General features: G+C 42.1%; 1 protein-coding gene across 1 annotated transcript; it reads right to left on the bottom strand.

The window, feature by feature from the left end:
• Window positions 1–623: 623 nt before the first annotated feature.
• On the bottom strand, window positions 624–28,914 carry Slc30a5 (solute carrier family 30 member 5). The gene is made up of 16 exons (XM_059276312.1): window positions 28,591–28,914; window positions 23,706–23,828; window positions 21,271–21,337; window positions 19,457–19,542; window positions 16,052–16,139; window positions 12,735–12,822; window positions 11,548–11,624; window positions 10,853–11,023; window positions 10,113–10,401; window positions 9,751–9,959; window positions 9,090–9,247; window positions 7,831–7,960; window positions 5,663–5,858; window positions 3,112–3,338; window positions 1,472–1,600; window positions 624–1,227 (listed from the first exon to the last, which is right to left on the bottom strand). The coding sequence occupies exons 1-16, from the start codon at window positions 28,665–28,667 to the stop codon at window positions 1,057–1,059; spliced, it is 2,286 nt and encodes a 761-aa protein (XP_059132295.1). The 5' UTR covers window positions 28,668–28,914; the 3' UTR covers window positions 624–1,056.
• Window positions 28,915–60,948: the final 32,034 nt, after the last annotated feature.

Genomic DNA, 60,948 nt, shown 5'->3' with positions numbered 1-60,948 from the left:
AGAAGAATAAATAAAAAAGGGAAAAAAATAGAAATGAAAATATGGTAGACATACTAGAGAAAGTAATTATAGGATATTTCGCTTTCATAGTGTCCAAAAGCCATGTGCAAGTTTCATTTAAAATCCTGAAAAAACTACTCTGTTATTTTTACATGTGTACGTTTCCCCAGAAATTAGAAAACTGTTATAACCACAGAGGGAGAACGCGACACTGAGCTGGTAATTATGTTCCTGTTGTGCAACTGCGGGGCAAGGGGCAGGAAGGAGAGTCGGGATTGCTGGGCAGCAGCCTGAGAGTGTCCTGGGAGAGCAGATGCATACAAGACGACAGGATATTCTACTTCGGAAGTGCAAGAGAAGAGCCAACAACACGACAGCTTAGTGTAAGTTCTTTACCCTAATCAATTATTCATCTGCAAATACTACCAAAATAAAAAAGATTTATTTAACGGAGTGGGTAAGTCTTGTAATACATCAAGAACTATGTTATAGTTCTCTATTCTCATTGTTTATCTCAAATCAGTGGTTTAAATTTATCTTGAATAATTTACATTTCAAGTGGAAATACAGCTTTACTTACTGGACTTAAGTTATAATTAGAAACCAGTTTTATATACAGAAAATCCATAAATATAGAATTTTATTCCCATTTTGTCCTTCAGATATGCAAAAAATCGACTAAAAACTTCATCTGGGTCTTTGTAATAAACATGTAAATACATATTTACAGTAGAGTTGCTTTCTGATAGAAAGTAAATGCACAGAAAAAATTTTGGTCTTGACCAGAATCCATCATTATGTGTCCATTTCTGAAGATGATGTGATACAATTACATCATGTTCATTCATATTTAAGATTCTTATATACATAATTCAAACAGTAACAAATAGTTTTCTTGTATAATTAATGCTTCATTCTGCATTTCAATTTTCTTTAAAAAAGACTCCTCAATCCAACAGTAGGGAGCTTTAAAAGGTTTTGTACAATTATGTGCAACTTCCATTCTGTCTGTAAACTCTGCCATTCACCTCCACTGTCGTGGCACATAGGCACATGTCACATGATGTAAGTACCATCTTTACAGTATTTCATGGACTCCATTTGCTTTGTCATGGCCAGAACATCATGAAACCCAGTACTTAGGCCAGACATATGTTGAAAGTATGCCTCCTTTTCCACTTGGATTGTTAAGTTGTTTACTCCAGCATCTTTAAGTATTCCTGTAACCTGTTAAAAAATTCAGAAAATTAAAGAATTTAGAATAATGTAGTTAGTACATTTCTTCTTGAGACAGGGTTTTGAGATGCTGGCCTGGAACTCATGGAGTTCTGCCTGCTTCTGCGTCCCTGAGTGTTGGGATTAAAGGCAAGCACCATCATGTCCAGCAATATTAATAATTTAAAAGAGTAATCACTACTAAGCCATATAGTGTATAAAATTTTATAAATGAACTATCATAAACAAAAATTACCTGCTGTACAATCCTTTGTTCCAGCACATCAGAGGTCACCTGTATATGAATTGTTCCTGCTATAATATTGGCCGAGTGGCGCCAAAAATGAGGGTCTCGGTATGATATTAATCCTTCAATTTTCTGTATCTGTGAAGTGAGCGGAGAGGTGGTACAAATGAGTTTTATAAAGTATATACAGATTACTTGATCTAGGAATCATGGTGAGGCCAGAGAAATAAAAAGGATACAGACAGTTTGTAAGAAGCTATTCAAGACACAGAGAACCTATTTTGCCTATTCTAAACATTAACTGAGCATATTTACTGAACTATAGCTTCCTTTACACTGATAACGCGTGCACATACACAGTTACAAAGATAACGGATTTAAAAGATAGCCCCAGTTCTCAACAACAGAGGGTTGACTAAATTATCACCTACAGAAAACTGGCTCACTAAATGTAACACTGCATTGACATTAAAATGCATAAATGTAGCTGGATGTGGTGGCGCATGCCTTTGATCCCAGCACTCAGGAAGCAGAGGCAGGTGGATCTCTGTGAGTTCGAGGCCAGCCTGGTCTACAAAGTGAGTTCCAGGACAGCCAGGGCTATTACACAGAGAAACTCTGTCTTGAAACACCGCTCCCCCTCCCCAAATGCATAAATGTTTCTTCAATATATTAAGTGGGGGAAGCTTATCAAACATTTTTTTTTGTTATTTTCATTTTTAAAGTATTTATTTGTTTTTCTTTTATATGTATGGGTGTTTTGCCTGGATGTGTCTGTGCACCATGTGGTGTTCAGAGGCCAGAAGAGGGTGTTGGAGCCTCTGAAACCGAAGTTACACGGACTGTTGGGAGCAGCCATGTGGGTGCTGGGAACTGAACCTGGGTCCTCTGGAAAAGCAGCCAGTGCTCTTAACTGCTGAGCCATCTTTCCAACCCCTTCAAGTTTTATTTTGTTGTTCATAACTCATTTTTACTTCATGTGCATTTATGTTTTGTCTGCATGTATATCATGTGAAGGTGTCAGATCCCCTAAAACTGAAGGGAAGATTCATCTCCCTAGCTTCCTGCCTCTTTTTTTCTTTTTGAAACAGGGTTGTGTAGCTCAAGATAGCCTTGAACTTCTGATCCTCCTCCCTCAAGTGCTGGGATCACATCTTCCACCATTCCCTGCTCGTGTATGTTAAGTAATACCGAAAAGAGACAAAAAGAAACCACAAACAAAATTCTAATGACAAACAACTGCACTGAGATCACACAGAATCCTTCCATTTCTTCTGTTCCTGACTGTGCTCTGTCTCACTCCTTTTTCCTTCTCCCTCCCCCCCTCCCCCTTTCCTGTAGTCCTGGGTTGAGTTTAGAGTCTGGATATGTAGGTATGTACTCTATCACTGGACTATATATATCCTCAGCTCTTTTTATTTTCTGACAGTCTCACTTAAGTTACCCAGGCTGGCCTTAATGGTCATCTTATCACACTCTCCAGGGCAACTGAGATTACAAACTTAAGCCAGTAAGCCCCGATCTATTTTACTTATGTTCTTTAAGCTAAACTGTGTTATATTCATTTATATCTTCCTTACTACTTGCTAGGGCAATTTATTCAACTTTAAGTGCTGTTTTTTTAGAGGATAAAGTAGTGAAGAAATTACCTTTTCTAGAGCAATATGTAGTTCTTTTTCATATTCAGGTGGTAGTCTCAGAAGTAAGACTTGACAGGCGTCTTTAATCAGTGGGATAACACTGAGAAATATTAACACAGCAATAAAAAGAGAACACAGGGGATCGGCAATAAACCATCCAAACTGCTCTATAAGAACTGTGGAAACAATCACACCAATGCTGCCCAGTGTGTCTGCCAAAACATGGAGAAATACACCTACAAACGAAATGTTAAGGACGTAAGCAACGAAAGTTCATCTAGTTCAGCTCTTTTACCCATTCTAGCAGTACTGCTGATCCCTATCAGTAGCAGGCAGCTTGCTGGCGGCTGGCCCTTCAGTGACTAAAGCATGGGTACTGTCAAGGAATGAGAGGACAGACACGTAAGGAGGTAGGCAAGGATGACACAGTACTGCGCTAGGTCTTAACACAGTACTTGTCTGTGAAGGCTTCCTAAACCATCCTTGAAGGAAGTTTGTTTCCTTCCCCCTGCACGCAGGGCCTTTCACGTGGTGGCAAGAGCTCTACTGATGAGCCCCCCCACCCCTTAAATTTTATCTATTGCCAGGCATGGTGGCTCACACCTTTAATCCCAGCACTCAAGAGGAAAAGGTAAGGCAGGTCTTTGAGAGTTCCAGGACAGCCAGAGCTACATAGTAAGACCCTGTCTTTAAAAAACATGTATATATTTCAAAGCTATCTTATGTTACACAGTAAGATCTTGTCTTTAAAAAAGTAATATAACTAGTTAAAAAAAACAAACAAACAATTTTTAGTGCTGGGCAGTGGTGGCACAAGCCTTCAATCCGAGCACTTATGGGGGCAGAGGCTGGTGGAGTTTATAATTCACAAAGTGAGTTCCAGAACAGTCAGGGCTACACAGAGAAACCCTGTCTCAAACCCCTTCCCTACTTCTCGCCAAAAAAAACCAAAAAAACAAAAACCAAAACAAAAACCCCACCAAACAACCAAACACAAAAACAAAACAAAACTGAGTTTTTTTTTTTTTTTTTTTTTTTTGAGACAGGGTTTCTCTATGTAGCTTTGGAGTCTGTCCTGGATCTCACTTTGTAGATCAGGCTGGCCTTGAACTCACAGGGATCTGCCTGCCTCTACCTCCTGAGTGCTGGAATTAAAAGCCTGTGCCACCACTGCCACCTGGCTTGAGCCAAGTTTTGACATTACCCAAATTACTAACTGGCATAAACAATTCAATACCAAAAGATTATTAATATAGCCCAATTCTTTTTATAGTACAACAAACATTTCTTGCTTTGTCAGTCATGAAAGTTTGTTAATGGAATACTCTAGTGTTTCCCTTGCAACCAAAATATTCTTCTCTCTATATATGAAAGACTATAACTACAGCAATGTATTTAAACATGGACATTTATGCACTGTGTATTTCCTGTTTTGTTCTATGGTGCTGATAAGCAAAGGCTGTAAGTATGGTAGGCAGCTAAGTGCTATACAACTGAGATACATCTCTCTAGCCCTTTCATTTTCGTTTTTTAAATGGCTTTATTGTGGAATGAACACAACACAAGATTGGTCCTCTTCCCTACTCTTCATTGTATAATACATTATTGTACCTACAGGTACAAGGTTTCATAGACTGTGGATCTTCACAACTACTCACTAATGGGAACTTTAGGCTGAATGACCAATGACTGTCCTTACATTCCTCCCTAGCTACCACTCCATGCTGAGTCAAAGTAGAACTTTGAGAAGACTGTCTTTCTGTGATGAACTTATTTCGCTGAGCATCGTGCCTCCAGGTTTATCTACATTGTTGCATTTTATAGTCCCTGCTTCCCTCCTCTAGTGTTGGGAGCCTTGGGCACGCTACACTACGCAAGTATCCTTTACTGAGCTATATTCTTAGCATTCTCCTTTTAAAAAAAATCCTGAATAAACCAGGCAGTGGTGGCTTATGCCTTTACTCCCGGCACTTGGGAGGGAGAGGCAGGCCACCCTGTCTACAGAACGAGTTCCAGGACAGCCAAGCTACTCAGAGAAACCCTGTCTCCAAAAACAAAGCAAACAAAGAAAACAACAAAACCACAACAAAAATCCTAAGTAATAATTGTACCAGAATTTCAAAACGTGGTCCATGAATGGAGTTGTGTGAGGAGAATTCTGAATGTTTCTGAGAAAACTCAAAGAAAACAAGACAAAAAGTCTTGTGACCTCAGTTTCTTCAAAACATAGAATTGTTTTTGTGTTCTTCCCAGGTGCAAGAGTGAGTCGACTTCAGATGACTCATTATTGCTGCTGCTGTTATTCAATTAAATGTTTAAACTATCCTTTACATGCCTCTATGGAAACGCATGTTTTTGCCATGTGCGGCTTGTCCTTGTGAGCGTCTACAACTTGAACTCGTGAGGACTTTACTCGTGTGACCTGTTTTAACCCTCAGAGTGTAAACTGTCTGGGCCTCATTACTGGCTCCATTTCCCCAGGTCCCACCACCTCTAGAGCGGTGACAGCAGAAGACCAGTATTCAGTAAAAACAAGGGAGAGGACTCCCTAAGGACTCACCCCTCATGTTTGCGTTCATGCCTCCGCCTGTGAAGCCGTGGCTGTGACCGTGATCGCCGTGTCCGTGAGTGTGGTGGGAATGGCCATGATCGGAGGAGTGGCAGTTTCCTGGAGAAGTGCCATGGCCATGGCTGTGGGCATGGCTAAAGGCGCAGATCCCAATAAGGTTTACTATCAGCCCTCCAATGGAGACTGGCTAGCAGAAAGGAGAAAAGCAAGCTTTAATTTGAACCTTAGAAAACAAAGCTGCTACTTAAAAGTTATACCAGAAAAAACTGGTACAAGTATTTGAATTCACTCTAAAGTGATAGAGAATGGCAAATTCTGGAAGTACATGGTGGCACACACCTTTAATCCCAGTACTCAGGAGGCAGAGGCCGGTGGATCTCTGCGAATTCCAGGTGAGCCAGGGCTATATTGTGAGACTCTGTCTCAAAACAGACAGACAGGCACATCCTTGGTACAACTGAACCAAAACTCCAAACTGCTTTCAGTGATTTGAGATATAGATTTCTACTATAGGTCAGGTATAGAGGGCTGGAGAGAGGGCTCAGCAGTTAAGAGCACTGGCTGCTCTTCCAGAGGAACTGGGTTTGTTTCCTAGCAGCCACTTGGTGGCTCACAACCATTTACAACTCCAGTTCCAGGGGATCCCATGCTCTCTCTGGCCTCCAGGGGCACTAGGTATATTACGTGGTATATAAATATACATTTGGGCAAAACACCCATACACATAATAAAACACTCAATTGCCAGCATTAAAGAGTTAATGATACACAATTCAACATCTAAAACACATCTTAGTTGTGGAAGAATGACTGACTGAACAGCAACCCCAGTCAGATGCTAACAGGAGAATGCATAAGATCCAACAGGGATGCTGAGAGGGAGACCCTGGGAGACAGTGAAGTGGAGGCCTGGGTTAAAGGAAAGCATCCTAACAGAAGAGACATGCCAGCAATGTCTCAAAGGGAACAGGAGGGCGGAGTGAAGGAGGGAAGGGCGGAGTGAAGGAGGCACGTGTCAGCTACAAGAAACAACATGCATAGGGCTGGGTTACAGGAAGAAGGAAAAGTTGTTACAAGAGCCATATCCTCTATTGGGGAAAATCTGTACAATTTTTATTCTTCTGATTTTATCTCTAACATTGTACCTTCAGGTGTTTAAAAATACAGTCCTGGAAGAAAACATTAAGTCATAAAGAAACCTGTATGTTTTATAATATAACCTAGTATTTGTCTAAGGTATTTGAGAAAAGGATTAATTTCCTTCTTTCTTTTATTTTTTTGGTTTTTTGAGTCAGGGTTTCTCTGTGTAATAGCCTGCCACCACCACCCAGCAGGATTAATTTCTAAAAGCCTGAAGTAATAATGTAAACACAATAGTCTGTTTATTGTTGGGGCATATGTTTTAAGACCTCAACGTGTGCCTGAAGCCATGGGTGGTACCAAATCCATCCACATATACTGTGTTCTACCTATACATACTTATGATAAAGTATAAGTCAGGCACAGTAGGAGACTAACAACAACAGTGATAAAATAGAACTATTACAACAATGCAATGTAAGCTGGGCGGTGGTGGTGCATCCCTTTAATCCCAACACTTGGGAGGCAGAGGCAGGTGGATCTCTGTGAGTTCAAGGCCAGCCTGCTCTACAGAGTGAGTTCCAGGACAGAGTTACCAAGGAGAAACCCTGTCTCAAAAAACCAACAAAACAATGCAATGTGATAAAATAGCTAGGGTCCTCTTGACTATCTCTGAAGTGCTGGGATTAAAGGCATGTGTCACCATAGCCTGCTTAAAAATGACTTAAAACTTTAGGATTTATTTGTTTAAGAAATTTCTCATTTAATACACCATGGTAAAGTAGTTACCAAAATAGGCAGAGGCAGGTGGATCTCTGTGAGTTCAAGGCCAGCCTGATCCACAAAGTGAGTTCCAGGACAGCCAGGGTCGTTTACACAGAGAAACTCGATAAAACAACAACAACAACAACAACAACAACAACAACAACCCCAAACAAATCACAGAAAATGAAGCAGTACATAAGGGAGCCAATGTAGCAGAATGGACATTCTGTTGATTTAAACAAAATGAAAACTACCCTAGGTCAACAGCTACAACTAGTTAAGCCTTGGTGTGGAACAGCTGAGAAAAAGACTTACTGTCAACATGTTCGTGTCTAGTTCCGGAGGATCAATCAATCTAGCCACTGATTCCATAAACACAAAGAAAGCTATCACTATCAGGAAAAGTCCATTAATAAATCCAGAGAGGATTTCTATTCGGCCATACCTGAAAACACAAAATACTTTTTAGAAAAGAAAAACCAGTACTTTAAAAATATAAACATTATAAACTTGTAATAATAAGTGAGGAAACAAGTCCAGGTTTTCACACTACTAAGTAAATAATAATGTAAGACTGTCAAAACTTAAAAATATTATTTATGTTCCAAAGTCATTCCAAACATATATTTATTGAAATTTTGTATATACAAAGCCCTTCTTACAAAAAGCCTTGTCTGATTTTGTAGCAACAAATAATCTCTCCCTCTCTAAGTTTCTGATGTGTTCCACACCTCTCATGGCACACATTCTGTTCTGTACCACAATTATGTGTGTATTTGGTTCATTCACTTTTCAACTGGGTCTGGAGAGATGGCTCAGAAGTTACGAGCACTTGGTGCTTTTGCAGAGGACACAAGTTTGATTCCCAGAACCCACACAGCAGCTGCAAACTGTCTGTACGTCCAGTTCCACAGCATCTGACTGCCTCTTCTGGCCTCTGAGGGCAGCAGGCATGCATATGGTACACACACATACAAGTAGCCAAACATTCAACACACACACACACACACACACACACACACACACACACACACACACACGAGCACAAGAATTCCAAAATATAAGCAATCAATAAGAGGTGGGTTTATTTAAAGTAAGTTTTTTACCCCCCTTGAGACAGGGTTTCTTTGAGTTAACAGTGTGTGCCACCACCACCCAGCTAGAGTTAAGTCTTACTAAAACACCTTGTACGAAAAAGAGATTTTGACATTTGAACTACTGGCATAATGGGAGGATATTTTCATATAATCACTTCAAATTTTAAATATCTTTTTAACAAAAAGATGTAAATGGCCATGAATATTTCATGCCCTCAAAGAAACATTTTGAATAGAAACACAAATGATTTAGGTGGTATTTTTTCCTCTTTGCTTCTAAACAGGTGTGTTAAGAAGAATAATACTGAGCTGACTGCCATTCAGTATTAATCAAATGTGTAGCTCCCATTCCCCACTAACTTCAAATGAAATAAAAGTGACTTTTGACATTATCTCTATTGGAAGTAATATAATTTTGTTTCTGAAATGGACTCTGCACCGCACCAAAGAAACCGAGTGCTCTGATAGCATACCTACCCATAGGAGAAAATCCGGGTTGCTTTCCATCGACTCATCAGGGCAGCAAAGAGGCCCATGACCAAAGCTGAGCAGTCAAAGAGCATGTGGAATCCATCTGAGATCAGGCCTAGACTATTGGTTAACACGCCATAGAACAGCTCCACAAAGGTAAAAAGCTAAAAAGGGGTTTAAAACATGATGGGAGGAGCATGTTGAGGATACATTACAACAGGGAATTATGAGATTTTAACCATAAGAATTTAACCTTTAATCACCCGAACTGTCTTTGAAGATGTGTCTAAAACTCTACCTAACTGCCACGTACACTGGAAACTGTATTTCATAAGAACTAAGATATCAGCCATATCCATTTTATAAACTAGAAGGCAAGGCTCTAGAAGGCCAGCATCAGTGCTATGCACTGACATCCTACGGCAGAGGCAGCACCACCTCTTACGAGCTACTGCAGTAGTGACTGAAAAAAGCACACTAAACCAGCATTTCCACAACACTGCAAAGACTGTTTGCCTCATCTGATAGGATCCTTGCTACTAATAAGAAAAAAATGTAAATTTTAGCCCATTTTTGTCGGTAACTTTCAAAGTACTAAAATTATACATCCCATTAAAATAAAAACATTGTGCTTTAAAAATATCCCAATAATATTTAAAAATCTTACCAGATTCAAGCACAAGAAGTAAAAGATCTGCCTAGAGTCACTCTCCTCCAGAATCTGTTTTAGTGATTCCTTAATAAACCTAGGGACGGACTGAGAGCTATGCTGGAAAGCATCACCCATGAAGTGATAGAGTGGTGTTCCTTCAGGAGAGTAGCCAATAAGAGTACCTTTCTGGCCTCTTTTAGAGGGAGATGACAGGATGTTGGCCGCTACAAAGAGAAAAGAGAGAATATTACACAAGTCTTGAACATCTAAGCCACCGACCCGGCCGCTGTCAGCAAGTACTAACGCCCTCTAAACGGAAGGACACCAGAGACCGCAGCAATAGGGGAATGGAAACAAAAGCAAGGGCAAACGCTTACACAAAATGAAGAAGACAGCACTCACTACCACCCCTCCAGACAAGACGTGCTCTGTGCTCTCCTGGTGTGCAGCTCTGTTGACAGCCCGGAGCTGGTCTGTTATTGGATGTGTCCAGAAATTTCCAAACAGGAGAGCACTAATAAAAATGGGAAAGGATCCATAGCGGGCACACTTGGAAACGTCCATTTTGATGGAACAAAGGGAATCCATGTAGAAATCCAGGATCATGACAAAAAAGATAACTGTGGTGAAAGGCACGATGAGAGAGAACCAAGACTCCACTTTACTCTAGAAACAGAAACAAACGACACAGCATACGATCAGTATTCCACGGGGAGAAAGCTCAGATTTCACAAGATGTTTCTGTTAGTCATCTTATACATAAACAAATACTCATGACTCAGTATGATGCACAAAATGCCAACATGTAAGAGTCACAAAATATTCGTACATTTCCCTAGTATTCTCCAGGGCACTAACAACAAAAACCCCACTCCTGCTGAATTTTATAAATACTAAGGAGCTAAAATCTTTGAGATCAAGACTACTGAGTTTTCTTCACGAATTCGTTTGGGCCATAGGAATGTGAAGTATATGCAAAGGTAACAGTACTGACTTACATTTTTATAAACAATAAAATTAACTAAAAAAAAAAAAAAAAAAAAAAAAAACCAAAGAAAAAGCAAGGCTAATTTAAGCCACTTTCAACCTCAAATAAATTTTTTCTTTTCACTCTTACCTCAGTTGTTAGAGAAAGAACAATCACCCATGGGCACAAGAGAAACACAGAAACAAGCTGGGACAAGGCCTGCAGGCGTTTAGGTCCACCAACATCCATAGAGAGCTTTTTGGAAGCTGTATGAAAACCAACTTTACAACATAAAGCCAGCACCAGCAGGAGTACTCCACCCTACAAGCCAAATGAGTAAAGTCTCATTAAAAACATACATACTATCGTATTCAAAACTCCATAAAGATTTATACATTTATTGCCGGGCGGTGGTGGCGCACACCTTTAATCTCAGATTAAAGATTTATACACTTTTGTAAATAAATGTATAAAAGATTTATACATTTATTTACGAAATTTTCAGACCATCTTCCCAGTCCTGAGATAAATTAGTTTAAATACATTTTTTGGGCAGTACTGATAATGTAGCCCAGGCTGGCCTTAAATTGGAGATTCTCTTACCTCAGCCTCCTCAGTGCTAAGAGTAAAGGCATGTACTAGGTATAAATGAAATTTAAAAATTATAATTTCTGTGGTGGCATATGCCTAAAGGTAGAGGTAGGAGAATCAAGAATTCAAAGTCATCCTTGGCTACATATCAAGTTCTAGGATAGCCTGGGCTACATGAGGTCCTGTCTCCCACCCCCCAAAGTTACAGCTGCTGTGACCTTTCAATCATATCTGTAACAAAGAGAAGAACGTACCTTGTGATCTGCCACACCTAAGAAGGCAATGGCTGTATAAAGCATGTGAGTTAGCGCACTGTCATGATGGCCTTCAGCTAAAGAAACTGGAGTAAAGGAAAATACTTAAAATCTCAGCTCCCAAAGCTAAAGTTCTGTTCAAAGTTTGGCTACTTTAGTTTGTTTTGAAGACAAACTAGTCTGGGTATGCCAATTCAACTACCCTTAGTAACATGGTACTTTTGAAAACAAAACAATTCAGTTTAATTCTTAAAAAAAATTATATATATCTATCTCTATATCTATATCAATATAGATATAGATATAGGAATGGTCTATGGTTCTTTCATTTTCCTTCCCTTTCCCCCCACTCTTGACTTTTGAGCCAGAGCCTTCAAACACAGCCAGAGATACTCCTGCCCTGCCTCCCAAGTGACAGGCTTTTAAGGGTGTGGTACCGTGCCTGGCTTCTGTGCTATGCATACTGCTGTCCCCAACTATGACTGTGCTATGACAGTGACGACATTTTCTTTCCTAGCCTCCAAAAGATGCATGACTAGGCAAGGTATCTTCTTGGTCTACTCCTGTCTGATGGAATTAAGGTTGCACCTTCAGGTTAGTCTGTAAAATCGGTCTTGAACTTGTCTTCTTTATATCGCTGACCACACATGAGCAGCAGACAGGAGTAGATGTATCAGAAGCACTCTGGAGCCTTTTCTGGCCCCCCTCAGTCTAACAAAGTAAACTGTTATTCGTTTACTAATGAACCTACTCAGGGAAACTGTACTTTGAACACTGCAGACTAGAGTAGACAGAGGTGTATGGCTGGAAAAGAAAAAGGCAGGTCATAGAGAGGAGACACTCTTGACTAGAGAGCTGGGTTCAAGAAAGAGTACAGACTGAGCTGGCAAGAGTGATTCTGGGTAAGACAGTAAAAACTAGGGCAAAGCAATTTAATGTTTTGTTGTCTTCTAGCATCAGGACATTCTAAAAATAGGAACACTGTAGAAAAATACTGAGGATATCCTACAATATTCAACTTGGAATAATTTTACTATTTATTTGAATAGTGATTAATGATGTCAACATGAAATCAATGAAAGTGTCACTTGTGACCGATGAGTTTACTTCTTTCCTCCTTTTCCCATTTGGCCAGCTTTTACTTTTCTCCCAGACTTCGGTACCTCCAGTCTAGTGCAAAAGGATACGGTGTTCAGCCATCTTAGCCATGAGATCATCATTGTCAAAAAGCAATAAACAGATCACAGCAATAATGAAAAAAGCAGCCCCCCTTGTCTGAAAGAGAAGAAATATACAAAGTTTTGCTTTTTTGGCTTTTTAAAAAGGTTAATTCTTAGAATGATAACCACACAAATGCTAGTGGAAAAGGTTTTTGTCCCTTCTATTTTTCTGAGACATGATTTCACTATGTAGCCAAGGCCGGTCTTGTACTCACAATCCTCCTGCCTCAGCCACCTGATGCTAGGTGACAGGCATGTACCACCAAGCATGGTTTGACAAGAATGTTTAAAAAAATCTATCAATATTTAGTGAAAAATAACACTTGACATTACCATCTTTACCTAAGTTTATAATATAATAGTAAACAACAGATATAAATTCTGCAGAGTATTTTTAGAGCATTTACGACATATAATGTTAGCAATGCATGTCCTTCTGAATGTGACTAGGCATATTAATATGAACAAACTATTAAGGTTTATAGACATAGCTTCTTAATTTCTGGTTGAAAAGCTCTAAGTAGCTAAGGAACAGTAATTAGTAGAGTTGTATTGTATTCTGTAACATTTAAGAAACAGAACAGTCTAGCTAGTGTTCCTCTAGGGAGAAAGGTCCACGAAGCCATGCTGGAAAGATTAAGTGGTTCCTATGACAGTGAAGGGTGCATGTTGAGGATGTGTATGGTGGATGTGTGTACTGACTGCGCGCAGGTGTGAGGAAGCCGCGCAGGTGTGAGGAAGCCATTTGCTTCGTTGTTTCTATTGCTCTCCACTTGTTTAAACATTTTGTTTTTTTAACTATGTGCACATGTGTGAGAATTGCACACATAAACGTAGGTGTCCTCAGAGACCAGAAGAGGGTGTCACATCCTCAGGAGTTGGAGTTACAAGCAGTTGTAAGCCACCCAGAGGGGTTGCTGGAAACCAAAGTCCAGTCCTCTTAACCACCTAGCCATCTTTATCCCTCTACCTTATTTTTTGAGATAGGGTTTCTCATTGGGGTTACAGGCACTCAGGCAGGCCTGGTTTTCACATGGGAGCTGGGGACCTGAACTCGGGTCCTGGCTTTCACAGCAAGTGCTCTTACCCACTTGGCCATATCTCCAATGCCCTGATAAAATCTTTTTCCCCCCCCCCTCAGTTTTTAGATAGGGTTTCTCCGTGTAGCCCTGGTTGTCCTCCAACTCAGAGATCCACCTGCCTCTGCCTCCTGAGTGCTGGGATTAAAGGCGTGCACCATCATTACCCAGCTTCCTGACAAACTTTTTAAGTTTATGTTGTCATTGCAGGAAAAGGATTTGGATATAAGAAAGTTATAGAGAAAATATATAAGCCTAGTTTATAGAAATATTTCAGAGTGTTAAATATAAAAACCTCATATTCTTTTTTTTTAAAAAAAGATTTATTTATTATGTATACAGCATGTATGACTGCAGGCCAGAAGAGGACACCAGATCTCATTACAGATGGTTGTGAGCCACCATGTGGTTGCTGGGAATTGAACTCGGGACCTCTGGAAGAGTAGTCAGTGCTGTTAACCTCTGAGCCATCTCTCCAGCCCTCACATTCTTACTGTAATTTGTTATCTGGAGACTTACAAGTATTTCTTTGTAATATTTACACTTACATGTACTATCTCATACATTTACATATAGGAATATCATGTATATACTTAGTAATGGAACTATAATACTTCCAGTAAATAAAAATTTTAAATGAAGATATTAGTCTATTCATTATATGATTATCATTGCACTTGATAAATTCTTAGTGTGGTGGCATTATGGCCAAAGGCAACATACATAAAAAAAAAAAAAAAAATCAGCCGGGCAGTGGTGGCGCACGCCTTTAATCCCAGCACTCGGGAGGCAGAGCCAGGTAGATCTCTGTGAGTTCGAGGCCAGCCTGGGCTACCAAGTGAGTTCCAGGAAAGGCGCAAAGCTACACAGAGAAACCCTGTCTCGAAAAACCAAAAAAAAAAAAAAAAAAAAAAAAAAAAAATCTACACAACTAAAATTTTCCTTCCCCCTTCTCTACTGCCCTTCCTTTTTGTTTTTAAAGACAGTCTCACTATGTAGTATAGGCTAGCCTCAAAGTCTCTCATATTTGTTAAAAATTATACTTACTTATTGTGTGTGGTGGGGAGGGGAAGGCAAGTGCTGTGGAATCAGAAGACAGCGTGGTGCCATGCGCAGGAATATTTTAATTTGGTAGAGTGGAAGCAGTGTAGTGCTAGCTCTAACATTTGGACGGTAGACTGACAACTCAGTTTTCCAAAGTCAGTAATACTTAAATTACTTCTGATGGACAGGGATGACTAACGGTAAAGCACTGGGTCACTGTTCAGTAGACAAACACAGCAAGCTCACAGGCTTTTCCTACAAACGTAAGAATAAGGCAGAGAGGGCTGTGGGCACCGCATGAAGGAGCTCTTTGCTGGTGATATGCCAGCTCTCCACCTTGGTTGTAGAGGTGCTTACACAATCACGTGAAACACTGCTAAGACTTGCATAAAGGATTATAGCTGCTATGGAATAATCCTTCTGTACACTGTGACTATGTATTACTCTCACTGGTTAATAGAAAGCTGGCAGGCTGGTAGCTGGACAGGGAGTTAAGTGGGAAAGCCAAATAGAGAATGATGGGAAGAAGGAGGGCGGAGTCATGGTAGTCACTAGGAGACAGAGGGAGCAAGACATGCTGGAGGACAGGTAAAGTCATGAGTAACATGGCAATACACAGATTAATAGAAATGGGTTCATTAAAATGTAACTTAGTTAGTAGCCAGCCTGAGCTATTGGCTGACCATTTGTAACTAATACAAACCTGTGAGTGATTACTTGAGAGTGGCTGCAGGATGGGAAAACTCTACCTACATATATCATGGGTTATACTAATATCAACCTCTAAGGTTCCTTTGGGAAAAACTGACTAGAAAGTACATCTCTACTATTTTTACAACTTCCTAAGAAACTATAATCACATCAAAAGAAGTAAGAGCAGAAAAGTATTTTTGTAAGAAAAATGTTAAGTTAGCATTAAGTCTCTTCATTATTATAAATGGTAAAAGATATGATTGTTTTTGCTATGAACAATGTTTAACACCTGCACTTTAGGGGTGGGGGATTTAGCTCAGTGGTAGAGTGCTTGCCTAGCAAGCACAAGGCCCTGGGTTCAGTCCTCAGCTCCAAAAAAAAAAAAAAAAAAAAAAAAAAAACATAAAACAAAACAAAACAAACCCACCTGCACTTTCAATTTCTAAGTAACAATGATGGAAACCCTACCTTTGCTGGTCCTCCTCCGGAGCTAGTGAACAAAACACTGAGCAGTGAGATAACGACAATATCACTGTGCTCAAACAGCAGCAAAGTCCTACAAAAACAAAACACCACTCAGGAATGCATCTGACCTTTTCCAGGAAGCATGAATTCAGAGCAAGAGAAAAGAAAAGCCCTTGGTTTCACAAAACATGAGAAAAATAAATATGGACAATTCCCTTGAAAGATATTTTGGTATTAACTGCCTTAGAAAGAATGAGGTTACGAATATCCAGCAATAATAATCTTCAATCTTAGAATTATGTCATTTAACAAATATCGTGTTTTGAAAATATAGGGGCTGGAGAGATGGCTCAGTGGGTAAGAGCACTGATTGTTCTTCTTCCAGAGGACCCAGGTTCAATTCCCAGCACCCACATGGCAGTTCACAACTGTCTGTAACTTCAGGTCCAGGGGATCTGATACATTCATACCAATGCACATAAAATAAATAAATTATTTAAAAAAAAAAGAAATATATCATTGTTAAAAAGTTATTTATCATCACAGTTTGAGGGGCGGGAAGACAGGATGGAGGAAAACCTTCAGGATTGTTTTCTCCTCCCCTCAGGATCTGGAAATCCACCTCAGCATGCTGGGCCTGCACAGCACGTACATTTCCTCTCTCAGTCATCCTGCTGGCCCAGATTTCTGTGTGAATATATATGATGTGTATGTATGTGTTTGTGTGTTTGTGTGTGTGTGTGCGTGTGCGTGTGCGCACGTGGGCACGCGGGCACACGCACGGAGGCTAGAGGTTGACTCTAGGTATCTTCCTCTATAGCTCTCCACATCATTATTTTGGATTTTTTGGAGACAGGGTTTCTCTGTGTAGCCCTGGCTGCCCTAGAACTCGCAAGCTGGCCTCAAACTCAGAGAGATCTACCTGCCTCTGCCTCCTGAGTGCTGGGATTATAGGTGTGTGCCACCATGCCCACAAGAAGAAAGGCTTCCCAGATCAGGAACTGAATTATTATTTTAAAAACATATTTGTGTCAGGCTGCAGAGATGTCTCTTGGTTAAGCGAGCTTACTGCTCTTACAGAGGACCTGGGTTCAAGCACCCACATAACAGCACACAGCCACCTGGAACTCCAGTTTCAGGGTATCTGACCCCCTTCCTGACTTCGTCAGGCGCCCAAATGCATGTGGTGCACTCACAAGCACTCAGGTGCACACTTATATCTACAATAAAACCAAACGGGAACTAGAAAGGCGGCTCAGCAGTTCAGGTCATTTGTTGCTCTTCGGAGGGCTCAGATTCAGTTCTAAGCACTCATGTCAGGCAGTTCCAGAGGACCTGACACTCTCATCTGGCCTCCATGAGCACCCACATACATAAAAGTAAAAAATAAATTAAAAACTTTTTTCGTCTATATTTACTCTATTTTATGTGAAAACCCTTCATTAAAAAATTAAAAGGTTGAGTGTGGTGGCACACGTCTTTAGTCACATCATTTGGGAGGCACAGGCAGGTGGATTGCTTGGAGTTTGAGGCTAGTCTAGCTTACAGAGTGAGCTCCAGGTCCACCAGTGAGAGCTACATAGTGAGACTCTGTAAAACCAAACCAAACCAAAGCAAGCAACCAACCAACCAACCAAACAAACAACCAAACCAAAAAACCACCCCAACCAAACCCAACCCGACTCTTTTGGAGAAATACAGTTCAGCGGTAGAGACTGTCTAGATTCAATCCCAGAACAGACCAAAACCAATGAAAAGGAGTCCTAGAGATCTAAATGCTAACCCATTCCCAGCTCTGTTAAATGTTTCCTTTTTCTTCTTTCCCCAAGTCTGCAATAAAGTGCACGGATTACATATAACTTTAGTTTTGATCAACATGGCAACACTAACCTAAAGTAAGACACTCCGGAGCATCACTGTGCCCAGCTGAGCAGACACTAAAATGCACCCTGGGGTCCGTAAAAGAGACAAGACAAGGGCAGTGTGGGTAGTGGGAAGGGGTACTAGGCAGGAAGCACATGACCAAATAACCAGTATTTTCCCTTTCCATCCCTATCTTAGGGCAAAGGGACAGGGACTTAGTAATATGAACTAAAACATACTTTCCTGAATAAGAAGTTAAAATACAACGACTGATAACAGCACTCAGTTATCGTCCAGCATACACTGACAAGGCTCCACTCAAGTTGAGAAATTCAGCCAACTTTCCCATCCCTCTAGGGCGTGGCTGCTACACATTGCGGCTGAAAAGCACCGGGCGAATAAGCCAAAGAAATCCCAGCCCCAAAGGATTGCACTCGCCACGAGAGGCCTTTCTTTCCTCTCTTTCTACACTGTCCACCTCGCTATTCTGATTGGGATCCTTTACAACTTCCTTCATTTCAGCCCTTATGGCTCCACACTTCTTCTGAACCAAAGGCAAGGTACCTTTTTTTATACTCTCTTGCTAATACCTTTTAGAGTATAAACAAACAAACAAACAAACAACAACAACAACAACAACAAACCCCAAAAAACAAAAACCAATTCTCAGGCTGAGCAGCACGTTACAATGTATTCCTTTAAAGCACTTCCTCCCCAGACTGGCCCATAGGCAGAGATCACGGTTACAATGTATTACTTTAAAGCACTTCCTCCCCAGACTGGCCCATAGGCAGAGATCGCGGTTACAATGTATTCCTTTAAAGCACTTCCTCCCCAGACTGGCCCATAGGCAGAGATCGCGGTTACAATGTATTACTTTAAAGCACTTCTTCCTCCCCAGACTGGCCCATAGGCAGAGATCACGGTTACAATGTATTACTTTAAAGCACTTCCTCCCCAGACTGGCCCATAGGCAGAGATCGCGGTTCTAACAGGAAGCCAAGAGGCAGCCTGCCTACCTCATCCACCACACCTGTAGTCTCAGGACCACCCACGACTCTCAAGCCTGAGATAAGGGGGTATTTGCAGGGTTAAGAGGAAAACGAGCACTCTTCAAGACTCTCATCTTTATTGTTTACTTCATTTCCCATTTCAGACGTTTTAGCTTCTCTGAAATTTTTTGGATTCTAACAAATAAAATATCTATGCTAGATCATTAACAACTATAGTAATGGTATTTACCCAAGAACTACTCTACAGACTAAACCTATTCTATGTTGAAATGTATTCAATGCTACAAAGTGACAGAAACAATTGAGCAAGTAAATCTTAGATGTAAAATAGGGAACAAGGGCCAGGGAGATGGCTCTGTGAGTAAAGCTATTTGCTGCCAAGCCTGATGCCCAAGACCCACATGGTGGACAGAGGGAGCTGACTCCTGCCAGTCCTCTGACCTCACATATGTACACATACAAATTCTAGAAAGGAAATACAGAACAAATGGAGAAATGTAAACAAATGGTGAAAATACATATCTTTATTTACCTTAGTGGTCCACAAAGAGTAAGGCCAAAAAACCACAAAAGTGATATGATGCATCCGGCAACCGCATGTTTAAATATTTTGATCCACTACAGATAGAAACAAAAAAAGCAAACTTCAGTCATATCCATTTGCTGGTAAGTATTCCATGCTTAAATAAAACCTACACGAGGCAGCATACGGTGGAGCACGCTTTTGATTCCTGCACCCAGGACACAGAGGCAGGCAGACCTCCGATTTCAGGCCAATCTGGTCTACACAGTGAATTCCAGGCTGCTCAGGACTATCACAGTGAGACCCTGTCTCAAAAAAAAACCAAACCAAACCCATAGGGAAAAGATGACCATGATATAACCAAAAGGTTAAATAATCACATACCACATAGTTTAACATTAAATAATAGAAAATGCCAAAATCCTCTGATTAGCTAGATTCACTTTCATTATCTATAATCTCATCTGTTGTTAAGTTTTCTTTTTGGCTGTTTTCTTATTTATTTATTTATTTATTTATTTATTTATTTATTTATTTATTTATTTATTTATTTATTTATTTTTGAGAGTCTTACTCTGTAGCTTTGGCTGGCCTCAAACTTACAAAGATCCATCAGTCTCTGCTTTCTGAGACCTGGCTGTCAGGTCTTAAATCTTTTTTCTTTGCAGTACAATTTTCCATTTTTTAAAAAATTAGTTTTCTAAGAATAATGATTGAGTTTTTTGGAGACAAGGTCTCACTGTGCAGCTCAGGCTGGCCTTGAACTCATACTGGTTTTCCTGTTTCTGATTCCATGGATGTCTTGAGTACATGTGTATACAATCATTTTGGCTTCCCATGAGGAATTTTTAAGTTGTCGTTATTTGACAAAGTTAAAAAGATTAACTGTATTTAAAAATGTCTTGATCTCTAAAACAGAAGTACTTCAACTTGCCATGCTGAGAATACGGTAGCGGACCCTAACCACGACATGAAAGAGACACACAGTAGAGCATAAGTGCTCCCAGTGAGGCTTCTGTAGGAGAAATGCACAATGAGGAACTTTTCTGGCATGAAGCCATCTGAAGGGAATTCCAAAGATGACCAGGGTGATATACTGCATATGTACTGCATGCTCACATGTGAGGTACAATTAAAAAAAAATCTATATATAAATTAATTTATTCCTCACAAATATATGTAGAACAACATTGTTACCTCCACTTTATAAGCAAGGAAAATTAAGGCAAAAAAAAATCATATAAGTAGTACAGGACATGAATATGGCTCATTTTAGGGGTCTCACTTCCAACTCCTGCACACATCTATTCCCCAGTGACACTCTAGGCTCTCGGGCGTGACTCCATGTCTGACTTGTGTATCTTTCTGAATAAGGAGACTGTGTTAAAGACACTCGCTAAAATCTGTTCCCTTTTCTACATCTGAAACTATTCCATTACACTGAGATTTTAGAGTTCACTGTTGGAGCCTCAATTCTGAAAAGACAAGTCAGGAGGGAGTTAACTCTAGGACTGGGGATGTAGCTCGGTCGGTAGAATGCTTGACCAGCACTCAGGAGTTCCAGCATCAGCTCTATACAAACTGGGAATGGTGGTGTGGGCCTGCAAGAGCACACTTGAGGAAGTAGAGGCAAAACGATCGGAGTGCAACGTCATCCCTGGCCAGAATGGGCTATAGGAGATCCTGTCTCCAAACAAACAAACAAACAAGCAACAACAACAACAAAACAGGAAGCTTAAGTCTAGAAATTTAAAAAATAGCACTTTACTCTGGACTAGTGAAAGCAAAGCTGTTAGGAGGAAATGATTCTGTCGACAACTTACCTGACGTTTTGTAATAGTTTTCCCAGAAGAAAAAGGTTTTTGAAACAAAACCATAAAAAACGCAGTCCTGTAAACATTGAAAGAGTAACATATTAACATTAAATGTGAGGTGTAGTTTTAACAAATACACTAGAACTGGAAACATGCTATCCTCTCGAGCAGAGCTTTTAAAACTCTTTCTGCATGTGGCCTCTTTCTATGCTATTGTGATATATAAGTATATAAAATATACATGCAAATTAAACATTTACTGCTAACAAATCATAAAAAATTTTATCCTTAAAAATATATCTTAAATTCTTTGCTGTACATAGTTTTATTAGAGGTGAAAGCAAATTTTCATACTAATGAGATGGATGTGTTTACAATCCTTAGATACACTAATTTGATACAAACATGTTGAAGAACACACTAGGAAAATATTTAGTCTTTGCTTTCTGTAATTAAACCACTAAGTTTCTCTAAGAGTAGGAAATTTTGTTATAATGTAAAAACACTAATTCAGAACCTAAGAGTGTGAATCAAGGTGATTCAGAAGTATTCTTTGGAACTGTGTGGCAAGATGACATGCTATGTGCAGAACCCATACTGCAGCTCCGTCAGGCTACAGAAGCTCCTCAGATTCTTTATGCATCTGATGCCGAATTAATTTTAGTTGCCAAATTTTTCATGACTATCACATTTAAAGAAACTTTGCTCTAGGCTGGGTGTGGCATTGCACACCTCTACTCCTAGCACTTGGGAGGCCGAGGCAGGTGGGTCTCTGAGTTCAAGGCCAGCCAGGGATACAGAGACCCACTTCAAGAGACACAAAACAACACAAGTGTAGTAGAGACTGCCGTTATAGTGATGAGGCTTTTATGGCAAAAATTCGGAACTTCCCTGGTAACTGTCTTCAGAATTATTCATAAACCACAGAAGTGGTAATGAGTGTCAAGACCAACTGTTTTAGAGGCAGGAGCTCATGATGCAGTCCAGGCTGATTCTGAACTTGTGATTCTCTAGCCTGGGTCTTCTAAGTGGTGGGATTACTGGCATGAGCCACTATGCTTAGCTTTAATACTTTCAATACCTTCAAACAGCACAGGAAGTAACTCATCTTCTCTTATATCCAACAGTAATGTAGCAGCAACATGCCTCCATCTTTTTACTACGTTATATGAAAATGCTTAACTCTTCTAGTCAAGAATTTCTTTCCTAAATTGCCAAATTACACTCAAGTGTCTTTGAAAAGACTTTTACTAACACACAGGGGGGTTACTATTAATCTCAAAGTTCAAAAATCTCTATTTAGGAAGAACATTGTACACAAACTACAGTTTATAGAACATGAGGACCCTGTGCTCTGATGGGTTATGTAGGGAACACAGCACAGCATGATTTAACTTGCAAACATGGAATGTCTGTGCTGAGACAAGACTTAGGTAACATTTTTTATGACTGTCTCAAGACTGAGCTACATCAGTGGGACAGTCTACAAATCCCTAGGGAAGCACAAAGTCAAAACTATTTTTTTTGTAAGATTTACTTTATTTTTGGTTATGTGTGTGTGTTTGTCTGCATATGTGTGTACTGGTGCCCACAGAAGCCAGAGGAGTGTCAAATCTGCAGCTGGCATCATAGGCAGTTGTGAGCCACATAAGTAGATGTTGGGAACTTAATTTAGGTCCTCTGTAAGAGCAGTAATTGCTCTTAACAGCCGAGCCATCTCTCCAGACTGTCAAAATTATTTTTTATAAAAATATGACATATCTATTTTTTTTTTTTTCAAGACAGGGTTTCTCTGTGTAGCTTTGGAGCCTGTCCTGGAATTCACTCTGTAGACCAGGCTGGCCTCGAACTCACAGAGATCCGCCTGCCTCTGCCTCCTGAGTGCTGGGATTAAAGGTGTGCGCCTAGCTAACACATCTATCTTTTTACACTTGTTCTCAGAAGTGTAAGGAGAGCCCTCCAGGACCCCCATGAGATTAAATGATACAAGATATCTCAAAAGACTGACTGCTAACAAAGATACGAACCAAAGTGTCTATTAAGCTAGGCATTGAAAGAGCCTTGCAAAAATCTTAGCAATACAAACTAAACTAAAAACCTGTGTTTGGCAAGTCATAAGAATTCAACCATCTCTTTTATTTTATCTTTGAGACAGAGTCTCACTGTGTAACTGGGGCTGGCCTCCAATTCATGATCCTCCTGACTCAACTTCCCCAGTGTTGGGATGGATTACAGGCTGCCACACTCAGCTAAAATAACCCTTTTCTGATGGATCTCTACTTCCACCTTATGTAAGTAAGCCTCTATTTAAAGAAAAACATTATCAAACCGTTGCTAGAAGGAATAAACTTCACAGGTCATGTGGTAAGATTTCTTAAAGATATTCAGTCTAAACAGGATCTTCAGAGAAATAAGAAACATTTTAAGGCTCTCTTCATACTCACCCCAATTTTAATATAAAAATAAACTGAACAATGTGAACAGCTTTTAGGAGATCGTATGACTCAAAAAGTCCTACAGCCTTCAAACATTTGGTTAAACATAGTAACACAATGTATTTTGTTAATCTGAAAAATAAAAACAGAAACAATTTTTAATATAATTGAAATCACAGGATTGTTGTAATCTTATTTTTTTTCCCTTAATACATAAGTACAGGAGGGCATAAAAAAACATGGAAATACAAACACACATAAAAATGATAAAAACCTTTCCCAAACAACTCATCACCCACATGTCAACTACTGTTTATATTTTGGTACATATACTCTTGGCTTATTTCAATACATATTAATGTCATATGGAATGTAATATTGAGGCAGGCAGAGTAGGACATGCCAGTAATGACAGTTACTTGGGAAGATGGGCAGAAGGATTCCTTCCTTCCTTCCTTCTTTCTCTTCTCTTCTCTTTCTCCTCCCTTCCCCTCTCCCCCTCTTTTGACATAGGGTTTCACTATATAGCCTTGGCTGGCCTGGAACTCATCACATAGACCAAGCTGCCCTTGGACTCACAAACAAAGTGTGTTTACGACCAGCACAGGCAACTTAGTGAGACCTGATCTTTAGAGAACATACAAATAAGAGGCTGAGCATGTAGCTCAGTGGTAGAATGATTGCCTACACTGTGGGAGGTCCTAGGTTCAATTCCCAGTGTCCCTTACTTAACCCCCACAGACAATATAGTCTAGCAAAATTAACGGAATAATTTGAAATCTGCTTTACTTATTGTCATTCAAAAACAAGGAGAGTTACAAAAACAAAACAGAAATGATGTTCTATATGTGAAGAGACTAGAAGATTACAACACACAGAAAGAGGCATCTGTTCCCCCTCTGTCCTGCTAAATGACTGCATTGGTTATAGTTTAAGTCAAGTGACTAGACCCAGAGTCCTGAAAGGGAGGGCTGGACATTCTTCATAAAGGCAGCAGGAAGCTGCAAAGTGGGGGCGGGAGGGCCTTCCACAATTCTTCCAAGAAATCAGGCCCCAGACTCCTGGCTGGGTCTGGATGAACATTCCATGCTCACTTTGTATGTGCTGATGCTACAAACCCACGGGGCCAAGGGAGATCGGGCAGGGTAGCTTCAGGTACAGCCTCACCTGTTCCTCTTGACAGCGAAAGAAGTGCCTTGAACTGTTCTACCTTACTCCTACCTTAAAGGACTCCCCCCACCCCCACATTTGAGACAGAGTCTTAGTACGTAGTCGAGACTGGTCTCAAAACTCACGACCCTCTTGCATCATACCTAACTTACCTAAAACATATTTTTAGCTAAACCCAAAGTATATAAAAATAATTAAAAAAATTTACCTAAAGATGCTGCATCCATTTTATATGTCAGAGTATGAAAGTTAATATACTATAAACAATAGGAGGGAAGAGACATAAGGAATTTGTCTCAGGGGGTATCATTGTGGGCTCTCTGGTTTCTTTTATGTGAGAAAATCCCTATTTGTTTAAGACTGTCCAGTTTCATGCTTCAACGAAATAACAAAGACACTAAACACAGGCTAGCACTTTGCCCTCAAGGAGCTCCAGGTCTCCCAGAGAGACTAGGGAAACAGACAAACCCATGTCACCCAAGTATACTGACAGAAGGTTCTAAAAGATGTGGGAGCAATTAATTCTAGAGAACTGAAAGGTATCTCCACAGAGTTTGAGATATATGTGTACTGAAGCTATTAGAGGAATTAAGCAAGAAAAGGGAAGGGCTATGTCAGAGTAGAGTAGCATATGCAAAATGTGAGTGTTGGAAAGGAGACCTTGAAGATCCCACTGTATTCAAGTTTAGTTCAATCCAGTGATTGTTCAGTTTAATTTAGTTTAGCAATAGATTACCTATGACTGAAATCAAGGAAAAGGCAAATTATATTTAACATACTTACTTTACACAGATTATAGATAGATGACTTCTATATAAATACTAAGTTTCAAAAATTGGTACTTGAATGATACAGATCATGTAAAATACTCATTGATAATATACTAGTATTAGTAAACAAACTTTATTTTCATACACACATGCATGCACAGCACCCCAGAGGTTGCAATGTTAATTCATGAATAGCTGATTGTTGGAAAGGTTTTAAATCATTTCTAAGTTTCTCCTCACAGGTAACCAATTTAGATACAGCTTTACAAACCTTTTCCTTTTCATCTCTATGTGTGTAAGCAAATATTATTTTATGCACATTTGCAATTGTACACATATTCTGACACTGGACTCCTTCACACAATATACTCTGAAGATTTTTCTGCTATAATTATCAAATTAGGGAAATTATTTCCACATTTTAAACATTGTGTTGACTTTAAAAAATTTCCCTTTATTACATATATTTACTGTACTATTATTATTTGTGTAAGAATGTGTGAGCATGTGCACACACAGTCATATGTAGGTCAGAGAACACGTAGGAGTTGGTTCTCCAGGGGGGTCAAACACAGGTCATCAGCCTTGGCAGCAAGGGCCTATACCTGCTGAGCCATCCTGCCAGCTCCTAAATTCTTTGATTTTTAAAGTTCCAGTTAAACATATATCTTCCTGCTAGACATCTCCGCAACACTAGTTAAGGCTAAGTAACCACATCAAACCACTGCAGCGCCTGTTAAGGGAAATGACTGCAGAAGGTGGGGCCGGGAGAAGAGGGAGGTTCTTGTAAAGGCCGCCGAGCCTCAGGGCAATGCAGGGGCATTCAGTCCAGCTCCCAACTTAGAAACCGTTACTGGCCATTAAGTGATCTCATTAAATATAAGTGGTCTTCTCTGCGGTTGGCCGTTTCTTTGGTTCTCTAAACTTGCGTTATTAAAATTGGATGTGGGTTTACAACTACTTCTTGAACTCTGTTCACTGCTGCCACTCACAGCCCCGTAGATTTCCAAAAGAGGAGGAGGGCATAAACATTTGTATGTATAAAAACTAAAACATTAAAATAAGCTGGGTGGTGGTGAGCTCAGGAGGCAGAGGCAGGAGGATCTCTGTGAGTTTGAGGCCAGCCTGGTCTACAGAGCTAGTTCTAGGACAGCCAAGGCTACACAGTGAAACCCTGTCTCGAAGACCCAAAAATAAATAAACAAACATAAGAGGGCTGGGAAGATGGTGCAGTGGGTAAGAGCACTTGCTATGTAAGCATGCGAGCCTGAGTTTGAATCCCCAGCATCTAAATAAAAGCCAGGGTGCTAATCAATCACTGCACTGTGGAGACAGGAGGATGGATGAGGCTTGCTGGCTGCCAGGCTAGCTCCAGGTTCAGCGAGAGACCTTGTCTCAAGAGAAGAAGGTAGTGATAGAGCAGGATACCTAAAGACACAACACACACCTATACACAAACAAAGCAGTATGCTGACCAGGCAGTGTCTATGCCTGTAGTCCTAGCACTTATGAGGCTGAAGGAGGAAGCGGTCAGTCTGGACACCACAGCATGGTATCTTGTCTCAAAAAGAAACATGATGCATAATAATAACATAATAATACTAGTGCAATTCACTGAATACACAGTCAAGTATCCAAAGGCCTGAGCAGAAGGCATGCACAATACAGGAGGTCTGAAACAATAACTCCCAGGTCATTCATTAGTTGTGTGCCCTTAGGCAACTCAATTTCCTGACCTACCAAGGATACCAACACATTGTTTGTAGGGCAGTTGTAAAGATCAAAGGGAGGTGTCTACTAAGAGTCTTTGGGGCATGGGAAGTGCTCAGCAAATGCTGGCTGTGACCACCAAAGAGTTCATGAAGCCACAACAGAAACCTTTATTTGAAACATTTGCGAACCCAGGCATAAAAATAGCCACAATGGAAAGAGCTGATAAATTTTGTTGCAGTTAATGACCAGCACTTGAACATACAAAAAACTCTGGCAACCTGAAAATTTGGCCAGTCCTGAGTCAAAATTTAAATTCTGCAACAGACTGCAAAAGACACGCAACTCTGCTAAGCAAACACCACAGGTAAGCTGGCAAAGGACGTTTGCCAATCTATACCAGTAGCCCCGTCCGCATTTAGCTCTTATGGGTCACTGGTTAACACGTGACATGCTATAAATGAATTGCTCAAAACACACAGAAAGCCAAATGTATGCTACAAACCCCGCAACTGGTTTAAATTCCACTCAGCATATGGTGCTCTTTTCACAAATAAAAGTTAGCTGGTAACTCTGTAACGACGTTCTAAGAACATTATCAAAGCAATCGCTCAATCTCAAGAGTACATACTGGTAATAAATACCAGTTTGAACGAAACTGCTGGGCTACAGTTTATGTATCTTTAACACTACCTCAGAACTTGGCCAGGAAGGACACAACTGGCTAGTGCCACTCACTCACTCAGTCCCAGCCGTTAGGCTAGAGGGAAGGTAAGGAATTTTCACTTCATGAATTCCCATACCGTATGACTTTAGGGGGAGGAGGTAACACACATTTCGTACTATTAAAATAAGCCCTCCACTCCTCCCCACAAAAACACGGCAAAGAAAACTCGAGCACAGGGCTGCACTTTTGCTGCGCTGAACACCCAAGTTCATCATCGGCTTGTACTTTGGATTCTTCGCGTGAGGGACGATGACACCTTCCGCATATCCACTCGGGGAGGCGTGGGAGAGGGTAAGGAGCCCCGCGATCCCGTGGCTGGGAGGAAGGGACATCCACGATCGTCTCTCTGGGGACTGGAAACTGGCAGGCGCTGCGCCCCGGAGCCCAGACTCCCGCCCGCCCGCCCGCCCGCCCGCCCGCTCGCTCGGGGATCTCAAGCCACGGACCGCAGAGGTAGCCGGCGGGGCCCGAGCCAGGCGGGGGCAGCTTGTCCACACCGCCGCGGCTCGCTCCTTACCGGGCACTGGGCACGTCCACCGGCCCGAGGCCGCCGCCGGGCCCGGCCCGCGCGTCCCCGCCGTACTTCTCCTCCATGCCGGCTCAGGAGCCGCCGCTGCCCGCGCTGCGGGCTCTCCTCATGTCTCGCCGGCGCGACGGAAGCGCGGGCGCAGGCGCGTCACTCCCCCATGTCAGCGGCGCGCCGCGTCCCCGCAAGCCCAGCAGTCCCCGCCGCTAGCCGGGGCTCGGCAGGCAGGTACACGCGCGCTGGGCGGGACTAGGCCGCGGGCTGTTCCGGTAGCGCCGGTGTCCGGAGGTAGGACGGGCAGGGACGTTGCCAGGCCACGTCATCCGGCCCAGCAGCCCTCACTCCCGGGGGAGTGACCAATCCTGCGCCTGCGCGCCGGTGGACACGTGTCTTCCCTCCGGCCGCAGGCTCCTCCCACCGCAGAGAAGGCTCGAATCGCCCCGCCCCTCTACTAGTGCCTTCTGGAGAAGCCCTGGGCGCCCTTTCCCCGTCCCTGCAGCGCCACCTAAGGTCCATCTCGGGTACAGCGGGTTCTAGCTGTGCGTTGGAAGAGGTCGTCCCTTAGGAAAGGGCACAGTGTTGTAACTCAACAGAGCTTGACACTTTTAGCCCTGTGTGTTAGGGTTCTTCTTTTTCAAACAGCCTCACTCGGCAGCCCAGGTTGGCCTAGAACTCAGCATGTAGCTCAGGCTAGCCTCCAACATTCTGCAATATCTTGTTTCATACGCCTGAGTATTGAATTTACAGGCGTGAGCCACGTCTAGGCACTGCTAACTCAAAGTATGTGTGAAGTCCATCAACTTCGTTTTTAATTATGAGAAAGCTAAAAGTCTTTTAAAGTGCCTGTGACTCCCGCAAAAAGATAACTATTTTTAAATCTCTGATGATACTGTAACATAGAATAGGTGGGGGTGGGGCGGGCTGGGAGGATATTGTCTAACAGATGGAGAAAGGTAACGGTTTTGTGGATTTTAGTTAATTGCTGGGAAGGAGTACTGGCGATATGCCTAGACAGCTAACGTGTGTGAGGGTTCAACATGGAAGGAAGGGGCGTTGGGCGTGCTATTGTAAACAGTTTTATCCCTTTTTTGAAAATATAGACGCCTTTAATCCCAGCACTTGGGAGGCAGAGGCAGGCGGATCTCTGTGAGTTCGAGGCCAGCCTGGGCTAAAGAGTGAGTTCCAGGACAGGCTCCAAAGCTACACAGAGAAACCCTGTCTCGAAAAACAAATCTATCTATCTATATATATATATATATATATACTTTCCTTAAAATCTGCCTTTGAAACTACACTACTTAATTGAAGCACATCTATATAAAAGTTATTTTTCTGTTGGCGGAGAGTTAAAAATACAGGCATCCGTGTTTCTATTGGTCTGAATCTCAATGCTTAACAATTGTGGTCACGTTAGTCAGCATGGTGGTGCGTGCCTGTAATCCCAACTGTAGCCAGAGGCAGGAGGATTACCACAAGTTTGAGGCCAGCTTGACCTACGTATTTAGTTCTAAGCCAGCCAGGGCCATAAGATGAGAGCCTGTCTCACAAGGAACAAGCAGAGAAAGAAACAATTGTCATTTGACCTATCTGTTTAGTTTTCCTCCTCTTTCTTGTTTTTTTTTTTTTTTTTTTTTTTTAATGTCAAGACAGGCTCTCATGTAGGCCAGGCTGGTCTCCACCTTGAAATGTAGCTAAGGATGGCCTAGAAGCCTGATCCTCCTGCTTCTGTCTTCCAAGGGCTGGCATTACAGGTATGCACCACCATTCCTGGAAAGTAGGGATAGCAGTGTCTATATAATAGAGCTGCTTGGAGGATTTTATAAGTTAATGTTCAGAATGTCCTGAAGAGTGAATGGTATGTAGTATCACTCAATAAATGTTAACTATTATTACTCATGGGAAAGTTTGGGCTAGTGATTTGAGGAGGAAAATGGAGTTTTCGTCAGGATAAATCATGGTGTTTTTTTTTTTTTTTTTTTTTTTTTTTTTTTTTTTTTTTTTTTTTTTTCCGAGACAGGGTTTCTCTGTGTAGCTTTGCGCCTCTCCTGGAACTCACTTGGTAGCCCAGGCTGGCCTCGAACTCACAGAGATCCGCCTGGCTCTGCCTCCCGAGTGCTGGGATTAAAGGCGTGCGCCACCACCGCCTGGCAAATCATGGTGTTTTATCACAACAGAAAAATAACCAATACACATCTTGAGCGCCAACTCTGAATCCCTTTCTCAAGGAGCTTTCTAAACCCTCTCTCTAGATCATCTACACTATAGGTTTGCACAGTGCTGTGCGCCTCATCCTTTTCTTTTTCTCTCTCTTCTTTTTGCTTTAAAATATTTATTTTAAAAATATTTATTTTCATTGTAAGTTTGTGAGTGATTGCCTGCATGTGTCTGCACCATGTATGTGCTTGGTGCCTATAGAGGTCAGAAGAAAGCATTGGATCTCTGAAACTGGACACACACTGTGAGCTCTCATGTGGGTCCTCTGCAAGAGCAACAGTGCTCTTAACCACAGAGCCCTGCCTCTCCAGTCCCTTCTCCTCCTCCTCCTCCTCCTCCTCCTTCTCCTCCTCCTCCTCCTCCTTCTCCTCCTCCTCCTCCTCCTCCTCCTCCTCCTCCTCCTCCTCCTTCTCCTCCTCCTCTTCTTTTGTTTGACACAGGTTCTTACTATGTAACCCAGGATGGCCTCAAATTAATGACCTTCAGCCTCTTGAGTGATGAGGCAATTAGGCCCAGCTATTCCTTTTTTTTTCCCCAGAGCTGAGGACCGAACCCAGGGCCTTGCGCTTGCTAGGCAAGCGCTCTACCACTGTGCTAAATCCCCAACCCCTTCTTTTTTTCTTTTAAAATCATGTGATGACTTATTTATTGGATATTATTTACACACACACACACACTTGGTTTTTTGAGACAGGGTTTCTCTGTGTGGCCCTGGCTTCCCTGGAACTTGCACTATAGACAGGGCTGGCCCTAAACTCAGTGATCTGCTTGCCTCTGTCCCTCCCCCGCAAGTGCTTGGATTAAAGGTGTGTGCCACCATGCCCTTTATATATATCTCTATATCTATCTATCTATCTATCTATCTATCTATCTATCTATCTATCTATCTATCTATCTTAAATACATATATATATATAATACATATATATTAAAGACATTTATTTTTGTTTATGGGTATTTTGCCTGCATATGTCTGTGCACCACATATATACAGTGCCCACATGGAAGCCAGAATAGGTGTTGGATTCCCTGGAACTGGAGATACAGACAGTGCTGAGCCTCCATATGGGTGCTGAGAATCGAAGGTCCTCTGGAAGAGCACACAGTCCTCTTAACTGCTGAACCATTGCTCCAGATATATTAGTTGATTAGTAGATTACTTGGCTGAATTCCATGAAGGAGGAGACAGAGAGCATCATACTTTTTTCTTCTGTCTCCGCCATTGTGTAGTCTAGTGCAGACATGCAATAGTAGCAGCTCATAGAATGAGGAAGTGGGGAAAACAGAAGATATGCATACAGTTATCAATTCCAGAATTCTGTTCTTTGTGTCTTAGTTGGGGTTTCTATTGCTGTGAAGAGACACCATGACCAGGACAACTCTTAGAAAGGAAAACATTTAATTGGGGTGGCTTACAGTTCAGAGGTTTAGTCCATTGTCATCATGGCAGGACATGGCAGCATACAGGCAGACATGGTGCTGGAGAAGGAGCTGAGAGTTCTACATCTTGATCTGCAGGCAACAGGAAGTGAACTGAGACACTGAGTGTGGCTTGAGCATATATGAGACCTTAAAGCCTACCTCCACTTTGACACACTTCCTCCAATAAGGCCACACCTACTCCAACAAAGCCATACCTCCAAATAGTGCCACTTTCTATGAACTTATGGGGAACAATTACATTCAAACTACCACATTCCACTCCTTGGCCCCCATAAGCTTGTAAGAATATCATACTGCAAAATGCATTTAGTCCAACTTCAAAAGTCCCCATAGTCTATCACAGTCTCAACAATGTTTAAAAGTCCAAAGTTCAAAGTCTCTTCTGAGATTCATGCAATCTCTTAACTGTAATAATCTGTAAAAATAAAAACAAAAAAAAGCAGATCATATACTTCCAACATATAATCACACAGAATATGTATAACCATTCCAAAACGTAGGGAAGGAAGCATAGTGAGGAAATACTGGACCAAAGCAAGACCAAAATCCAGCTGGGCAAACTCTAAACTCTACATCTCCATGTCTGATGTCAAAATACTCTTCAGATCTCCAACTCTTTTCAGCTTTGTTGACTGCAACACACTTCTTTCCCTTGGGCTGGTTCCACTCCTTGTTAGCAGCTCTCCTCAGCAAGTATCTCATGGCTCTGGCATCTACAACATCTTGGAGTCTCCAGGGCAATCCAGGCTTCACTTTTACAGCTTCACACAATGGCCTCTCTAGACCTCCATTCAGGGACATACCTGCCACATGTTGGCCTCAGCAGCTTTCCTTAGTTACATAGGAAGATTCCATAATCTTCCTTTCTTCTGTCTTTGACTCTAAAGCCAGAGCCAACTGGCTGAAGCTGCCAAGTTCTGCTGCTTGCTGGGGCTGGAACATGGCCCCCTTGTTCAATTACGTCTTCTCCAGCTTTCTATTTTCAATGGTTTTCTTTGCTGCCTAAGGTTGGCTGTCCTGAAACTGTATCTGTAGACAATGAAGGTGTTAAGCTCTCCACTCTCACAACTGAATTTAGGTTTCAGTTATCTGAGAGGGGCAAAACAGGTGTCTCTCACAACAAAGGGCCATTTATCCACAAAATCCTTATATTCAGGGATGAGGGAAAGAGCACATACAAGACCTTAGTCAGCTCCACAACGTCTTAAGGACAAATCCTGCAGCCCCATTCTGACTCATGTCCAGACTTGCCCAACCTTGCTCAAGTATGTCCAAAAATGATAAGACTAAACCTCAGACAGTTAAAAGTATACCAATGTAACTGCTGCTTGCTTAACCAATTATGTTTGAGATAACCTAACTGCTCCTGAAACTCCCCTAACTATGCTTAAAAGGACCTGCGTGCCTTTGTTCATGGTCGCCATTTCGTACAAGTGGCTGACCTGCTTGTTGGCTGTTTCTGCAGAATAAACGCTCTTTGCTTTTGCATATTATTTGAGTCTGGGGTTTTCAACCTTTTCTCAGCCCCTTACAACTAGGCTGGCCTCAAGTTCATCGATTTTTTTTTTCCCCTAACTCTGCCTCTGGAATGCTGGGATTAAAAGCACACACCACCACACCTGGCTCTAAGCTTTTCTTTAATTCCTTTTCCCAAGTTGGAAACTTAGCTGGGTGGATCTTGCTAGGAGGTCACCACGTCCTTTATTCCATTTTTTAATCTGTTTATCTCCTTGAACACAGGACTTAGCTCCATTCCACTTCCTGGTGCTCCTTTACCCCTCAAATTTTACATTTTATATCTCAAACTGTATATTTTATATTTTCCTTGCTCAGCTTACTCCTTCTCATTATGTATGTTCACTAGAGTTAACACTAATAACCACACGACAGAGTCTATACTAGACTGTCTTGAGATTTCCTCTGCCAATAGAACTAATCAAAATCTTTTCACTTTAGTCACAGGCAGATACTTTGGACAAGGACAAAAAGCAGCTACATTCTTTAACAAAATATCACAAGAATGATCTCTAGGCAGCATACTAAAATTCTTCTGCTCTGAAACCTCTTGAGCTAGGCCCCCACAGTTCAAATCTTCCATGATCCTATTAGTATGGCCCATTAAGCAGTACTTAAAGCATTCCACTGCTTTCTCAACTCAAAGTGCTAAAGTCCCAATTCCTCCAAACAAAAACATGGTCAGGCCTATCACAGCAATACCCCGCTCCTAGTACCAACTTCTGTCTTAGTTAGGGTTTCTAATTGCTGTGAAGAGACACCATGACCACAGCAACTCTTATAAAGGAAAACATTTAATTGGGGGTGACTTACAGTTTCAGAGGTTTAGTTCATTGTCATCGTGGCAGGACGTGGCAGCACACAGGCAGACATGGTGCTGGAGCTGAGAGTTCTACATCTTGATCTGCAGGGACAGGAAGTCAACTCATTGTCATACTGAGGGAAGCTTGAGCAAAAGAGACTTCAAAGCCCACCCTCTTGGTGTCACACTTCCTCCAACAAGGCCACACCTCCTAATAGTGCCACTCCCTTTGGGGGCCATTTTCTTTCAAACCACCACACTACTTTTGATAGAAAAAAAAGTTTCTCATACTATATAGACCTGGCTGGCTTAGAACTCAGTGATATCTACTTGCCTCTGCCCTAAACACCAAGTGACCATGCCCAGATACTCTCTTTTCTAAGCACAGTGTTTTGGTGTTTCATTTTACATATTATCATACATGTATATATTGCATTCTTTTCTCCCATTATGAAAGCTGTATAGGCTAATAAATGATGTAACTGCATATGTTGAACTCCCCAAATACGTGCAAATGCATTTTACTTGTTCATGTCCTAAGATGATGGTTTGGAAAATGGACTGGTTCTCTGAAAAGCTAGTCATAGTCAGCATGAGTCATGAAGAGGTTATCTCTGTTATAACCCTGTACAGAAAATAGCTTTGGAATGACCAATCAGCTTTTTGTCGTCTGTGTCTGCTTCCCTCAGTCTTCCTGTCCACCATGCCAGCAGCCTCCTCTCCTGCTCTGAGAAGACTTCTGTTTAACAGGATGAGATGTTTCAGATTCTAGCACTGGAAACAAAAGCTAATTTGATCTTTAACCAAAATTTGTTGTAAGTTTGTCTTTTGTTATGGGTTAAATAGCCCTTTAGCGAATAGCAAAAAGAGTGGGCACACAATACAGGTAAAAGACAACTTAACCCAGGTAGCTATAGACAAGGTGCTGAGCCTCGTCCTTGGGGAAATGTCAGTGGAAGCCCAGATGAAATACAATTCCATATTCTGTGAGTTGGCAAACCTCAGAAGTGTGTTGTTGTTTGTTTTTGCTCTTTTGGGGGGCCCACCACCCAGCTCCCAAGTAAATCACACACGGAGGCTTATTCTTACTTATAAATGTCCAGCCTTAGCTTGGCTTGTTTCTTGCCAGCTTTCTTTCCTTAACTTAAATTATCCTGTTATCTTTTGCTTCTGGGCTTTTCCTTTTCTATTCCTATATACCTTTCTTTGTTTCTTACTCTGTGGCTTGCTGTGTAGCTGGGTGACTGGCCCCTGGAGTCCTCCTCCTTCTCTCACTCCTTCTCCTTCCAGATTTCTCCTTCTTTATATTCTCTCTGCCTGCCAGCCCCATCTATCCTTTCTGCTGCTCTGCTATTGGCTGTTCAGTTCTTTATTAGACCATCAGGTGTTTTAGACAGGCAAAGTAACACAGCTTCACAGAGTTAAACAAATGCAACATAAACAAAAGTAATAGACCTTAAAATAATATTCTACAACAGAAGTGTTACAACATCACACATGACTGTGAGAAAGAGAACTCCAGCTCCTTGTGGAAGATCACACGATTAAAGTCCTTCTGCAGAGCATTTTGTCACTGTTTACTAAGTTGAAGATGCACAAGTGTTTGGTGGAGCGTTTGGCTCCAGCATGCACAGCCTAGGATAGTGTTTCTGGGATTGGGATCTTCAGGCTGGCAGCATCAGCACCACTCAAGAACTTGTTAGAATTAAATGAGAAACTCAGAAAGGGGGTAGGAGGCAGCAGACAGCAGGCTTCAGGCTAAGAAACCACTCAGGTGATTCTGGTGGATGCTAGAGTTTACGAACCATGGAGGCATGCTTGTAAACAGGCACATGGAGGCACATTTGGTATTCACTCTCTCATTGTCATAGGGCAGAATGAGGTACCAACTTCAGTTTTTGACTTAGTTACTTTTCTAGTGCCATAATAAAACATCATGATCAAGGCAAAATACAAAAGAAAACATTTAACTCGGGATTTGCTTACAGTTTCAGAGGGTGAGTCCATGACCATCACAGCCAGAGGTAGCAAGGCAGCCAGCGGGCAGGCATGGCATTGGAGCAGTAGTTGAGAGCTTACATCTGATCCACAAGCAGGAGGGTGGGGGAGGGAGAGGGAGAGGGAGAGGGAGAGGGAGAGGGAGAGGGAGAGGGAGGAGAAGGAGAGGGAGAGAAACACAGAATAGCCTCGGGAGGGCCTGGACCATCTCAGACACCTGGTACTCAGGCCAGTGGTTGAATCATACTTTTATGCAGACTGCTGGGTAAAGCCACTAGGAAATCTAAATGGGCTCCAACACCCTATCTGAAAAAAAAATGTATTATTTTTCATTCTATTTTGGTTTTGCAGGGCTCTGCACAGGCAAGGTAAGCACTCTTCCACTAAACTATATTCCAAGTCCCAGAAATGATTTATTGTTTGGCTTGTAGTTCTTACCTGTAGTCAACAGACCACTTCTGGTGATGTGTCGAATTTTTTTTTTACCTTAGTCAGTCAGCTAGTAACAGCTGTCAATTAGGAGGATATATGATAATCTCAAACTAAACTCCCCATGATGCAGGGACTCTAGCCAGCTCCTACTACAGAAAATCCAAAGCCTCATCACCAACCAGGTAGAGTATGATTCTTGTGGTCTCTTTGAGTCTGGGATGACAGTCCTCATCATCATGGAAGTGTGTATAGAGAAATAAATGATCATCACCCTGTAGCTGAAGTTTTTTCTGTGTCCTGCCTGGCCCATGGTTGGGACAAATCTCTCCCACCCACTGGTCCCACAGCCGCTCAGACCCAAGTAAATACACAGAAGCTTATATTAATTAAAACTGCTTTCAGTGTCCCATAAGTCTGGGTATGTTGTACTGTCATTTTCCTTGAATTCTAGGAAATCTTTAATTTCTTTCTTTATTTCTTCCTTGACCCATTGGTGCTTCAGGTGGGCATTATTCAGTTTTCATGAGATTGTAGGCTTTCTATAGTTTTTGTTGTTGAAATCTAACTTTAAGGCATGGTGGTCTGATAAGATACAGGAGGTTATTCCAATGTTTTTATATCTGTTGAGATTTGCTTTGTGACCAAGCATGTGGTCAATTTTTGAGAAGGTTCCATGGGGTGCTTAGAAGAAGGTATATTCTTTTGTGTTAGGATGGAATGTTCTGATAGACATCTATTAAGTCCATTTGAGTCATAACATCTGTTAGGTCCTTTATTTCTTTGTTAAGTTTCAGTCTGGTAGATCTGTCTTTTGGTGAGAGTGGTGTGTTGAAATCTCCCACTACTAGTGTATGGGTTTTGATGTGTGATTTAAGCTTTAGTAATGTTTCTTTTATAAATGTGGATGCCTTTGTATTTGGGGCATAAATGCTCAGAATTGAGATTTCATCTTGGTGGATTTTTCCTGTGATAAATATGTAATGTCCATCCCAATCTCTTTCCATTGATTTTAGTTTGAAGTCTATTTTATTAGATATTAGGATAGCTACACCAGCTTGCTTCTTAAGCTCATTTGATTGGAAAGCCTTTTCCCAGCCCTTTACTCTGAGGTAGTGTCTGTCTTTGAAGTTAAGGTGTGTTTCTTGTATACAGCAGAAGGATGGATCCTGTTTTCTTATCCATTCTGTTAGCTTGTGTCTTTTTTTTTTCTTTTTTCGAGACAGAGTTTCTCTGTGTAGCTTTAGAGCCTGTCCTGAATCTCACTTTGTAGACCAGGCTGGACTGGAACTCACAAAGATTCGCCTGGCTCTGCCTCCCGAGTGCTGGGATTAAAGGCGTGCGCCGCCGCCGCCGCCGCCGCCGCCGCCGCTGCCGCCGCCGCCGCCGCCGCCGCCGCTGCTGCCACCGCCACCACCACTACCGCCACCACCACCACTACCACCACCACCACCACCACCGGCTAGCCTGTGTCTTTTTATAGGTGAGTTGAGACCATTGATATTGATGGATATTAATGACCAGTGATTGTTAATTCCTGTTATTTTTTTTTTTTTGTGGTAGTGTTGTGTTTCCCTTCTTTGGTATTTGTTAGTGTGGGATTATCTATTGCCTGAGTTTTCATGGCTGTGTTTAGCTTCTTTGGGTTGGATTTTCCCTTCTAGTGCTTTCTGTAGGGCTGGGTTTGTGGACAGGTATTGTTTAAATCTGGTTTTATCATGGAATATTTTGTTTACTCTGTCTATGGTGATTGAGAATTTTGCTGGGTATAATAGTCTGGGTTGGCATCTGTGGTCTCTTAGTGTCTGCATAACATTTGTCTAGGACCTTCTAGCTTTCATAGTCTCTATTGAGAAGTCTGGTGTTATTCTGATGGGTCTGCCTTTATATGTTACTTGGCCTTTTTCCTTTGTGGCTCTTAATATTTTTTCTTTGTTCTGTATGTTTAGTGTTTTGATTATTATGTGGTGAGGGGACTTTTTTTTTTGGATCCAGCCTATTTGGTGTTCAGTAAGCTTCTTGTATCTTCATTCATATTTCTTTTTTTAGGTTGGGAAAGTTTTCTTCTGTGATTTTGTTGAATATATTTTCTGTGCCTTTGAGTTGGCATCTTCTCCTTCTTCTATCCCTATTATTCTTAGGTTTGGTCTTTTCATGGTGTCCCAAATTTCCTGGATGTTTTGTGTTACTACTTTTTTGGCTTTAGTGTTTTCTTTGACGGCTCGACCATCAGCTCAGGCCTACCACTAACTGGCTCTTACATTTAAACTCAGCCCATTTCTGTTAATCTATATGTTGCCACATGTTCTGTGGCTTTACCTGTGTGACATTACATGCTGCTCCCTGGATGGCAGGCTGGTGTCTCCTGACTTAGCCTTCCTCTTCCCAGAATTCTCCTTGTCTGCTTATCCTGCCTATACTTCCTGCCTGGCTCCTGGCCAATCAGCGTTTTATTAAACCAGTGTACAAAAGCACTATTCCACAGCATCACCCTTCTGCTCCCTAAAAAGAGTTTTGGTACCACATTTCTCAGGGGGATAGCCGTAGAAGAGTAGGGACTGGAGGCAGCAACATCAATACTAAAAGAAGCTAGTTGCAGAAGACTGGAAACCCCTCCCTACCTGGGCTTCATGTAACAAACAGGGCATGCCCAAGAGAAACTCAGGCTGTATAAACATAGGCATGTAGGTGCTATGTAAATGACTTATAGAGGGTCATAAGCCTTGTGGACCAGTGATTTTTGAGTAGATGTCTTTCCACAGGTCACTAGCCCATTCCCATCCTTGGGAGTCATCCCCCCTTCCTTCCTTTCAAAAATTTATTTATTTATTTTATGTATGTGAGTGTTTTATCTACATGCATATCTGCACACTGAGGGCATCAAAACCCCTGGGACTACAGTTATAGATGGTTGGAGCTGCCATGTGGGTTCTCTAAATTGAACCCAGGACCTCTGGAAGAACAGCCAGTGCTCTTAACCGCTGAGCCATCTCTCCAGTCCCCGATTTTCCTTTCTTAATAAACTTTCTCTATTTCTAAAAAAAGTCAGACTCTCAAACTCAGAGGTTTTACTATATTTAGTGAGTAGCTCTCAGTTATCTTAAAACCTCCTTTACTTTGTAAATGAGATCACCTTTACAGACTCATTTTTTTTATTTTTATATTTATGTATTTATTTATTTTGGTGTTTTTGAGACAGAGTTTTTCACTATGTAGCCCTGACTGTCCTGGAACTCACTCTGCAGACCAGGCTAGCTTTGAACTCACAGAGCTCTGTCTACCTCTGCCTCCTGAGTGCTGGGAATAAAGGCATTCGCCACGACACCTGGCTTATATTCTCATTTTATATTGACTTTGAATTAGACTGTTTCAGGAAATGTTACAACATAATTATTAAAAATATTTTGCAACTAGGGCAGAGGAGATAGCTCGGCCTGTGAAATGCTTGCCTTGAAAGCATAAGGTTCTGAGTTTGATCCCCAGAACCAACATAAAAATGTTTTGTGGTGTGTGTATATGCGTGTGCATGTCTGTGGTTGTGTATGTGATAGGTATGTGTTTGTGTGTGATATGTTCATATTTGTATATGTGTGCATGTATGAGTGTATACATGTGGAGGCCAGAGGTCAATATTTGGTATCTACTTCAATTGCTTTCCGCATTATTTTAAGACAGTGTCTGTGTAGACCAGGCTAGCCTCAGACTCAAGAGATCCGCCTGCCTCTGCCTCCTGAGTGTCATGGTGCCTCACTTTGTCAGTCTCTTCTTGAATCTGTGTCTTATTGATGGGGCTAGGTTGGCTGGTCAATGAGATCTGGGGGTCCACCTGTCTCTGGTACCTTCAGGCTGCACCCAGATTTTATGAGGGTGTCGGGGATCCAAAATCCTTGTGCACTTTCCCAACCAAGTCACCTCCCAAGACTCCTCCTCCAGACTAGTCTCTCTTGCTTTTCTTATAACATTTTAAAAACAATTATTTATTTATTTGTGTGTGCACGTGCACGTGTGTGTATGTGGGTGTTGGCATCCATGCACTTGTGTGCCACCAAGTGGGAGTCGGAGGACAACGTGAGCGAATTAATTTCTCCATTTACCTTTGTGTGGATTCTGGGATCAAACTCGGTTTATCAGGTTTGGCAGAAAGCACCTCGGCCTGCTGTGCCACCTTTCTGGGTCTCTTCTTTTCTTTCAATGGAAAATCGTTGTCCCTCTTGTTGACATTAAAAATATTCTTTGTATTCGAAGGTTATTTAGGAAATCTCTTTTATTCTAATACCATCTCTGAAATTCTTGTTTGTAGTACCTTAGGATGGTTTTAATAGTTTCAACACTTTTAAAAAAATTTTCTGATCCACCACTTATTGATATCCATTATATTTTTATCCTTTTTTTGAAATTATAATATAATTGCATCACTTCCTTTTCCCTTTCCTCCCCCTATTTTATCCCATGAAACCCCCTTGTTCTCTCTCAAATTCATGGCTTTTTTTCTTTAATTGTTGTAACACACATATTCCTAATATATATATTCCTAAATACATAAATACAACCTGCTCAATCTGTATAATATTTATCTGTACGTATATGATCTCAGGGCTGACCACTTGGTATTGGATAACCAACTGGAGCTCTTCCCCTGCTCCCAGAATCCCCCAGTTGTCTGTAGTTCTTTGTCTGGGGTTGAGGTCTTGTGGGGTTCCCCCCTTTCATGTTAGCATATCTATTGGTGGTGGTGTTCAGGTCCTGTTTAGGCAGCCGTATTGAGGAGACCATGGGTGTAGCTTCTCTGACGTTCCTAGGAGTCAGAATCTCACAGCAAACTCCCTGTTCCTCTGGCTCTTACAGTCATTCCGCCCCGTCTTCTGAGATGATCCCCGAGCCTTAGGTGCGGGAGCTGTATTGTAGACGGATCAGTTGGATTCCTTGACCTTAACTTACTCATGGTGAATGGGTGATCGATCCTCAGTGATCAGAAGCGGGAAGAAGACAGAACATCTTTCTCAGATCTGGCTAGAGAAGGGTGGTCTGTGAGTTAAAGCTCGGGTGTGATGCTGGCGTCTTTGCTACAGTCACTAAGACAGATCACAGTTTATCATGGTGTCCTACTCTGGGACATTTTGTGACTTCCCAGTCGTCAGGCCGCATGAAGTGTCATCCTCTAAGTTCAGTTTGGTTCTGTCTTCCTTTCCCATCCAGTTCCATCGCCATCTTTCCTGCTTTATTGCCTGAGGCTCAGTCACCTTAAAGAACAGAATTCTTGTGTGGCTCCTTATTTGGGGTAGGGGTTGTACATGTGATCAGAAGCACTTTAAAGCCTGACTCAATTTGCATTTTGATCTACAAATATTTTAAAACTTCATGAATACCCAATGCAGTAAAAACTAAAAAAGAAAATGTACCATGGTAGACACACAAGTGTGTGTCCCAGATCCATTTTCGAGGGAGAGCATGTCTAGCTGTCAGCTCCCAGCTCCCAGCTCCCAGCTCTTTGGGGCTTGCCACAGCTGTTCAGAGTGGTCCCAGACTACCGTGGTGGAGTTAATAAGGCCTAGGTATTCTGCAATGCTCTGATAGATCTTATCTACTCCAGAGCATGTCCTGGGGCCGAGACTTGATTGGGCTCATGTCACGGTTAAACCTTTCTCTCTACTCCTTGTTTTTTTTTTATTATTAATTTAATTTTTTTATGTGTATGGAGGTTTTGTTTACATGTATGCTTGTGCAGCATGTGAGTACCTACCTGGGGCCACAGGGGCCAGAAGAGGGTGCTAGATCTCATGGAACTAGAGTAGGTGGTTGTGAATCTCTGTGTGGGTGCTGGGAATCATACCCAGGTCCTCTAGAGTAGAGAAGTTCTCAAGCTGGGGGTCACGATCCCTTCTGGGATCAAACAACCCTTTCACGGGAGTCACATATCAGATATTCTGCATATCAGGTATTTACATGACAATTCATAACAGTAGCAAAATTACAGTTATGAAGTAGCAACAAAAATAATTTCATGGCTGGGCGGTGGTGGTGCACACCTTTAATCCCAGGACCTGGGAGGCAAAGGCAGGCAGATCTCTGAGTTTGAGACCTGCCTGGTCTACAGAGTGAGTTCCAGGAGAGTCAGGGCTACACAGTGAAATCCTATCTTGAAAAAAACAAACAAACAAAATACTAATTTTTGTGGTTGGGGTCACCACAACATGAGGAACTGTATTAAAGGGTTGAGACATTGGGAAAGTTGAGAACCAATGTTCCAGAAGAACAGCCAGCGCTCTTAACTGCTGAACTATCTCTCCAGTCTCTGTTCCCTGTTTTTAAACGACTGTCTACTTCTTGTTTATTGGTAACAAATATATCATATCCAAATTCTAAATCAATGTCTTCCCTTGTGGAACCCAAGTAAGGTTTAGTTTCTATTTTCGAGCTTTCAAGTTCTAACAAATAAACTAGAAGGAATAGTGACGGAGGAATTATGGGTGATATAAATTATTTTGTTTCAACTTTTAAACATTTTATTAACGTTATCTTATGCTTTCAGTATTATTACTTTTGTAATTTGAAGAGTTAACACTATGAAATTATGTTTAGAATAACAGAAGAACTAGAACCATTTTCCTAGGAGCCAAGTGCAGCCAGGCATGCTTCTGTAGTTCCAACACTCGAGAGTCAAAATGACCATGAGCTGGAGGTTAGAGTCCAAACAGTGAGTTAGAGGCTAGCCAGGGCTACAAAATGACATCCTGTCTCAAACAAAACTGAACAAAGCCAAACCCTCATCAAGCTATGAAACACACACACACACACACACACACACACACACACACACACACACGCATGCATGAACGCACACGTGTGTACACATAGGCAGTGGGGCTAGGGGTTAAACCCAGGGTCTTATGCATGTTCAGCAAGCATGCTGCTACTCAGCACACCCCAGTCACAAAGTCCTTTCGTATTCCTTCCCAGGCAGTCTCTCTCTCCCACTGTCCTAGTCCAATTCGCTGGCCGTAATAATAAAGTATTGTAATGCCTTGGTGGGTTAATAAATAACGTGCATTTATTCTCCCACAGTTCTGGACACTGGAAAGTCCAAGGTTGGAGTGCAGATGTGGTGCTGTATGTAAGGGACCACTTCCTGTTTCACAGACACATCTTCTTGCTCTGCCCTCGTATAATGCAAAGGATATAGCTAACTCACTGAGCCTGTCACCATTTTTGATCCCAAAAGTTCATCTGCTAATATTTGGCATTGATGATCATATTCAACATATGAATTTTGGAAAGTACCCCCAAAATAGAGGAAACAACTATTTTAATTTTTCTTTTCTTTTAAAAATTATTTAATTAATTTTGAGATAGGGTCTAGAACTCACTATGTAGACCAGGCTGGCCTGAGTATCACAGAGATTTGCCTGTCTCTGCTTCTCGAGGGCTAGGATTAAAGGCATGTACCAACATACTTGCCCTATCCCACAAGATTTATTTTTATTTTTGTGTATATGTGTGTGACTATGCCATATGTGTGCCAGTGCATGAGGAGGCTAGAAGAGGGCACTGGATGCTTTGGAGCTGGAATCACAGACAGTTGTGTGCTGTGGAATAATCCTTCTGTCCACCGTGAATATGTATTACTCTCAATGCTTAATAAAGAAAATAAAGAACTGACTGGCCGTTAGCCATGCAGGAAGTATAGACGGGACAACTAAACTAAGGATGCTGGGATGAACAAGGGAGGAGTGAGAGGAGTCACCAACAGATGCAGGGAGAAGTGAGATGAGCATGCTGAACTTAGAAAAGGTACCAAGCCATGTGGCAGAATGTAGATAAGACATATGGGTTAATTTAAATATGAGTTAGCCAGTAACAAGCCTGAGCTATTGGCCGAGCATTTGTAATTAATATAAGTCTCAGTGTGTTTATTTGGGAGCTGCTGGTGGGACAGAAACGTCTGCCTACAGTTGTAAGCCTCCTGCTCCAGGTAGTGAGAACTGAACTCTGGTCTTCTGTAGGAAGAGCAGGAGCTCTCAACCTCTGCCCCATGTCTCCAGTCCTGTTATCTCTGCCATAGAGATTTGTCTTTTATAGAATGCCATATAAATGCAACTTAACAATATGTTCTTTCGAGTAGGCTTCTGTCAATTCACATAGTGTTCTGAAATTTCTTGCTGTTTCTGTGTGTATCCGTATTTTTTTTGTTACTCTTTTGTTGGTTTTGATCCTATATAGATAAGTGACATTTTATTGGTTTTCTTCTTTGTAGATATCTGGGTTGTCTCCATTCGGGGAATATAATAGATAAAGCATTACACAAGTTTTTGTGTTGACAAATGCTTTCCCCGCCTCTGTGGTAAATATCTAGGAGTGAAATTGTCAAATCACAGGCAATCATTTTGTAAGCACTTTTGTCTTTATGAGAACATGTAGACCTTTCTCCAAAATGCCCGATAACTTTATAACCCTATCAACAATGTTTGAGAGTTCTGATTGTTCTGTTCTGTGCTCACCTTTGGTGCTGTCAATCTTTTCAAATGAAAGACGTTCTGACAGATGTACACGTAATGCTATCTCTTTTAATCTACATTTCTCCAGTAACTAATAAAACAGTAAGTATTTTTTTTTTCATTTCCCTGACATTTCAATGTCTTCTTTGGAAAAGTGTCTTTAGTATTCCAGAAGTATAAATTCAGTTTGATAGGCCTGAAACCATCTTGGGTTGTATACTGCCAAGAGTGCCCCAAAGGAACCACAGTTGTGTTTTTTTCAAGTATATTATCCCCGAAAATTCTCTTTCTCCCTTTTTGTCTCTTTCTCTCTCTGTCCCCGTCTCTCTCTCTCTCTCTCTCTCTCTCTCTCTCTCTCTCTCTCTCTCTCTCTCTGTGTGTGTGTGTGTGCGTATGTGTATCTGTGTATCTGTGCATATGAGTGTGTTGCTTGCACTTGATCTGTGACACAAGGTTTCACTGTGTAGTTCAAGCTGGGTTGAAACTCACGGTGATTCTCCTGCTCCAGCCTTCCAAGCACTAGGATTACAGGAGTTCACCATCACACTAAACCCTTAGCTAATTTTTCTTTCCACATGGCCCTTGATAAGTCTTTTAAAGCCAGTTGGCAACAAGTGAGTGTTTCTTCTAGTTTAAAATCCAGTAACGTTTTTGTTCCCTGAAGCCAGAAGTAAGACTCTTGTCCTCAACCATGGTCTCAGTATGGACTGATGACATCAGTTCTGGTCACTTGATTTTTCTGTGGTCTGTTGGCCATTGCGTGGTTTTCATGCAGGAAGGAAAGACAAATGTCAAACACTGGAGGAGAATTATTTCAAAAGTGACTTCTTTCTTTTTTGAATACTTAAAGCTCTTTTATTATTCTTCTTTGTAGCACTTTGTGGCATTGATGGTATAGAATATGTGCGTATTCTGGTTTCTCCTCACACTATAAATACTTTGAAGTGTGTGCTGACTAATTTTGACACAGGTTAGAGTCATCTGAGAGAAGGGGACCCCAGTTGAGAAAATGCTTCCTTAAGGTTAGGCTTTAGGAAAGCCTGTAGAGCATTTTCTTAAAAAGTGATTGATGGGAGAGGGCCCAGCCCATTGTAAGTGGGGCCACCCCTGGGCAGGTAACCCTGGGTTCTTTAAGAAATCAAGTGGATGTAAAAACAAACAAACAAAAAATGAAATAAAAATAAAAAAAAAGAAAAGAAATCAGGCTGAGCCAGTCACAGGGAGCAAGCCAGTAAGCAGCACCGCTCCATGACCTCTGCATCAGTTCCTGCCTGCAGGTTCCTGCCCTGTTTGAGTTCCTGTCCTGACTTTAGTGCTGTGAAAGAGTAAGCCAAACACACCCTTTCCTCCCCTTGATGCTCTGGTCATATTGTTTCATCAGTTCAGCAACTGAAACCCTGACTGAGATAGAGGGCATGGGCATATTACACTTGTACCCCCTGCATCCCCCCAAATTGATAATCAGTGAGTCTTATACATATAGAATAAAAACAAATAAAAAACCACACTTGTTTAATAGATAATGTAAAACAAAACAAACCCAAGCCCAAACCCCCCAAATCCGCACAATATATCAAGCTGAGACAAAAACTGATTAATGAGCCATAAGGTTACATCATTGCCTTGTTTAGGAAGTGAATGAAACATGACTGAGATGCCAGAGATTTCTTTGGCATCCCTGGTAGGCACAATATTTCGGAGCAGAGATCACCTTTAGACACGCTAACTGGCTGCACCTGCTACCGATAGGAAACTTACAATCATCAGTTTTGGAGCTTTGTGCTCCTAGTCCTGGCCCCAGATTTACCCTGGGCTGCCTTGAGATTACACAAGAATCTGCTTTAGCCAGCCCAGGCTGTTTACCGATGCATCATGGATGGTGTGGTTGAAACAACCAACATTTAGTCCTCATCGTTTTGGAGGGCAGAAAGCCCAAGATCGGGGGCTGGGGATGTGGCACAGTTGGTAGGGTGCTTGTCTAGCATGCCCAAAGCCCCGAGTTCAAGCTCTAGCCCTGCAGAAAGCAGGTGTGATGGTGCACACTTGCCATCCCTGCACTTGGGAGGGTAGTGGAGGCAGGAGCATCACATGTTCAAGGTCATCTTCAGCTATACAGTGAATTTAAGCTTGGCTAAATTAAGAGCCTGTTCCTCCTACCCTGGAATTCTTTTCCAAGCTCAGGGTGCTGGCATGGTGGGGGGTGCTTTGAGAAGCTCCATTCCTGGCTTACCTATGTGTAGCTGTCTCCTTCCTGTGTCCTCACACGGCAGAACAGAAACTCTAATGTTTTCCTTTCCCCTTTACATCAGTGGTTCTCAACCTGTGGGTTGTGACCCCTTTGGGGCCAAATAACCGTCTCACAGGGGTCACCTAAGACTTCTGCATATCAGATATTTACATTACGATTCATAAGAGTGGCAAAATTACAGGTATGAAGTAGCAACAAAAAAGATTTTATGGTTGAGGGGGGTCACTACAACATGAGGAACTGTATTACAGGTTACAATATTAGAACGGTTGAGAACCCCTGATGTAAGGATACAAATTTCAGTGTGGGCGGTCCTGCTTTCACAACTGAACATAAGCATTATTTCTCAAAGCTTCCACTTCCACATACTACCACCTTTTTGATGAGGTTTCAACATAAAAGCTTTGGTGGCAGGGTACACAAAACATTCAGTCCAGTCAGATGTGATGATACACATCTATAATCCTAGCCCTTGAAAGTAGGGGCTGGAGGGTCAGGAGTTCAAGGTCACCCTCTGATACATAGCGAATTTGAGGCTAGCCTGGGCTACATGAGAGTGTTTCAACCACCCCCCCCAACCCCAAAACCAAACCTTATTCACTCCATAGCAGAGGCAGTGGTATATTACATTATCGATTTTAAAGAAAACCACAGTGGCCTAAGCTATGTGAGCCTAAGCTGTTTGAACGCTCACTCTCCTGGTGAAAACAGGCTCACCATCTAGTCTCAGGCATCAGGTGGGAGGCATGTCATTCATTTCGGTTCGTTCGCTTGACATTTGTTAGGTATAAAGAAAGCATTGTACGATCCAATGAAGAACTCTGCCTGAAGGAGAAAGAAGGGAGATAAGAAAAAAACGTGAAGCCACTAGAGGACGATATAATACAACAATACAATGAATTCCGTCAGTCCAAACACAGCCAAAGCTCAGCAAAGCGGGCAGGCACAGCAGCCTCCAGAGACTGGGGCGGGAAGCTGGCCTGTAGCGGCTTCCCCGTGTCTGCCAAGGAAAGACAATGCATACACTTCAGAGCATCCACACTGGAGGCTGACTATGGATGAGCTTTATCAAAAGTCCAGCATGTGTTTGGCTCGTTTTCTGCCTCTAGCAAGTCCGATGTACCCCTCTTCCCTTTCAGAAATGCTCACTTCCAGAAAGGGGTTGTATGTAGCTCAGTTGGCAGAGTGCTTGTTTTCTATGCACAAAGCCCTGGTTTTAATCCCCAGGACCCAGTAAAAAAAAAAAAAAAGGGCATGGTGGCACCTGCCTGTAATCCCCAGCTCTGGGCAGTTGGGGGCAGGAGGATCAGAAGTTAAGTTCAAAGCGGCAAGTTGGAGGCCTTCTTGGGTTACATGAGACCTTATTAAAAAAAAAATAATAATTGCTTACTTTTTTCCGTCCTTTGAAAGCAGCTGGATTTTGAGCACCCAGAGGTTAGCTGGTTTTCAGCCTGATATATTTTGGTTTCCCCAGTATTTGGAATACTGAAGAGTTTATAACTCATCCTTGAAAAAATTATTAATTTATGTAATTAATCTTAAACAGAGTCTCACTATGTAGCCCTGGCTGATCTGGGACTCTTTCTGTAGACCAGGCTGGTCTTGAACTCACAGAGATCCATCTGCCTTTGCCTTCCAAGTGCTGAGATCAAGGGTGTATACCACCACACTTGGTTCAATAACTCTTTTACATCAAGTTCTTGATAAATAAATACGTATATCTTTTATATAAAGTAGGCTTTTACTTGTTTCTTTGAGACAGGGTCTCATTAGATAGCCCAAGCTGGCATTGAAATCACTGTGTAGCTGAGGCTGGCCTTGAACTCCTGATTCTCTGGCATGCTAGGATTACAGGTATACAGCACCATTCCCAATTGAAGTGGTTATTTGGATGTGTTTTCTTCTTTTATCCTTCCACACTGCATTTCACAATATGATCCAAGTGGAGACTTTTGAGAATGTCTGTAGCTTTCTTTTGATGAGTCTTTCTATTAAAAAAGGGCACCAGAATAATTGTCTTGACTTTATGTTATCAAAATTACTTAGCGAAGTCCTCAGTTACTACAAGTTAAAGCTGTCTATTTTTGTATATCCAGTGCTTAGCACAATAAAGATGTGCCCAGTAAATCCTAAGTAAAAGCACACCTTTAATCCCAGCACTTGGGAGGCAGAGCCAGGCGGATCTCTGTGAGTTCGAGGCCAGCCTGGTCTACAGAGCGAAATCCAGGACAGGCACCAAAACTACACAGAGAAACCCTCTCTTGAGAAAAAAAAAAAAAAAAAAAAAAAAAAAAAAAAAAAAGAAAAAAAAAGAAAACAAACAAAAAAAAAAAAAAAAGAAAAAGAAAAAGAAAATAGCCTAAACCCAGCATTTCTCAGAAAGCTTGGGAAATGGGTTCTGTTCGTGAGAAAAAGCCATTATTTCCTTTATCCACCCCTACAGCTAACTACCTCGAGCAATGAGCAACCGGGCACCTAGCTCCCTATTAAACACGCCTGCGACAGATCAAAGTCCCCGGCTGTCCTGGACCACGGCCATCTTCTGCGACTCTAACTCCCAGCTCTCCTTGCTCCCAGGCTCCTCCCACTGCAGCCCCTGTCTCCTTAAACCTGGCACGGTTCCCGTCAGGTTTCTGCTGCCCTCTCTGTGCTCCATCCACAAGAGACAGCCCTGGCAGTTTGAACTACCCGATAAACCTTTATTTCTACCCATGGAGTGAGTGGTCTAGTTCATTGGTTTCACTGTGCCCTTGCTTACAAACATCACTTGGAAATTTGTTAGAAATGCCTATCATCGAACCCTGACTGGAGGTGTACTGAGTCAAATCTTTGGGGGGCAGCTTATGTTTTCATAAGCCTTCCGGCTCATTCTGTGCTCAAATAGGAGACACCGGGTCTAGCGGCTTATGAGACGGCCTAGATATTACCAGCTAAATCTCAAGTGTTTATACTGACAGTTCATAAGTGTAAGACAGGTAGATGGTAGTGGAAGCGGGGCCAGAGTTGTCAGATGGGGGCCAGGATATGGATGACGCGAGAGGCTGTAGAAGTTAGAAGTTGTGTTAGCTGTGGGGTAAAGATACAATGAGATGCTGGTTGATGGCAGATGAGCGGGACAAGCAGGATACCCGAGTTCTCACAGTTGCGGATTGTCACTGGACATGGCTGCGAAGGAGAGCATGGCGCCCTGGGTTCCTCTGTTGCCGCTGCTGAATTGCTGCTGGCTCTGCAGTTCTACCTCAGTAACTTGAAGTTATCTTGACACCCACACTCCAACCCTCCAACGTAACCAAATAGTCTATCTCACTTGCATGGTGATTTGGCCTCATGTACAATCTATGGTAAATCCTTTGTGGGGTGTGTGTGTGTGTGTGTGTGTGTGTGTGTGTGTGTGTGTGTGTGTGTGTACCAGAAAAGTTTCTATAAATTGTTTCATGGAGAAACAAAAATAAAAACAGTGGGTGGATTTCTTGCCTAGTGGTTTGGCTGCTTCTTCTTCTTCTTCTTCTTCTTCTTCTTCTTCTTCTTCTTCTTCTTCTTCTTCTTCCTCCTCCTCCTCCTCCTCCTCCTCCTCCTCCTTCTTCTTCTTCTTCTTCTACTTCTTCTTTATGTGAAGGTTTCCATATTCTTTGTTTACCAAAGCCGGTCAATAATGTGAAATACAATAAAATTGCACTTTTCTGTGGACTGGAATCATGTCTCTGGCAGCTCATAGATTGGAGCCATACCTCCCGTGTGATGGTATTTGGAGATGGAGTCTCTGGGAGATAATGAGGTTTAGATGAGGTCATAGTGGGTTTATAAAAACATGACAGAGAACCTGCTCTTTCCCTGCCGCGTGAAGACCCAGCAAGAAGGCAGCTGTCTGCACGCACTGAGGCGAGCTCTTCCGTGAACCTGCCAAGTCCTCAAGCCTCCAAAACTGTGAGCGATCAGCTCTTCTTGTTTCAGTGTCCCAGTTGAGGGTACCTGGTTGTGATAAGTCAGATCTGGCAAAGATGCTCGCCATGTGATATGATGTCACCGACTCCTGGCCTATGACATCTAAGTTGTTATAGTTATACTCAGGCCTTAATTTTTTTTTTAACTCGATAAGTCAGACTATGAACACATTAACGGCCCCAAATTTCATAGGCTCCTTTGAGCAGACTTTTTCGAGACCTAGGACCTCCTCTCTGGAGGGGACTGGAGACCTAGCTGCTCTGGGAAACGATTTCTGTAGCATGCTTTGGTTTTCACTTGTTTCCTCTGAATCTCACTGCAGGTTTTTTTGAAGCTCAAGCTGTTGCTTTTTTTTTTTTTTTTTTAACCTTAGAAACAAAGCCCCCTGTACTATCTTGAGTCATGTTTTTATTTATTTATTTATTTTTTGAGACAGGGTCTCAATATGTAGCCTTGCCTAGCTTGGTACTCACTCTGTAGACCAGGCTGGCCTCAAACTCATAGAGATCCACCTACTTCTGCCTCCCAAGTGCTGGGATTAAAGGCGTGTGCCACACCTACCCATATATGTGCGGGTGTTTTGTCTACATATATTTTTCTGTGTTTGGTGTGTGCAGTGCTCACAGAGGCCAGAAGAGGGCATTAGGTTCCCTGAATCTGAAGTTATAGACAGCCTGCCATGTGTGTGCTGGGAATGAAACTCAGGGCCTCTGGAAGATTAGCTAGCGCTCTTAACTACTGAGTCATCTCTAAGGCTCTCCTTGAGTTGCTGTTACATCACCGTGAGAGGCTTCTTCCTCATTCTGGTGTGAAGAAGCCACACACACACACACACACACACACACACACACACTTTTGAATCAAGGTCTCATATCAATCAGCAATCAGTCTGGCTTTGGCTTTGAACTTTCTAGGTAGCCAAGGGTGACCTCGAACTCTTGATCTTCCTACCTTTGTCTTCCAAGTGCTGGGATCATAATCATGTACCACCACGTCTGGCCACATCTGTATTTTGGACACATTCTTCATGCACTTGGCTTGAATGGGGCTTGCGTGCTAACTTAGAATCCACCATGTTTAAACCTTCCTTTCCTTTTCTGCAAGCATTGCAATTTGCCCGGAGTAGTAGAATACAAGGACTCTTGCGCCTCCCCACCTCTGCAAGCAACTGAAGGGATTATGTGTTATGATTGTGAAAAGAAATGTAAACATATCTGTATTTGTATGTACATATGCAGGATATTTCTCTGTAAGTGTCCATTTCGTGATTTGGGTTGAGGTGGCTGTTGGCTTGTGTGGATGATGTTCAGACTCTGGAGAATGCGTGTGAAGCTGCAGAAATGTTTTATTTGGAGGACAATTAACTTTGAAGATGTTTCTGCAAGTCCTCTAAATAGTCTGTTTTCTATTTCCTTCTCAGAGAAGGAAAGAGATTGGGCCTAGAAAGTTGATGCATGAATAAAATTAGATGTAGATAGGCATGAGGCCCAGAATACAGGAGATTGAGGCAGGAGAATTGTAGGTTCCAGGTCAACCTGGGCTACATTTGGAGAGCTTGCCTCAGAAAAATCCATCCATCCATCCATCCATCCATCCATCCATCCATCCATCCATCCATCCAAAGGATTAGCATAGTGGGAAATATGAATACAGATCAAGTCAGCACAGAGGACATAAAAACAAAAGGCCCAAACCAAACCAAACCAAACCAAAAAACTCACAACAAAACAAAACAGAAACAGTAACAACAACAACAACAACAACAACAAAAACCCAAAGAAACAAAACTAAAGCAAAACCATCAGTGTGGGTCAGATACTAGAGGCCCATGCTTGTAACTGACCAGTATGGGCAAGAATGGCATCACTATTGCAAGTATGGTCATGGAAAGGACGTGGTTTTTATTGTTTTGGACTGTGATGGTGGGATGGACGTTTTCCTTTTCAGCTTACTAACATTGCTTGTCAATTACACTGAACCTAAGACCCCAAAAATGGTTGTTCTGTGTTTTTTCCCCCCAGTGGATTACTGTCATGTAACAGAAAACACCTAGTAGGTTTAAAAAAAATATTCCAGAAGTTAGTGGATTTGGCTTAGATAATTTTTAGTGTTTGGGACTTTCATACATGCATATAATATGTTTTGTTCAAATCGTCCCCCTAGTAGTTGACATTTTATGGGTTCCTAATATTAGGATTTCGCTTGGATTTGAGACTTGAATGGAGGGGTAGGACTTTTGTAATCTATGGAGTTGATGGTGGCATTCCTTGGTGGGTTGCCTGAATTCTCCGCAGACCTTGTGGATCTCAGGCAGACGGGGAATGAAGAAATTAAGCTTACAGTCTGAGTGGTGAGCTGTGTCTGGAATATCAAGTCACAAGCTTCTAAAGCAGCGTCTCTCAACCCACAAAGGGGCCGCCTGTCAGATATTTACATTGCAATTCATAACAGTAGCAAAATTACAGTTATGAAGTAGCAATGAAATAATTTTATGACTGGGGAGTCACCATGACACGAGGAACTGTATTAAAGGGTCACAGCCTTAGGAAGGTTGAGAACCACTGTTCTAAAGAATGAAGCATAAGTCACCATTAGTTGTGGGAAAAGGGGCCAAATTCAACTTTATTTGGGACACTGGTCTAAACTTGTGGGGGAATAACAGTTTATTTTGTTTTTATTTATTATTATTTATTAATAATTCACAATGAAGCAGGATGCCTGGGATGTGAATGGGCTGCAGCTTTGCCATTCAGCTTATGTTGCGGTCCAAAACTGACCAAACACATTGATGCTAAGTACCATAGCTGAGGTATTTATTATGAGTAAGGCAGGAGGCAGAAGAACAGAATCGTGATGAACTAAAGGACCAAGCGACTCATGTCCTTAGAACTATGATTTCTAGGTATACAGACTCTGTGGATTAAATATTTGTGATTTAAAAGAATTAGACAGATTCTTTTTTTTTTAATTACTTATGAATGCCCGGCCTTAGCTTGGCTTAGTTTCTAGCCAGCTTTTCTTAACTTAAAATATCCCATCTACCTTTTGCCTCTGGGCTTTTCCCATTTGCTTACTTCTGTAAATCTTACTCTTACTCCATGGCTGGTTGTGTAGCTGGCTGGCTGGCCCTTGGAGTCCTCCTCCTTCCCTGGCTCCTAGCTCCTTTTTAATCCCTCTTCCCAGATTTCTCCTTCTATATATTCTCTCTGCCTGCCAGCCCCGCCTATCCTTTCTCCTGCCTCGCTATTGGCCATTCAGAGCTTTATTAAACCATCAGGTGTTTTAGACAGGCACAATAACACAGCTTCACAGAGTTAAACAAATGCAACATAAACAAAAGTAACACACCTTAAAGTAATATTCTTCAACAATAAATCTTTAAAGAAAAGAAAAAAAAGAAATCTATTATTTTGTATGCTGCTTTAAAAAGTACACTTTCTAAGTAAAAGAAAACAGATTTGGGATGAATTAATATTTGAAATCAAAGCCAGGTGTTCTTTTCTGGTTATATATAACAAGACATATTCTTGTTATGTATGGCTGGACACATTCATTGCCGTCTAGAAGGGTGAATAACAGTTTACAGTGCCACCTATGGACCACTCCTGGGAATGACAGAAGTTACCCTACGGTAGTCCTTTGGACACATGATGTAAGTTTAAAATCTAGAATCAAAGAGTTTCAAACCTTGAGCTATATACCCAGCTCTCCTCCCAACGTGTGCGCGTGTGCAGCGTGTGTGTGTGTGTGTGTGTGTGTGTGTGTGTGTGTGTGTGTGTTCACAAGAATATGGTGCCTGTGTGTGAAGATCAGAGGGACAACTTCAGATGTCGTCCCTCGGATGCCATCCACTATTTTTTTCTTTTTGAGACAGTGTCTTTCACTGGCGTGGACGTCACTGGGGGTGGTCTGGCTGTCCAGGGAACCCCAGCAATCTGCCTGTCTTCAAGTCCCCGGTGTTGGGATAACAACCACGAACAGCCATGCTTAGCACTTCTTACCTGGCTTCTGGAGAGTAACCTCATGTCCTCATGCTTTCAAGACAGGCACTTCACTGACTAAAGCTATCTCCTCAGCTCCTTTATTTCCCTTTTAAATTTTGACTTGAGACAGAGTCCCTCACTAAGTTGCCTTGGCTGTATTTGAACTTGCTCTATAATTCAAGCAGGCTTTGAACTTGAAACTCCCTGCACTAGCTTTCTAAGGAGCTGGGACTGTAGGTGTGCCTGACCACACACCAGCTCCCGAGTCACTTTTATTACACCTTTGGTTAGTCATTGTCTGATTCTCCTCGGCCCTCTTGGGTGAACAGAAATAGCCCTGCTCAGCATCTTGTTCTATTACAGAAGTCCCTCTTGCCCCCAGGGTCTATTCCAGGATTCCCAAGGGATGCCTGAAAGGGCAGATAGCCGCAGACCGTATTTATATTTACCCATCTTCTGCATACACACTGTTAATCCTCTTTTTGTCCTTTTCAATTGTTTGTGGTAGATGCGTGGGTGTGTTCCTGCGTGTGCGGAGACCCCAGGTCCATGTCAGGTGTCATCCTCTGTCACTCTCACCTCACTTTTGGAGACAGAGTCGCTCACCGAACCTGGAGCTCACCTTTTTAGTTTGACTGGTTGGCTAGCAGTCCCAAGCATCAACCAGTCCCCATGTCCCAGTCCTGGGGGTGACAGACATCTGCTGCTGTGCCTTTTATATGAGTCTGGGGATCTGAGCTCAGGTTCTCATGCTTGTTCAACAAACCACTTTATACACTGAGCCATTTCCCTAGCCCCAACCTTTGTTTGCTTGTTTTAACTAAGCATGTATCACACACTGGGGCCATAACTTATGCTGTCTGAGTTGTGACAGCAAATATAAAATGCATCCCCTGCCCCCAAATATAAAATACATCCCCTGCCCCCACTTTCAGAGAAAAAAAATTCACTCCTGCCATAACCAAATCTTCCTTCTCCTGTTGAGCACTTCGATCTTTCCTCTTGCAGGGGCAGTGGGAAACTTCCCCTCTAGCCTCTGAAGGGTCAGTGTAGACAACTGAAAAGGACAAATTAAATGATGAGAAAAGTTACATAGATTTAGTCCATGAGTAGAGGCAGTCACGCAGTGTTATCACCCGTGACCTCAAATGATTCAGTGTGGGGAGCACAGGTATTTTGAGAAGTGATGCATTGTTTTGGGGGTAGCTCAGTGGATTTGGAGATCACACAATGGCCTGGGTAGTCTACGTCGCTGGCAGAACAGACAATAGTAATGGATGCCATTCTTTTTTGAGTATTGAATGGGACTAAAATCGAAGATGATCTCATGAGACAAGTGTCCAAGTATGTTGGAAAAACTTCAGTCTTCCTTCCTTTATATGAATGACAGTTGATCTGATACCTAGATGGCTACTGAGTGACTCGGGGTGGCAACTGTGTAGATGGTATGGCTACCAGGGATAAGTTGCTTCCCAGACCGGATGGAGCAAGATGGGGCATGATATTCAAAACAGTGTGCAATTAAAAACTTATGAGTTCTTTATTTCTGGAGTTTCTCATTGTCATGTTGTTGGACCAAGATTAGCTGCGGGGAACTGAGACCCCTAAAAGCAGAACCATGAATAAGGGGAGGTGTGCTGTTACACGATGTCCACCCACATTCTCTGTTCACCTTGCTCCGACACTCTCTTCTGCAGTATTCGAGGAGAACCTAGTCTGGGTCCTACCAGGATCCCTGGGCATGAGTTGGCCATTCTTATCCCAGTTCCTGTTCTTAGGCATTGATTTTGGAGATGGGTTTCCACCAGCTTAGTTATTAGGTACTTTCTGAGTTCCAGAGTGCTCATATCTCTTGTTCTGTATGCTTCTTTTCTCATACTCCTTGTTCTTATAAATTTACACACTTTCTTTCTCTAAGAAAATCCACCTGTTGTCTACTTGGTAGGTTTCTGGAAGACAGAAAAAAATAGAAGCAAAAAATTAACCCCACCCAGTTGAATTGGAGCTTGGTCATTTCTTCTTAATAACTTTATTCTGATGCATGAAAACTTTTAAGTGTTGGACTTTTATGTTAATTTCAATGAAAAGTTTTGTGAAGCTTGGCTTATTGTTATAGCCCCTTGATCTTCATCCTCCCATTGATATCTTGGCTCCTTTTCCTAGCCATCCAAAAATGAGTAAGGAGGCTGGGTGGTGGTGGCACGCACCTTTAATCCCAGCACTTGGGAGGCAGAGCCAGGTGGATCTCTGTGAGTTTGAGACCAGCCTGGTCTATAGAGTGAGATCCAAGACAGGCACAAAAACAACACAGAGAAACCCTGTGTCGGAAAACAAACAAACAAACAAACAAAAACACCGCCCCCCCCCCCCCCAAAAAAAAAGTGCATGAAGAGGCCAGCTGCATACTCAGCCATTGCTCAGTGAAGGGCTCAAAGCTGAAGACACAATCCCATGGCACTAACGCTCTGGGTTTGTGCTCGCTCATAGTTAGTATATGTCTATGTGATTAACTGGGTCACTTTCCTCTGTTTTGTTTATAAATGAGCATTTCTACCAAATGCTGAGTTTAAATGCTTACGGTGAGTGTGGATGGCTTTTTCTGACTTGGTAGTTTGGCAGAGATTAACCAAAAGGGGTGTGCTATAGGGCTGGAGAGGTGGCATAGGGGTGAAGAATGCTGTCTGTGTTCTTCCAGAGGACCTGGGTTCAATCCCCAGCACCTACATGGTGGCTTACAACCATCTGTAACTACCGTTCCAGGGGAATCTGATGCCCTCTTCCGGCTTCCGTGGATGTCAAGCACACATGTGGTACAGAGACATACATTCAGGCAAAGCATCTCTACACATAAAATAAAACCAAGTTTAAAGAAGGGACATGCTGTCAGTTCTGCCAGTCACCATTTGCCCTTGCAGGACCTTATGCATGATGGCAAGCTTCCCTCTACTCTTTCTCCATTTAAGGTAGTGTGTGCCAGCCTGTCTGAGGATTGCATTTCCTTTGCCTTTTCTCCGTTTCTAGGAGATTTATTTTATTTTATTCTGGGACCGAGTTTCATGTAGCCCAGGCTGGCTTTTGAATTCCTGCCCCTCCTGCCCCTGTCTCCCCAGTGTTACAGCACTCCAGGTGTGTACCCTCGCCCTCCGCTTTCTAGGGTTCTTCTGCGATAACAACAGTTCATTTCTCACTGGTGACTTCTGTTTGTAACTGTCCTTTGCCACATCCGGGAGCTTTCTGCTGATATGGGTTCTGCTGCTCTGCCGTTTCTCTCCCAGTTCGAACCTTTAGGTCTTCCGTCTGAAATCTCCTGTGGCTACTTTCTACCCAGTGATCTTTCTCCCTGGCGGACCGGCAAGTTCAAGGGTAGGAGCTGAGGCTCTATGGCCCATGTATCCATGTGGTTATCAGCTTTCCCCTTCCCTGTCCTTATTATTCTTTTTAAACAGTCCTTTAAGTTACACTTAACATTAGAAGTTTGTAGCGGACCGCTTAGGTTTACAAGCAATTGTGTGCTATTCAACAGTCTTGATCTTTCTTTTTTTCTTTTCTGCCTCCTGTCTTGGGACGCCGGTTCTCATAATTTGCTGGGATGAAGAGCACCCTCAGATCTCTTCTGTCAGGATTTGGGGGTGTAGCCAAGAGAAAGGGATGAGCTTCATGAGAAGTGGAATTTAAACCATTGATTTTAAAAAAAAATCATTCTAAAAACTTGTGTTTCCTGTAGGTTGGGGTCGTTAAAGAACAAGACATTTAACTCGGGTGGCTGAGTGTTTTAATTTGTAATGTTCCAGATTCGTGATGTTTCCTCTATGACAGTCTGGGGGCTTTTACCATCCTACCTCTTCCCTGACCCTAGTTACTTACTGGGGTGGGGGTTGTGGAGAAGCATGGCCAGCTGCGACTCCGGGGTTCTCAGGGTCGTAATGGGATTTCAGTCTAGGAAGCATGTTGACGACCTGTATTCTCTGTGAGCTCTTTGCTTATCCCCACTGTCTAGGCTGTTGCCTCATCCTGGGTCCCCTCTGCAGTTTGAAGCTTTTATTTTTTATTTATCGTCGTAACATTATGCTGTTCTTCGATTGTGTTTATGGATGTATTTTCTTCTCCCTTCTACTGAACAGTCCTGATCTTTATTAAGTGACTTTTTATTGGGTTGGAAGATTGTAGTGTAGGCTTTGTAAGGTTTCGAGTGGAGTTCTTGCTTCGCAAGCCATAGATTAAACTTACATGCAGGAAGGAAGAAAAATATTTGCCCAGTGTTTCAGCGCTTCCTTAAATTACCTGCTTTGACTAAATGGGGGTGAGATCTGATGTAACTTGGCCACACTAGGGTGTTGGGTGGCTTCATTTTGCCTCTCTAGATCATTTCTCATCTCTGGAAGGGACGCTGCATGGACATCAAAGTCACCTGTGTTTTCTGGCGTTCAGGAGGACATGAAAGGACGGAGGGACTCTGGGAGGTTGCCACAGGCTCCGTGTCTCTCAGCAGTCAGGGCCCTTGTCTAGGTAGCTCACTCCATTTTCCCTTCTGTCTCTAGTGACAGTCAGCCTTCTCGGCCCTTTGGGGAGAGTGACAGAACATTGCCGCGATTTTTTTCTACTACTCACACCCTTTCACTCAACGTCTTCCAAATTTCCCATCTTGTATGTTCCATTTGTTATGTTCTTTGACGTGTGTGTGAAGGCTTTGACTGATATGGAAAGTTTAAAATTCTGAAGGAAAATGTTCTATCTACTGTTTTAAGTTTGATTGAATTATATGACGAAACAGTCTTGGGCACTCAGGGAACTGAGTAGGATTTTGAGGTATGAAGTCTAGAAAAAGGATCAAAGACAAAACATATTTAATCATTTTTTTCATGTAAAATTTATTTTGGTGATGGGCTTGACCCCAACACCTCATGCGTACTTAGCAGGAGCTGTTCCATTGAACTCGGTGTCTTGAGTGCATAACTATATTTTAGGTCGGAAAATCAAGAGAACACATTTTTTTTCTTCCAGGAATATTTCTTCCACCGAATGTTACACTTCAAAAAGGTTACTGATATCTGACAGTTTTTAAAGTGTTGGTGTCTCAGGGTTTCTGTTGCTATGATAAACACGTGACCAAGGCAATGTGGGGACGAAAGAATTTATTACATATTATAACTCTCAGGTCACAATCCATCATTGTGGGAAATCAGAGTGGGAACTCAAGGCATCAGGCCATTGAGAAATGCTGCTTATTGGCTTTCTCAGATTGCTTTCTTATACAACTTAAGAATCACCTGCCCTGGGAGTCAC

Source organism: Peromyscus eremicus, chromosome 11, assembly GCF_949786415.1.
Source record: "Peromyscus eremicus chromosome 11, PerEre_H2_v1, whole genome shotgun sequence".
NCBI lineage: Eukaryota > Metazoa > Chordata > Mammalia > Rodentia > Cricetidae > Peromyscus > Peromyscus eremicus.
The sequence above is the reverse complement of the archived record's forward strand: the minus strand, read 5'-3'. Positions and strand labels throughout refer to the sequence as shown.

Coding starts and splice junctions, on each gene's coding strand:
- Slc30a5 (XM_059276312.1), bottom strand. CDS start 28,667: ATGGAGGAGAAGTACGGCGGGGACGCGCGGGCCGGGCCCGGCGGCGGC. Junction 19,543..21,270: donor AAACTATTACAAAACGTCAG/GTAAGTTGTCGA, acceptor TTCTATCTGTAG/TGGATCAAAATATTTAAACA. Junction 9,248..9,750: donor ACTTCTTGTGCTTGAATCTG/GTAAGATTTTTA, acceptor ACCCCTTTTTAG/CTTTTTACCTTTGTGGAGCT.